This window comes from Cryptotermes secundus, unplaced genomic scaffold (assembly GCF_002891405.2).
Source record: "Cryptotermes secundus unplaced genomic scaffold, Csec_1.0 scaffold342, whole genome shotgun sequence".
NCBI lineage: Eukaryota > Metazoa > Arthropoda > Insecta > Blattodea > Kalotermitidae > Cryptotermes > Cryptotermes secundus.
The window spans coordinates 1-71,600 of record NW_019721764.1 but is presented as its reverse complement, the minus strand read 5'-3'; the positions used below and the strand labels follow the sequence as shown (position 1 = coordinate 71,600).

General features: G+C 37.6%; 7 protein-coding genes and 1 long non-coding RNA gene across 14 annotated transcripts in view; 6 read left to right on the top strand and 2 right to left on the bottom strand.

Moving 5' to 3' along the window:
* The window catches only part of LOC111875673 (casein kinase II subunit alpha), a 23,307-nt gene extending 23,163 nt beyond the window's left edge, over nt 1–144 (top strand). For both annotated transcript variants that reach the window (XM_023872089.1, XM_033750166.1), the window contains exon 9: nt 1–144. This exon is cut by the window's left edge and continues 1,996 nt beyond it. The gene's annotated coding sequence lies outside the window, so the exon portion shown is untranslated.
* A 4,031-nt stretch (nt 145–4,175) lies between these two features.
* Nucleotides 4,176–13,408, top strand: LOC111875670 (protein tamozhennic). Of its 2 annotated transcripts, none has more exons than XM_023872085.2 (5): nt 4,176–4,271; nt 5,341–5,516; nt 8,104–8,303; nt 9,201–9,380; nt 10,175–13,408. In XM_023872085.2, the coding sequence occupies exons 2-5, from the start codon at nt 5,393–5,395 to the stop codon at nt 12,068–12,070; spliced, it is 2,400 nt and encodes a 799-aa protein (XP_023727853.1). In that variant the 5' UTR covers nt 4,176–4,271; nt 5,341–5,392; the 3' UTR covers nt 12,071–13,408. The 2 variants fall into 2 exon arrangements, with proteins under 2 accessions (XP_023727853.1, XP_033606055.1); XM_033750164.1 differs by lacking the exon at nt 4,176–4,271 and adding an exon at nt 4,562–5,137.
* A 9,118-nt stretch (nt 13,409–22,526) lies between these two features.
* LOC111875685 lies at nt 22,527–23,937 on the bottom strand. The gene has a single exon (XM_033750171.1). The coding sequence runs from the start codon at nt 23,847–23,849 to the stop codon at nt 22,527–22,529; it is 1,323 nt and encodes a 440-aa protein (XP_033606062.1). The 5' UTR covers nt 23,850–23,937.
* A 5,015-nt stretch (nt 23,938–28,952) lies between these two features.
* On the top strand, nt 28,953–42,428 carry LOC111875674 (cell wall integrity and stress response component 1-like). Of its 3 annotated transcripts, none has more exons than XM_023872094.2 (4): nt 28,953–29,044; nt 31,745–32,019; nt 32,878–33,082; nt 42,354–42,428. In XM_023872094.2, the coding sequence occupies exons 2-4, from the start codon at nt 31,767–31,769 to the stop codon at nt 42,367–42,369; spliced, it is 474 nt and encodes a 157-aa protein (XP_023727862.1). In that variant the 5' UTR covers nt 28,953–29,044; nt 31,745–31,766; the 3' UTR covers nt 42,370–42,428. The 3 variants fall into 3 exon arrangements, with proteins under 3 accessions (XP_023727862.1, XP_023727859.1, XP_023727861.1); XM_023872091.2 differs by lacking the exon at nt 42,354–42,428 and adding an exon at nt 34,859–35,119; XM_023872093.2 differs by lacking the exon at nt 42,354–42,428 and adding an exon at nt 34,597–34,815.
* A 1,196-nt stretch (nt 42,429–43,624) lies between these two features.
* LOC111875671 (ionotropic receptor 21a) lies at nt 43,625–45,526 on the top strand. Its single transcript, XM_023872086.1, has one exon. The coding sequence runs from the start codon at nt 43,625–43,627 to the stop codon at nt 45,524–45,526; it is 1,902 nt and encodes a 633-aa protein (XP_023727854.1).
* Nucleotides 45,527–48,028: 2,502 nt separating this feature from the next.
* LOC111875686 (S-methyl-5'-thioadenosine phosphorylase) lies at nt 48,029–54,568 on the top strand. Its single transcript, XM_023872112.2, has 6 exons — nt 48,029–48,219; nt 49,435–49,580; nt 50,691–50,858; nt 51,722–51,977; nt 52,930–53,139; nt 54,452–54,568. Exons 1-6 carry the CDS (start codon nt 48,199–48,201, stop codon nt 54,485–54,487), a joined length of 837 nt encoding a protein of 278 aa, XP_023727880.1. The 5' UTR covers nt 48,029–48,198; the 3' UTR covers nt 54,488–54,568.
* A 4,775-nt stretch (nt 54,569–59,343) lies between these two features.
* Nucleotides 59,344–66,828, bottom strand: LOC111875683 (V-type proton ATPase subunit C). Of its 2 annotated transcripts, none has more exons than XM_023872109.2 (10): nt 66,704–66,828; nt 66,254–66,394; nt 65,464–65,617; nt 65,188–65,374; nt 63,050–63,148; nt 62,619–62,780; nt 62,442–62,535; nt 60,978–61,075; nt 60,745–60,880; nt 59,344–60,383 (listed from the first exon to the last, which is right to left on the bottom strand). In XM_023872109.2, the coding sequence occupies exons 2-10, from the start codon at nt 66,383–66,385 to the stop codon at nt 60,288–60,290; spliced, it is 1,158 nt and encodes a 385-aa protein (XP_023727877.1). In that variant the 5' UTR covers nt 66,386–66,394; nt 66,704–66,828; the 3' UTR covers nt 59,344–60,287. The 2 variants fall into 2 exon arrangements, with proteins under 2 accessions (XP_023727877.1, XP_023727876.1); XM_023872108.2 differs by having other exon boundaries at nt 66,254–66,414; nt 66,704–66,827.
* A 208-nt stretch (nt 66,829–67,036) lies between these two features.
* On the top strand, nt 67,037–70,809 carry LOC111875675. Of its 2 annotated transcripts, XR_002844781.2 has the most exons (5): nt 67,037–67,257; nt 67,955–68,088; nt 69,034–69,118; nt 69,593–69,669; nt 70,672–70,809. It is a non-coding gene; the product is annotated as an uncharacterized LOC111875675 (long non-coding RNA). The 2 variants fall into 2 exon arrangements; XR_002844782.2 differs by lacking the exon at nt 67,955–68,088 and having other exon boundaries at nt 67,045–67,257.
* Nucleotides 70,810–71,600: the final 791 nt, after the last annotated feature.

The window sequence follows — 71,600 nt, the reverse complement described above, 5'->3', positions numbered from 1 at the left end:
CAGCACCCGGAATTCTGTATATCCACCTATAGGTTCTTTTCTTATTGATAAAAATATTTATGTTATACTGTTTTAGTTTCTTTTCCACATTTGGTTCTATAGACTATTGTGTGCTTTTCAACAAAATAAAATAAGTTGAACATTCTTGTTTTCACTATGAGGAACTGTTGTGATGTGAGATGTTCCAAGCCAAGACATCGCAGTCCACAACCTGACATCAGGTTTTAATGAGAGCATGTGAGCTTGTAGACTCCATAGAAAACAGTAAGGTAAGGGAATCCTGTGCATAATTAAGAACCATGCCATAAGATGTGCAGGGTAGTGGAGGTATAGCTGTACCATCTTTGACCTTGGCACTAGATAAAGATGAGTGGTCAGCTTCAAACCCCCGCTCCCAGGAAATCAAACCCTGGTCTCTAGGAGGCTGGGTGGTCCTCAAGATTGGTCTGGATGCTGTCGAGAAGTGAAAAATCTGACCATGCTTGTTCAGCCTATAGCAACCAAGGATAATATTCTTGCAAAATTTTAGAATGCTGTGTCAAGCAGTTTTTATGGAGCATGGGTATAAACATAATAAAAGATTTTTTTTTTTGGCACTCCATCTGCGTTAAAAATATGGCTAGCTTTTGTTCAGTACAAGCTCAAAATGGACTTTGAAAGCTAGTGAAATGCTGTTTTCACAGATGTGTAACATTCAGAGTATTTTGGTTTGATTATTGCTTGATACGGGTTTGAATTTCAGTGTGTGTGTGTGTTTTTTTTTGAGAGAGAGAAGGGGGGGGGGGAAGAAATGTATGGTTCAAGATGTTACAGTTTAATGTACAGCAAAGTGTCATCCTGGGTTAGCCATGGGATCCATTGTAATGAAATCACGACATTGCAGATTCTCAGGAATTCCTTATTGAACATGTTGCCTTATTCCCAGTTTTGAAACTGATTCATTGCTCTTTCCTGACTCTCTTAACAGTGTCACTAATATACTGCAACATCCATGATATGTATACAGTTGCTGTCTTGTAGTGCACTCAATTTCGCCTGTTACTTCACATGTTTCGGCAACATAGTGCCATCATCAGGTGCCCGAATTACGCTAATCTATTTCATTGATTGCCTTTATAAAATTATTTCAAAAGTGCATATTTGTCAACTATAATAAATTTACTCACACTAAAACTTGTTAAGATTATTCATCTTATGTGTCTTAATTAAAACTTGTGTGTGGTTCTCCACTATGGGGGTCGTTTTTCTTATATTCTGTGTAAACCGTGTCTTGTGATGTGTGTTCCCCTTCATAGCTGCGAGTTTTGATTACAACACTCGCAGCTAAGAATATAAGAAAAACGACCCCCATAGTGGAAGAACCACATGCAAGTTTTAATTAATGACACATAAGATGAATAATCTTAACAAGTTTTAGTGTGAGTAAATTTATTATAGTTGACAAATATGCACTTTTGAAATAATTTTATAAAGGCAATCAATGAAATAGATTAGCGTAATTAGGGCACCTGATGATGGCACTATGTTGCCGAAACATGTCGTGAAGTAACACGTGAAATTTAGTGCACTACAAGATGGCAACTGTATATATATCATGGATGAAAATCAGTGCAGCAGGACGCTAAAATACAACATACTGCAACGTCCTGTTGCACTGTGTATTCTGACCTTGTATTGTCTTTAGCTGTCCATCAGCATTGTATGTATATCCTCAACAGGCACATGTACTGAACATTTTTGTCAGCAGTAGTAATGAAAAGAGATCCAAGACCAGCACAGGATGAACATGTATTGTTATCGTTGCCAAGTTCAAATACAAGAGAAACTGTGTACAAACAGTCATGTTTAAAAGTATGAATAATTGACAGTATTACTTCTGTGTCTGTTGGTGTAAGTGAGTTTTGGGTTTCAGAATTATCTATTTTTTATCTTCTGCATGTTCACAGTCTTATTACAAGTGGGTTATGGCTACAGAATGATATGTTGTATGTTATATGAACCAGATACATTTTTTGCAGAAGAAATTATGTTTTGTGAGAAATGAAAGGCCAGAGATTAAATCAGGTCCCTTTGAGACCAATACTAATCTGTGTGAATGTGAGTTATAATATGAAGAGGCTTGTCCTGGATATAACACCGTGTGGTGTGATATATATCTGAAAAGAGCATTTTATTAGATTTCAAACAAGGCCCTTATGAGCTCTGTAGCTTTTTAAATTTTTTGTTTATTGTGGGGTGGAGTCCACTCGGCACGGCGGCCACTGATTGGCCTATTGTAGCTGCCCCGGGTGATTATTATGATGGAGAATTTGGTGGAATGAAGATTGGCAGGGGAAACCGAAGTCCTCGGAGAAAACCCACCTCAGCGCCACTTTGTCCACAACAAATCCCACTTGACCAGACCCAGGCCTCCACAGTGGGAAGCCAGCGACTAACCACTTGAGCTATGGCGCGGCCAGCTCTGTAGCTTACACAGAATGAAAGTTGTGATGATTATTAGTGAATGTGGCATGCCAAAAAAATCATGGTTTTTTGATTTTGCACTCCTGCTCCACAGAACTTAAAGACATAGGTTCTGGAACTTTGTAAGAGTTATTTTTTGTTGAATCTACAAGCTTATGAACTTTGAAATTGGAGGTCATGTTGAAAATTGTGCTTTTCTATGATGATTTATTGTGGAATGACTGTTAAAAGTGTAGTTACCTGTCACAAATGCAGCGTGCTATATTTTCCAAACTAGTGATTTATAATGTTATATTTTAGCGTCCTGTTGCACTGATTTAAGTCCATGATTTATTTAAACCGTCTTGCAGTGCATACACTCATTTATCTCCATCTCTCACTCGCACTCGTGAGTGCGAGTGAGAGACGGAGATAGATGAGTGTATGCACTGCAAGACGGTTTAAATAAATCATGGACTAGTGATTTATAATTAACACATGTGTTGTAAATTTTAATATGACAAACTCCTGAAATTATAGTTTTTTTGTTGACATGAAATTTTCTTTTGTAAAGAATCAAACCGCTAAATCAGTCCATTGACTATTGACACATTCATCAGAGAGGGAGATCTTGTGGGTGACATACACGTTTTCGAATATGAATATATTTCTGTGACCGTTCTGTAAAATTAAGTTTTCATAATGGCAGTATGTTTTTATTTCTGATGGTTGGAAGGAATTTCCCCATCCTTTACCCTGAAGAGGGAGATAACAACTTATTCTGCATTGTTGAATGCTTCTTCCAGCATTACATTGTGCTCTGTAAACCACAAAAATAAATTGAAAATCCAAAAGTAAAGTTGTCTGATGACAGCCTTTTTCTACTGGATACTAGCGTATCATCTGTTGAAATTTGAATAGGAACTTTTAAAAACGAACAACATCAAAGCACCAAAAGTTGATAAAGCAGTTTGTAATATACTTGAATACAAATATATGCATTTTTTTTTTTTTTTTTACATTCAATAAAAGTAATATAAAATTCTATAACTTTACATTCACCCATGCAATTACCTACTGAGGAGCTTGCGAGAGATACTTTCAAATCATGATTTAACTGAATATGCATGTCATGAATTAGAAAAAGAATCTGGAAAGACAATATGCCAAGATATTAAACCCTAAATATTGGTATGCATCAGCTGAGGACAAGGCAATAATGACTGAACCACACCTTTCAAAGCCGTTTACACCGTCGTTTAATTGCGGTTGCTTGGATAATGTACTTATTGACAGAGGAGCAAGCACCTTAAAGTCAGAGGCCAAGTTTCACACCCATACAGAACCACAGGCAAAATTGTAATTTTTATGTTTTTAGATGAGAAGACAAAGGTTCTGGACTGAATGGTAAATTTCCTGCCGAGTGACGTTTTAATTTGTTACAGTCGTTCCAAAATATCTGAACTGCAGTAACTGCAAAATTGCAGTATAGTTAATTTTTGAGTAGTTAACCGTATCTACTCAGCTGAGTTACCAATAACACTAAGTCTACTATTGGTGTCTTCATTGATAGATGGCAGTAGAACGTGGATGAGCTTACAGTAGATAACCTAAAGGACCTAAAGCAATTCTCTATACACCTGGATTTCCCCAAGATTGCTCCACTAGCGCCGCAATGTGATATTTCGTCGTAAGTGGTAAGTACAATAATAGTATGATCCATCTATGCTAGTTCCTCGGTTCGGAGCAAGGTTGCAGTGTTATGTGTGGTGTTCGTGTTGCAGTGATAGGTAATGGAGTTTGGTTTGGTTGTGGTTAAATTGCAGCAGGTACAGAACGATTTTGATAGTTAATTATAACAATTGTATACATGCTGTGACCTTACTGAAAAATGTAACTATATTAATATACAATATAATTGTGCGCATAACTAGTATCAATCAATGGTCAAATGACTAACCGTGTAAATAGTGATTGATGGAGGGCAATGAAACTTTACATTATTTTGTGTTAAATGTAGCTCAAAAATATAAAATAAATACATGATTTACATACATACTCCCAGAACGTAATTTTTTTCTAGATAGGTTAGCTATGAGTGCCGTTTCTATACTTGGAAGCCATTAAATTTCAATTTTTGAAGAATACTATTTTTTTTTATTTTACATGTGGATAGGTTTCTATAATGAGAATTTGAACTGACATGGCAGTTTTGTTAGTGAAATTGATAATTTCGTAATTGATCTTGCACGTGCTACCAAGTGTCTTGTCACTTTCATTATGTATTTTCCTGTGTCATAACACTCTTAATAGACTATAATGCTCAGGTGTAGAACAGTATTGAAAGAGGGTACATTTTACCTAGTTTTGTCACAAAAGCTAAGTCAGATATATTGTCCTGAAACTTTTTTGTCAAATTTGAATTTAATATGAACTGTTTCGTGTTGAAGTTAATGTATAATTATATCTATTCACCCAGAATGCAAAATTCAGTCTCACTGTCACCCATTGTTGTTAGATTTAGTTTGGTCATATTATAACAATACGAAGTAATGTGTGCATCTGAGCTTGTAAGCATGAAACCTAAATTTACTGGACACAATGTTGTGTAGCTGGAGTAAATGTAAATAGAGCCCTATTCAGAAAGAATTATGATGTGTATGAAATTGTGAAGTTCCATATTCTAATCTACAAGGTAAACCAATATAACTTAAATTTAAACCATATAATGACAATTGTAAATTAGATTGTGTTATATATAAAAGATGTTCTGATGATTACTTGTTGAAATGAATACGAGATGAAGTGTGGTACTGTATTTTCTTTGTAATTTTAATTGTTTATATAACCAAAATTTGTATTCCCCCCAAAAGCATGTGGTTGAATTCTTTATTTCAGTTAAGAGAGATTATGCATATTTTGTGAATGAAGATTTGCCGAAGAGAAAGGAATGGCAGAATTTCTCTCTTGTAACCGATTGGCGGAATTATGGATGATGATTGAGCAGTTACATCTCAGTTATCTACAGACTGATGAAAACATGCATAAAATTGAACAGAGGAAGAAACTTGAAGGTAGTCCTATTTACGTGATCAGTTTTACATACCAGTGCAATAAGTGAGATTGGTATATAACTGTATTGCTGCAGTGTGTAGAAGTATATAATATAATTTTGTTTTACGTTGTACCAGGGGGCACATGATAGCATAGTTGGTTGAGGCATTATGCTACAAGCCGGAAGGTTGCGGTTTTGATTCCCGGTAAGGTCATTGGATTTTTCAATTGACCTAATCCTTCCAGCCACACTATGGCCATCGGGTAAACTCAGCGTCTAATAGAAATGAGTACCAGCAATTTTCCTGGGGTATAAAGGGTGGCTGGCACATAAGGGTGACCTGACTACCATCTGTTGGCTGATTGCCAAGAAAATGTGGGAGCCTCAGCATCTCACAGTCTTATGGACCTGCATGGCCTGTTACATGGATAGCTTTACTTACCTACTTTACATTGTACCAGTACTTCTGATGAAAGACACTTTTTTTTGTTGTTTAACATTCTGTATGAATTATCAGTAAATGTGAAAGAAGAAAAGAATAAATGATAAATGATGAGAGAAGAATGAACTAGTATACATTTTCAAATGTAGCACCTATTAATAGAAGGTGTAATGCTAATATCTTAAAATATGAATTTTATGCTCATAAAAGTTTAGACCATTGGCTTACACAGATAGTGAATTACTCTTCAGTATGAAATAGGTAAAAGGTACAAATCAGCAATTACTGATAAATGTGTCTGCATGCAGCACTTGATTCTTATAGTACAAAGGAAGCATAATAAATGATAAAATTATTTTTATGTAATTTTGAGATGCAGAGAGGAGGAGCCTTCATGTTTTTTTTTATGTTGTAAAGAAAACTGAATTGATATTTGTAAGTTCTGAAAATAGCTACGTAGTGAAACTGAAAAAAAAATCGTAATCTTTGTGTTAAGTACATATTTTACATAATCTTAAAAACTTTTCTTCTTTAATTGCTCATATTTTGAGAGCACTGTTTCGATTTTGTGAAAAAATACACATTTGTATCTCACTAACTTTCCTGACATCTTCCTAGTGATAGAATCTGTTTATGATGTATGGACATCCATGAGGAAAAGTATGCCACTTTTAGTGAGAGGTGATGGAGAGATTGCCCAGGAGAAACAGACCTAGCTATTTTGAATTGTTTCATTTTGGTCCGTTACACTATCAATCACTAATTGACAATAGATTTTCCGTCAAGTGCAACAATATATATATTATATACTATATATAATATACTATACTATATACTATATATAATATAATAATATAATAATAGATATAATATACTATATATAATATAATATACGCAACGCACACCACGTAAGATACACCCGACCACAAGCCTACACAAATCTGTGCTGACGCCTCCCCCCATTGGGACGATTCACCAAGAAGGAGCCTGAATAATATTTTACTTGAACGTTTTTTAATTTTTTATCTTTAAATTTTAATGTTGACGACTCGGTTTTGAGGATGGTCTTTTAGATGCAAGTGCTATACCTGCATTCAAGATACTGGGAAGTGTTGTGCTTTACACTCCGTTATATGTAATAGTTTCCACGAATAATTACATATTGTGAATGTTGAGCTGTGCCAGTGTTTTCATGGTTTGTTGTAAGTGCCTCTGAAGATGGTTCCTTGGAACCGAAACATGTAAGGCAGATGAGATAATTAAGTGATCAAAATATATATTGTTGCACTTGACGGAAAATCTATTGTCAATTAGACCTAGCTAAATTAGGGCTCTTGATCAAGAAATGGTATTTATATTCCGAAAGTAAAATTTTTTGCCGATGTGAAAGCAGTGACCTGTTCACAGAAAATTCTTCACTCATCTGTGAAATTTTATGACCTTATGGCAGTGAATATGAAGATTACTGTGACCTGAGAAGTGATGCTATGTATTCCTTTATTTATTTTGCTATTTAATATGATTTATTTAATGCCATTGTCAGTATCTCAGACATGGTAGCATCAGACGATAGAATGATTAATAAGAATTGAAATGGGAATGATGCGGGAGGGATCAGTTTGGCCCTAATTGTGCTACTGTCCTACATTTGCATGAAGGGACTGAGGAAAGCCATGAAAAAACCTCTGTTAGGGTAGCCCATGTCTGAATCATTACCAGTTGAAGCAACTTGGATTAATGGGTCAGGTACCAACATTTTGGAACATATCTACCAAACCAAATGGCATGAAATCGTATGAGGTAGTATCTTCACTAATAGTTGTAAATCAAACCCGAAACCATACTACAAAGAAGTTCCTTTGCCTTGAACAGCTGACAGAGGCCAGGACAATGACAAAGCTGTACTAATGAGGAGGTAAGAGTGGCAAAATATAGAGGGGAGTATATAATTGCTTCTGTGGCTGAGTGTCATGACACATAGGATATTACTTAACTGAGATGTCTTCAGTATACTGGTATAAAACATTCAGTCTGAAACGTGATATAACAGAATTGAATCAAATATTCTTCTGATCCATGATAATTCAGTAGTGTAAATAAACCTGATATTTTTAAGTTGCTGTATGTCATGTGATGACTTTAATATGTCCTCCTCTTTTTTAAGGATACATTAAGGAATACTTGTGCCTTGTTCCACATGACAGAAAGTTCAGTTTCCTTGAGACTGCTGATGTGCTACATCGAAGTGCCTCTCAAAAGGAAAACTTCAGTGGTTATCGGGCAGCTTCAGCATGGAATGCAATTGGAATGTATGCCTCAAATTTGCTGGCCCAACCATGGAGAAAGGAATATAGAGAGTTGAAGGTTAGTTTTGGGTTTCGCAAATCTATAGCTTTACTGTTGCACAAGTATGATCTAATCTTAATATATAATTATTTCTTTAGAAAAGATAGTTTTGTATTTTATGTTTAATAATGTTTTCCCCAAATTTTTGTAAGATTGAATTTATGGTCATGTTTTATTCTTCTGTAAGGCTGTGGTTCTGTATGGGTGTGAAACTTGGTCTCTGACATTAAGGGAGAAACATAGACTGAGAGTGTTTGAGAGCAGGGTACTGAGGAGAATATTTGGACTGAAGAGAGATGAAGTGACAGGAGGTTGGAGAAAACTGCATAATGAGGAGCTTCATAACTTGTACTCTTCTCCAAGTATAATTAGAATGATCAAGTCAATGAGGATGAGATAGGGAGGGCATGTAACACGAATGGCGGGGAGAAGAGCAATGCGTATAGGATATTGGTGGGAAAGCCAGAAGGAAAGAGTCACTGGGTAGACCAAAACGTAGGTGAGCGGACAGTATTAAAATGGATCTTAGATAGGATGGGGTGGTATGGACTGGATTGATCAGGGTCAGGATAGGGACCAGTGGAGGGCTCTTGTGAGCACGGTAATGAACCATCAGGTTCCATAAAATGCTGGGAAATTCTTGAGCAGCTGCACAGTTGGCAGCTTCTCAAAAAGGGCTCAGCTCCATGAGTGAGTGATGAGTGACAGGCAAGATTCTATAACTCAATTACCCTTAAGATTGGAGTTTACTGTGTTTTAAGATATGAAATGACAGTATTTCACCAATGATGTTCACACTTTATAAACCAACATAATCACTATCTTTAACTGATGGAAGGAAGGAGTCAAATTGTGACGTTTTATGCATGAATTTTGTCATTTCTGACACTGACCTTCTGCTTGTTTTGTCCTTAGTTGTTTTGTGGTTTCTACAAACATGAAATTGAGGCTAATCTTGCTGGGGCAGAGTTGATGCTTCAAGCAATGGGATACAAGCATGCAGGAGAAACAGTGATGGTACTGGATGGTCCTATTGATCCTGACAGGGTGTCCAGTGTGTCACGAGATTCATTAATGGCACATGTGGAATGTCAGGTGAGAAAATAGATATTTTATTGTACATTTACCTATTCTTCTGTAATTCTTTTGCTATAAGGTTAATAATGATGCTGATCTTATACACGCACAGAGTGGAGTCTGCCAGACTATGGATAGAGTAATCATGTGATTTTTTTAAAGTCCTATTAACATGGGTCCATTTTGTAGAGTTGAATGAGTCATGGCAGTTTGAAAGGCAGATAAAAGACATACCTGAAATGCAGGTTTTTAATGAATAAATTTCATGATAACTTCAATATGGAACTAAAATAAGTGCTATTTAATAATGAAACATGTTAAAAGAAATTGTTCAGACCATCTGCCTGAGACACTTCAGCACTTATCTAAGTTTTGCATTGAAACTATGATGATCTTTTTTAATTAACCTGTACTTTTGGATTGTTACTTTCAAACTGTTATGCCTTTGTAGACCTTCTGAATTCGAATCATGTTTGTAAGCCTTTTTTTTTAGCCTCTGATCATGTGATTGATGTCTACATGAAGTTTGGCAGATTTCTCCAAAGTAACTCTGTGTATGAAGTATTTATTAGATAATTTTTGTGTTCTCTTATGTGAGTTAAGTATTTTCAGTAGCACGTATCCCTTCATTTGAATGGTTGTTACTATGCTCTCCTGTACTGAAATGCAGGTGAATGGACACTTGACACTTATAATATATTTAGACTTATGTATAACAGCCACACTCTTTCGTACTATATTATTCTTTGTGAATTTGTTCCCCCCAGTTTAAGTGAAGTATGATGGTAGGGTAACATGTGTTATCACAACAGTTGCTGAAAATCATCTGGGAAGAAGTGTCAAGCCGCTTCAACTGCAGCTGGCTACAAGTGCTGGAATTTCGTGAAAATCATGTTGGAACACCTGAGAATGCAGCTAAGGGCCTAATCTACCACTTCCATCAGCACCAGTACCAAGAGCAACAGCAGCAGTATGCACTGTACCACCAGGGTACAGCAGTGGACACATATGGCACAGCGGCACGATATCACCAGCCGTCTGCTGGCTGTATGTATGGTCAGGTACAAGCTTTGCACCCTGTGCCCCATGCAGGGTACTATAACTACTCTGCATATACTGCGGGACCACCACATGCATACACTCTTCCACCCCAGCCGAGGTATGCTGGTATCGTAAGCCCACAGCAAGCTATTCCGCCCACAGTGACCTACCCTGTTCCTACAACAGTACATCCTTCATATCACCATATTTCTGGATTACATCACCAAGTATTGAAATCTCAGGAGCTGTACCCTACAAATGGTCATCATCCTCATCATCACTACCCAGCAATAGTGACTGTGACTCCAGTACCATTGCAGAATGGATATTCGGTTTCAACTCAGTTGCCATCTGCACCAGCGTCTGTACAGAATTTGAATTGTCCTGTTCCAACTGGTCAACTTATTGAGCTGGATGTGGCCACTCCAGCGCAGAGTAGTAGCACTGAGACCCAGCAGACATATTCAGCAACAGAATCTGCACCTCCCATCCTAATCCCTCGAACTGTATGTCATCATAGCTCCAGTCAGCAACAGCAGACTGCCACCCTGAGAAAAAACAATGAGAGACAGCAAGACAACCACAGAGTACAGTCTCAACCTCGCAGTTATAATGCCAGCCTCCAGAAAGTTGAAAGTCAACCACTTACTTCTGGCAAAGCTAAAGAAGATGGTACTGGAACTTTTGAAAGCTGGGATTATGTGTTTCGTAACTTGGAGAGTCAAGGCTACAGCAAAGATCTGGGTGAGAGGCCAGATGTACTGTCCCCATCACCTGAAAGAATGGCAGGTAACTCTGTTTCACACAGAAATCACATGGAAGATGTCAGAAATTCTTGTCAACATCACCAGCAACAGCCTGCAATGAAGGATCTGGAAGAAACACTAATGGAGCTAAGGCTGGAAGAATTCCATAAATCACTGCCAGCTGAGCATCGACCATTAAAAATAAATGAAGCTCTGCAGAAAATACGGATGGAAACTGATAGTGAACCTTGCAATAGAGGTCTAGCAAAAAGGTCTCCTAGTATTGATGCTGTAGATGGAAGTGCTAGTGTTTATGACAATATGTCATCCCCACCAAAGGATAATCCAGAAAGAGAGAGGTCAGTCACAATTTCCACAGCTCCCAGCAAATCTAATGTGAACATCAGTGCTATGAGCAACAAAGCGTCTACTAGGACGTTACCAAGAGATACCAGAAGGTATGGAGAAGAGCGTGATAGGTCATCACAGGTTGGGACCCATTACTCATCCACTACTCTGGATCCAAGACATGTGCCAGATAGTACAAACCATTCCCAACTTACAACTAACATTTCTGAGTCTACCCCACCTGAGAAGAATATGGCTGTTCGAGAATCATCCAGCAAGGTGAGGATTGAAGTGAGGCAGGAGAGTGCTGGAGACACTTCTCTTGATCTCAGTCACAAGTCATCAGAAGTCTCGGACAAGAATAAATGGGAATGTGTGACCTGCACCTTTCTCAATATTCCTTCACGTGACATATGTGAGATGTGTGGCAAATCCAAGATGAGAGGGCCGGAAGTAAGACCTCTGGCCAGTGGTGGCCGTGAATGTCCTCAGTGCACGCTTGTCAACGAGAAGGGCGTGGCCACTTGTGAAGCGTGTGGCAACAGTCTGAAGGACTCACCAACGTATATCTAATTTTTAAATTCAAGGAATGATGAAGGTTCTGCTTACTGTTTCAATCAGTATAACTGTAGCAACCATTTTATTGATATTAATTTCATCTGTCATCCAAGGACCCAGGCTACCATATTTAAAGAAAACAAGCTGTATAATATTAAGACTGATATGTCACAGATGTATATATATTTTTTAGATGAGTTGCAGTATGTAGAACATCATTTGTGAGGCACCAGAATGTCGTTATAGCTCATGCAGAATGTATGATATGATTGTATCTCAATCAAGAAATAGCTTACTGTTTGAAAGACATGTTTTCATTAATAAAGATTCAGCTAAACTTTTTAGTTGTATTTGAAATGAATGTGTATATATACACATCTAAAATTTGTGTCCAAAACGTGCTTTTCGTAATATATAATTATAGAGTTTTGTGTTTATAGTTAATGTTGTTAAAAATGATCAAAACTTCCCTTGTAAATTTAAAATCCAGTCACATATAATATATACAGGATCCTGACATGTAAACCACATTTCATTAGTATTGTGGCATTAAGCTGTTATATATATTTATATGTCAGATAATCCAATACAGTTATTTTGCAAATATGCAGCTTATATTTTAAATTGTATGAACTCTATATATCTGTGATAAAACCAGAATGTTATTAATAATTTAAAAATCAGAAAATTCTGTGGGTGAAGCTCATAATATGAAACATCCAACAGCTTAAATAAATTAGAGCAACAGAAGGCTTCAGTTAGTTCAGATTCTAATAACTGATATTTGAGGGACTAAAATTTGCAAGTGGATTATTGAAGCAACTGAAAAACCATGTGTATTACCATCATCTCTGCCTCCATTGTTCAGGCATGTGATTGATTCAGATGCTGCAAAGTCACATATTTGAGCAAATGGTGAAATGTCAGTCATATTTATTAATTATGTAATGTAATTTGGCTTTTTTTTTCTATTTCTGCATGTAATATGAATTTTATATTTGGCAGTGATCCAGTTGTGTTAGGTAAGGTATTTCTGGGTGCTCAAAGAATGTAATATTTTTTTGTTTTAAATGAAGTCAAACTAGGGTAAAATCTGCCATAATTATGGAGCATATTGATGATGACTATGATGTGGCAAGGGTGATATCTAAAGAGAGGAGTTTTATGCCATTAAGGTCACAGTAGTGTGAGTTATATTAATTAGCGAGTGTGTTCTTGGCCAAAGTATAATTGTTTAGTGTGGAGTGATAGTGTTATAATTTGGAATTGATACCAAATAGATACAGTAGCATAGTTGGTTGAGGCACTATGTTACAAGCCAGAAGGTAGCGGGTTCAATTCCTGATGAGGTGGATTTGTTAAATTTACCTAATCCTTCCAGCTGCACTATGGCCCTGAGGTCAACTCAACCTCTAACAGAAATGAGTACCAGGAATCTTCCTGGGGGGTAAAAAGCAGCTGGCGCATAAGTCACAATCATATGGGCCTTCACGTCATTTTACAGGGATAGCTTTAACTTTTTACCTTTTACCAAACAGACATCATGTAGTCTTGTAGGTGAATACTAAGACTTTCAAGGAATTGTGCTGCCTCTGTCTTCAGGGCCAAAGTGTGTAGAGTGTGGATTTGATTCTGCTGTATATGCAGCTTGCAAGTAAAATGGTGACTCAGAGCCACAGGAGTGGGTAAGGCTATGGAGTCAGTTCAGGCCACTGAGAACAGGAGGTAGGAAAACAGACTTTTGAGGACTACAGTATTATTCAATTCTTCGCTTAGATATCAGTCCTGAAGATGGAAGCAGTATATTCCTCCAAAACATCAATATCCACCTATAAGACTACAAAGTGTTACAGCCAAGAAGACCGCAATCCCAACAGCCACATCATGAAAACCTGAAAATTTAACAACAAAAATGCCAAAATTTCTAACTTTTCTCTTCATGATGCAATATACCACGGAGTTAGAAATAAGCACTAAAGTTGAACTGACACCATGATATGAATATCCATTATTATGAAGTACATTATTTTCCCATAATTTATTAAAAATACTACAGTTGAGAGTGTGTATAATGTTCATGATACTTAATGATCTTAATGAGGTCTGTATTTTACATTATGTAGGGTACTTTCTGTATATTTTTTAAAATCTTTTTCTCTGGCAGAGGGTTGTGATAAATCATATTTGAGAAAGCAGCTGAAGTTTTATTTGATCATCTGACTGATATAACCCAGAAACAGATTTTTCCTGGCAGTGTTCAGTTGAAACCTGCCATACCAAATATATAAACATATGGAACAGTATTATTTACTGAGGCCACTTACGTCCAAATTTTCTTTTACAACTATTATACAAATAGTAATACTATAAATTTATACTGAAATTTGTGTCATATTGGGGTCTTATAATAAATGATTATTTTTGTTCAAGAGATTTAAGAGGTGATATAGTTATGCTCTTCTGTGAAGGATAAGAGAGTTACCTTTTTTGTGACTTTGGGAAATGTGACATTTGAATGTGGACAGAATTATGCTTATTTTGTACATTACTGAATGTCACATTTGAGTTAGCGTTCATTTTTGGTCACTGATGTACATTTACACACGATCTTTTGACTATGTGCAACTTCAAATTATTTACAGTTTTCAACAGATATGCCCCTTTTTTCATCCAAGAAGGTTTAGAAAGTACAGTTAGCCACAAACATGGTGGCTGTATGAACCGTATGTTGTTATTTGTTTGGTGGCATTACTGATGGACCAGGAGGTACACGGTTGGACTTCCCTTTGTGGATGGAGGTGGTAGCGTCATGAAGAAAATCTCTTGTCTATATATAGTACTGAGATTCAAGGATGTCCAGCGCTATGCTTCCAAACCTCGTATATGTTTTATAGTGCTTAGGATGGGGTAAGGTTATGTTTACTTTATCTTTGTCATGTCCTAATAGAAATCTGTAATATGTCACCTGTTCAAGCACAGACAGTATTGTGGTTGCTCATAAATGGTATCCAATTCTATCTAGAGCTACTGTAAGAAAATGGTTTGTTTCATATTATCTGTTTTATTTGTAAAACCTGTTTGAGTGTATTTTATTACTATTGCATAAATGTGATGATACTAATAGTCGAGCCTCATATTCAGATGTTATATCTGTGAAATGAGCTCTACAGATTATGATGCTGCTTGTATTTTTATGTGTATAGTTGGACAGTGTGAAAAATTTTTTTATTGTGTAGTATTTATAATCTAGATTATCAGCATGAAACCCTTATTAATTGCTTGATCACAAAACTTATTACAATTAAATATGCTTAACATTTTAGAAGATAGACATATCATGGATTTTGCATGATATGTCACTGAGGGAAGGGTAGTTTGTCTCCAAAAGATATTTAGAAAATATGATAAATAAAGCTGCACATTTGATTAGTAAATGAGAGAGATAAAAGAGAGGCTTCAGTTTATTTTTGTTTTGTGCCAAGCAATATGCATTTAACCTTTTCTTACGTCTTCTGTTGAGCAGTGAAGTCTAGTTGTAATGGTTCAGAGTGGACAAGTCGGCTCCAGGAGTAACAGTTCTAACTTGTATCTGAGAAGAGTGTAGTTAAAGTCTTTTCCAGGACACCAATGATCTTAATTGAGGCTTTCCATGGGTTTCCTCAGTCCCTCCAGGCAAATGCCAGGATAGTTCATCAAATTATGCCACAACCTTTTACTTCCACATAAGTTTTGATTCATTATTTGCTATTTAATGTTTCCCTTTCTGTATGACTCCTCATTCTCCAAGCCTCTTCATAATGTGGTGTTTAATTAATTAAGCACAGGGTCAACTTTACCTTACCTGCCTGTATGACAGTCTAATATTCTTTGTCGCCAACAAAGCAATATCGAAGGCCTTCACATAATCTTTCTGTGTATTCACTGAAAGAAATCAAGCCCCTAGCACCTAAATACAGTATGTTTTGATAGATGGGTAGATAAATAGACTATAGTGTTGGAATGTCAATCTTACGGGGTAATTTAAACAGATGTGGGGATTGTTATGATGCTATTTAATTTATCTTATGAACAATTTACTGCTTGAACCTGATAATCTTTGGTATATTTCCTTAATGGTATGAAGGGATTCAGTCTGCACATTCTTTATAGTTTCGGTTGAAGGGTCTTCCAGTATTATGTCTTTTTGTCTGTGTTAACACATACAAGTATCTGAAGCCATAATGCTGGAATATTGTAAGGTGTACAAAACAGGCATCACAACTGTAACTCTGAAGGATGTATATTTGAGATAGCCCATAGTCTGAAAATGTGGTTTCAGGAATGCTGTCTGTTTACTCTTCATATTTGATGTTTACAAGCATTTACTTTCTGCCCAGGTGCCCAATGTGTATGACTGCTGTGACTTTAAAAATTTGTGATATTTTACATAAAGTTGGAAACACAGAATAACGATGGCTTGGTTTGATTTCCATCATCATCCCATCGATTCTGAATTTGAAAGGAATACATTATGCAGAATAGCTCCGTGTTCACTCTAGTGCTACACTGGGGGCTGGACGACCAAAGTTTGATTCCTGGTATGAGCAGGGATTTCTTTCTTTGACACTATGTCCATAGTTCGATGTCCAGCAGGAGTAAGAGATTCTTCTCTTCTCTTTGTAAAATCCAGACCAGCTCTGGGGCCCGCCCAATCTCCTATACAATGGGTACAGGGGGTTGTAGTGGGTAAAGTGGTGGAGGCATGAAGCTACTGCTTGCTTCCATCTAGTGCCAAGGTTAAGAATGGTGGAGTTACATCCCTACCCCTGCATCATTCTTCATATGATGTGGTGCTTCATTAGATTAACCCAGGGATAACTTTACTTTTTATTGTGTGCAGACCAGCTCTGGGGGCCACCCAGTGGGTACTGTGAACTCTTTCTGTGGAGGTGAAGCAGCCAGGTGACCACTTACCTTTATTCAGTGCCAAAGTTAAGAATGTGCAGATGTCTGTTCCCCTAAGCATTGCCATGGCAGTGCTTGATTAAGCACTTCATCTTTTAAACATTAGAGCAGCTTTCACATATTTTTTAAGAAAACTGATTATACAGAAATAGTCTCAGCACCTTTGCAGTTATGTGGAAAATTACTTTCTCTTAAGCTTCTGTCCTGTATTAAGAACAGAAGTTTTGTAGTTTACCGTAGATGTATTGAAGACTCACTTCTGTATTATCATATTTTTCATTACATAGAAAAATGTATTCATAATCACATTTTATTTTTACACCAGAGCATTTACTGAGGGAAATGAATTACTGCTAGATGTGAATCTCATATTTTTATGCATCAGCTTTTTTTGCTTCATTATTCCCTCTGCTGAATTTAAAATAGAAGTAGGAAAGACATGTACAGTGTTTGATTTTGGGACTCTGTGTGTTTTTGCTACGGATAATGCAGTAAAACTTGGTCCTCCACTTATTTTATCTTGTTATGACTGATCAAAGGTTGCTTAAATGTGGGCTTGATGGTCTTTAGCTAATATCAGATGGAGATATCTCTACATGATATCAGATATCATTTTGTGGTTGAATCCTGCTCTTTCTGTCAGTGTGCTTTCAGGTGTGAAGGAGCCAGAGTAAGTGGTTTTCCATCTTTAAATTCAATATAAAGTTAGGTTAGAGTAATTTCTGGTTCAAAAACATTTTTCTTATCTTAGCCTCAGGTTCAGGGTAGATGATTTGGCACAGTTGGAGAATATTATGGGAATGAAGAAGATATTTTGGGAAGAAATATGGACAACCTGAAAGACAGTTGTTATTAGTTTAATGTGAAATCATTATTTAATTTAATACACTTGAGTATGAATATGAGGGGTGAGCCATAAAACTGGCCCTCGCACTGCAACCTTCAATGATCTATTGATATAATACATTTTGTGTATTTATGCCTTTTGATATGGATTACCACTATTACTGTAAATGTTGCCAGTATGTAGTTAATTTTAACATTTTTACTGTTTGTAATTCAGAATTGTTTTCATTGCACTTGCTAGTTGTATAAGATATCAGTTAAACTTCATTCCACAGTGAATGCCACTAATTGATAAGGATTGTTGTCCAGAAGGCACTAATGAACAGAAGAGTTAACAAAGAACACACTAAAAGAAATGCATCAATAACAATTGCACTATGTATTGGTTGAGGATTGTTGAAAACTATTAAAATAACACTGAAGCAGTGGAATATTTTTATAGAAATATACAATGGAATGTTATGTTGTTTTATACAGTGTAAAGATTATACCAAGCAGCTTTTTTTGTCCCCCCACGAAAATAAATTATTAGAATACTAAATATGTCTTTTCTTCTGCATATACATAATGTATAGAAACATTGCAAGTGTGTCCCAGGTGAAATTGAATTTTATTTCTAAATTGTAAATCTACAAGCTGGTTCTGTTGATGTAATTAGATTTATGGCCGTAAAGTATGAGGAAATATACCAAAAAAGAGCACATTTATCTACAAGTGATGCCTTAAAGACCATTAATTAAGATCTCTTGTTATATATCTTTCACTTATGACTGACAAAGCAGCTTATTGTTTGCTACACTATAATTAGTGCTGAATTTGTCTGCAGGAAAACAGAAAACTCCAAATTTGCAGTTTTTAGTATTTCATATGAGTTTACCATGAAAGTCAAATTTTGTTGGTAGTTCTTATGGCCAAAAACATTTTGAAGCATTGCCTGAGAATCGAATCAGTTCTGTCAGGTTTCTTCATTCCTCCTCCTCCAGCATCATCATCGTCTTCTACTTCACCATCCATATTTGGTACCTGTCTGTGTTTGTATACTTTTACAAGAGCATTATAAATGTGAACCAAATAGCTTAAAATTTGTTACATTTCATGAAAGTAAACTACACCATGTATCAGATGGACGAGAATGTCCATGTAGAATCCAGTCTGCATTTCCTTTCACTGATATACACATATACAACATCTCTGCAGTTATTTTGTGCCTTTTGTTTTTATTGTCTAAAATTTACATACCTGTCTGTACAAATAGACATAAATCATTGGTGTGAAACATTTTAAGCTTACAAAAAACTGATTTTATACACTAATATATCATCCATAATATGCCTATTAATAGAAGCCTTTATATTATGTGTCACCATATAAATTCAAAGATCACGTTTCTGTGATTTAAAAATTATGGACAAATCAAAACCATTTGAGTGATAACCAGTTTATGACTTAGTGGTTTTGTAAGACATGGATTTTATCTCAGAGACTACATGCAACATACAACATTGTCAGACACTACACTGAACAGTTTTGCATAGCAGCAATGTTGGTATTGTTGACAGGCAGTTCACTTAGAAGATTCAAAGTTGATAACAAGATGCCAGTGTTATAAACAAACGTTACATTATACTAATTAGAGCTGCTTTATGTTGGGAAGGTACTACTTTGAGTGTCTAAATCTATATAAGTCGATTCTTCTGACCAATTGTTCACCCTCTTACTTCAGTCCCTCCCAGAAACTGCCAGGATTGTGCCTGCAAATTGGATACCGCTTTCTTCCGTATCGTTTTAAAACTTTTCTCCATAATCTTAATAAGCGTTACGGAATATTCACTTAAATAAATAAACAGTGAAATATTTGGTACCTAGAGATATAAATTCTCTGTTGAAAGTTGAGCGGTTTAAGGGTTAAAATCGAAAACATTCTTGAGAGTGCGTCATCAGGATCATCAATATCGTGACGTAATTATTAGACAGTTAACTAGATTCTATTTGCAACATACAATGGGAACCAGAATCACCATACCGGAAATATCATTCCTGACGGGACTTCCCCCGTCCTCCACAATGTTACCCATTTAAAATATGACCTACCCACAGGAATGTTTTAAAAACTCAGGCCAGCAGTATAGAGGTTTAAGTGCCATCTCATATAAGTTAATCAGTAGGTGGTTTTCAAGGTTCGTGCAGTAGGTAAAAACGAAAAGGATTTGAATTTCGAAACAGTCTCCCTCCACCTGAAGCCGGAATGGCGTAGACGGTATAGCGACTGGCTACCTGCTGGACGGAGTTCGAGTCCCGGTAGGTTCAAGAATTTTCTCCAATTCTTCATAACCGGCTTTGGGGCCCACCCAGCCTCCTATCCAATGGGTACCTGGGGTTCTTTCCCCGGGGATAAAACGGCAGGGGCGTGAAGCTGACCACTTACCTCCAGCTAGTGCCGAGGCCATGGCGTAGTGCTTAATTAATTAAGCACATGGACAAATTTACTTTTACCCCCTTCCCCTACCCACCAGAATTTAAACACATGCAATGTACACAAGAGCGTAGAAGTAGCATATCTGTATACTTCTTACCAACAGATGTATAAATCGCTTTTGTCCTTACCCTTCTCACAGGCCTGTAGATGCCGTCATGCTTCACGGAAATCAAATGCTTCCCAGCAGGCTGTCGGTTTACACCATGTACAAGTACGATTCGAGGTTGCCATTGCGATAGCTATGAATGTTTTTTTTTTTTTCGCTTAGTGGGGGGTGGAGTCCAGCTGGGTCCACTCGGCACGGCGGCCACTGATTGGCCTATTGTACCTGCCCCGGGTGATTATGATGACGGAGAATTTGGTGGAATGAAGATTGGCAGGGGAAACCGAAGTACTCTAAGAAAACTCGCCCCAGCGCCACTTTGTCCACCACAAATCTCACTTGACCGAACCCCGCCCGCCGCGGTGGGGAGACAGCGACTAACAGCTTGAGCTGTGGCGCGGCCGACTATGAAGGTTACTGTAAATATCAACCAGACTACACGGCACAACATCCCAGTAACTTTCTCGAAAAAATTGTATTCTTGAGGAGTTCTGTTTTATGGGATATAACACCGTATAGACCGTTAAAAAGTTAACCGACGTTTCGGAGGAACATACTGCATCATTGTCAGGGTCGAAGAAGAAGACAAGAAAGAAGCCAGGGTGAAAACAGGCGACAAGCAGAGCAGTGTTGGTTTTTTGCTTGCTTCTTTTCGACCATGAAGATGGAGGCGACATGTTCCTCCGAAACATCGGTTTCAACGGACTACAAAGCGTTGTATCCCAGAAAACTGTTCATAACCACCAGCGTGGGAACCTGAAATCCCACAATAGTATTATTGTTTGAAAATATCTGTAATTTCAGTTCAGGTATGTTTTGATAAGGTGATAGGAACGTCGTCTAACTATCTTACTTCACGGAGCTGAGCCCTTCTTGAGAAGCCGCCAGTTCTGCAGCTACTCAAGAACTTCCCAACATTTTATGGAACCCAAAGTTTCATTACCGTTTTCACAAGACCCATCCACTGGTCCCTATCCTGACGAGATCAACCCAGTCCATACCACACGATCCCATCTTTCCAAGATCCATTTTAATACAATCCACCCAGCTATGTCTTGGTCTTCCTAGTGGTTTCATTCCTTCTTGCCTTCCCATCAATACACTATATACGTTCCTCTTCGCCCCGATTCGTGCCACATACCCTAGCAAACTCAACCTCCTTGACATCATTCTAATTATAGTTGGCGAAGAGTACAAGTTCTGAAGCTCTTCATTATGCAGTTTTGTCAGACACCCTCAATTTATGTTCCTTCCTTAATGTCAGAGACAGAGTTTCACAACCATACAGAACCACAGGCACTAGGAACTACGTCTTATTACATTAATTTATAAGTACATTGCTGTGCTTTTGGCAAATGTTTGTCTTCATCACCAAATGTTTCTTTTCTAACACATTTTTTCATATCGTCTGAAATATTTCACAGGTACTTTTGCCTTCCAGATGTGGCCTTTCGAACATCACTCACTCACGGAGCTGAGCCGTTCCTGAAAAGCCGCCAATTGTGCAGCTACTCAAGAACTTTCCAGCATTTTATTGAACCCAAAGGTTCATTACTATGTTCACAAGAGTCCTTCACTGGTCCCTCTCCTGAGTCAGATCAATCCAATCCATACCATCCCATCCTGTCCCTCATCCATTTTAATATTGTTCACCCAGCTGCGTCTTGGTCTTCCTAGTAGTTTCTTTCCATCTGGCTCTCCCACCAATATCCTATATACATTCCTCTTCTCCCCCCATTCGTGCTATATTCCTTGTCCATCTCATTCTCATTGACTTGATCATTCTAATTATACTTGGAGAAGAGTACAAGTTATGAAGCTCCTCACTATGCAGTTTTCTCCAACTTCCCGTCACTTCATCTCTCTTCGGTCCAAATATTCTCCTCAATATCCTGGTCTCAAACACCCTCAGTCTGTGTTTCTCCCTTAATGTCAGAAACCAAGTTTCACACCCATACAGAACCACAGGCAAAATTATAGGGCCTTTGAAACTTATGAAGTAAAATTCTGTTCATAACGTGTGGTTGTACACTACAGGACATATTAAGTTACACTTAAATTTTGACGTCTGATCTACGTGTAATGGTTGCATGTCTCGCAGGTTACCCGTCCCACGAGAACAACTTAAAAGCTACCATCATTTCCACTATGAAAGCAACGACACCACAAGATAGGCCGGACGCCAAGACGAAGAACGCAGTTTGTAAGTCATTCATTGAGTATGCATATAGTTTCGACTTTTCTGCGCGAGTGTGGTTATGCCCTACTGCTAACCGATGTTCCCAAAATTGATCAGCATTCCACTTCTTTACGAGACCACTTTCAATTAGTACTGATATTACGTAGTTTAAATGTCGCACATACGGAGAATGTTTAGGGACAACATACGATAAGAAATATCCTCGAGGCGTTTCCCGAACGGCATGCAGCAAGGGGTTATCAGATGGTCCAGTATATCTTTTTAGAAAATGCTGGGCATTCGAAAGGGTGGTAACTGCGGCGTAATCCATTTTATGGGCAATTCGCTCTTTGATACCGTAATTGTTACTTTCCAATCTAACCTTTTTTGCAAGACTTGTCATTATTGGGCTGTCACTGTAGTTGAAAATGTCTACAAGATTTTGGTACGATGTTGATATTGGTAACCCTGATTCTTCTAATTGTTCCAGTGTATTGATATCAGGATAGTAATTCGGACTACTGATTTCTGTTACCAGTGTAACTTGAATAGCCGTAACTATTAGTACACCAACCAACAGGCAAGACGAAACAAAAATTCTCTCAGAGAATGATGTTAATTGTTTTGTTCCTGCTATGGGAATAGTTAGAAACATTTTTAATATGCCGACAGCAATGCGAACGGTTTCATAAATGTTGATTGTAGCACCTAAATATCTCTTAATAAATATGCTGAAACACACAGATATAATATAAAAACCAAGGAGAAAAAATAGTTCTGTCAAACTAAAGCATTCAAATAGGTCCATCCATCTAGGGATTAGTTGGCTTTTGGGTACAAGGATAACTATAGCGTCATATATAACGGGTGGGACTACGAACTGAATTTCAGCATTGTCATAGTTTCTAATATAATGAGAATTGAAAGCAATATCGCTTTTCCCATAAACAATATCTCCTATTGAACCAACGTATGTGCCTTCCTCCGTTTTGTAACCAAACTTTACTTTATCTTTTGGTCTATGTATGATGGGCTTGAAGTTCATAAACTGTGCGGCTACATTCATCGAATTGCCATCCACACCGCCATAACTCTTCGAGTCCATTTGTTTGCTGCGAATTGGTACTGCATATGGGTATGCAGTGAATATTGTCACACCGATCGGATAGCCATGTAGATCATCAACCAAATGATCAAGTCTTTGACACACAATGTTGATGTCTGTAATGCTATATAACTGTACCATTCCTCGTATGTTACCAACCTTTAAAAATGGATTGAAAGTCACTATGTCTGTTCCAGTTTTATGCCAGAAACGTGAAGAACGGCGATTATCCAAGATAAGGACTTTTAAAATTTTATAACGTGTCCATATAATTTGAAATAACTCACCATATTCCACCTCGTAATCATTTGGATATAGTCGCGTTTTCAACGATTTAATGTAAATGATAAAGAAATTGTCTGTTGCAGTCCACTGCGTTATATTAATTTGATTTTTATCCAAATATTGAATCAACGAGTTTATATTTTCTGTTATAAATAGAACATCGCGTCTGTTGTCTGATGGGACATTAAAATTATACGTTGTTGCGTCTTTTAATTCGTAAAATGTCTTGATAGGAATTTGTATCCGATGATGAAAGAAACCGGTCAGTTCTGTTGATATATCTGTAACAACTTCAGATTGTAAATTATCGACAATATAGATCAATGTAATGTACTGGGCGTTGTTGAAGAAGCACTTTGTAAGAATCCGGAATGATTTGTCATCAATATCCCCACCTATTCCATCTCTTCTGCCATCTACATGCAGTTCACGGAACGAATATGTATGCCCGAAACATGCTAGGAAGTCATGTAGTAAAACAATAAAGAGTACTCTCGTCATGACGTTCATGATGTTATAGAAACTGCGATGCACAATTTGATGCTACACCTCTGCGAAATTCGTGTTGCACTAAACATATTTATTGTAAGTTCTCAGTGCTGAAGTTATTTCAGTTATCTCATAGACTCTGTAAAGGCATATCCCTGGGCTTAATTAATGAAACACCACGCCATAAAGAAGTATATGCGGTACAGAGGTATAGGTTTGTAGTATAAAAGATTACACTCTGTAATATTCTAAAAAGTACGTAAATTGTGACTCAAAAATGCAGTTTTGCAAGTTAAACTTGTTCACAACACGGTTTGCACTCGTCTTCTTAATTCCATAGTTGTATATGTCAATTCATTTCAGTGCTTTCCACAGAAAAACAATGCAGTGTGTTAGAACATGCACAGCACATTTGAAATAACATATACACATACTAACAACAGTTTTGTTCGCACCTTCGCGAAAACTTAAAAGCTCACAATTTTCCCCTTTCGCACAATTTGTGTGATTTATATTCAATCATGCAAAGAGGTAGATGTGTAGTTGAAGCTTCTTAGTTTCACGTAATAACAACAAGAACCCATGAAACATTTCTGTGTGTTCTGAAGAAATAGGACATGAGGTGGTATTAATTTATTTCAGCTTTCATGGTGTCGAGGTTCAGTGCAATAGAAACGATTATCTTTGTGTGAGAGGGAAATAATTTTCATTCGGAGGTAAGTAAACTTGTCACTCATCCAATTCGACTTGTTTGATCTGCTTATAGATCGATAAACACAGTTTTTACGAGAGGAGCACTGTTTTCTTATCAAATACAGGACGTGCTAAATAAATAGATACTGACTTATTTAAAGTAGATAGTAGGTCTCTGCGTCAGGTTACCCTACCTGCAATTCGTGAGAAAACATGCGGTCGGGTATCCTTGTTTGTTAGCATCCTCGGGTAAGATATTACCCTGACTACAGCAAGAACCAGAGGACACTTAGGGATTGTACTTGGCGTTATACCATACCGTAATCGCAAACACAGGAAATTGAATTCTGGTTAATTGTTCACTTACATAATACTCCAAAAGAACAATGAACTTACTTCCCTGTGGGCCGTGCCATAGCTCAGGCTTTTAGTCGCATGCTTCATACTGCGGCGGCTCGGGTTCGAGCCCGGGTCAGTTTATGTGGGATTTGAGGTGATGAAGTGGCACTGGGACAGGTTTCCTCTGCCAATTCAAATTCAACCAATTGCTCCACATTCAGCATCATCATCTATCATCTAGGGCTGGTACAATAGTCCAGAAGTGGCCGCAGTATCACGTGGACTCAATGAGAAAAAAAAATACTACCCTGTGTATTCGGGAAAACGCCCTTATCTTCTTGGAGTAGGCGCGTTAGATTAGACGCCCCCTTATGTCCCCCTGTGGCACCTCCGGCCACTGGAGAAAGAAGCTCATGACTGGGGCTGAGTCTGCAGTAGTACCAGCACTGTTACTCGCGGTATCGGGCCCCGCTGGGACCCAAGACCATTGTATTTTGATTTGTTCTTCCTTGGACTTCCTTTTCGACAAAAGGCTGTAATTCACATGAAGCATACTCTGCTCGATTACACATCATGTACGTATTTCGTTATACATCACGACCCAGTAACCAGATGGGCTTTTCTTATTGCTTAACTACTCTCTCCTCTGTTCATTCACTCACGACTTATTAACCACATGACCGTTCCCATTTGGTTAGTTTTTCTAGATTTTCGTTATTTCGAAAAATAACAACAATTTTCATGTTCTTGAAAACATTTAGAATATTTCTACATTCCTATATTTATATTTTTGCGAGAAATTTAAATTTTTGTTTAGTCTTTCTCCAAAAGTGACGTACGCTATTCTCAAAACCTTGGCATACTTAAAGAATTTTTAAACTTTTCCACTGAAAATATTTTTTATTATTTCTCCGAAGACAGGCATCGAAGGCCTATAGGATATCCGAAACAACAAGGAGCCAGATTGGAAAATACGAACATTACCCAAGTATTTTTCATTTCTAAGATCAAAAATGGTCGTCGATCTTATGTCTGTACCGGAGTATCTATGGACCACTCCGTCAATCTCCCCCCCTCCATCTCTCTCTCTCCCCCACAAGAATAAACTGTACGTAAACTTACAAGTCTAATATTCTTTCCTGTCTCCCTTCTTCAAAATGGATGTCAACAAAATTTTAAGCTCTATCGTCAACACTGTTAAGTGAAGAAGAAGTAGGTATAGCGATGGCCTACGGGCTAAACGACCGGGGCTCGATTCTCGGCAGGAACAAGATCTTTCTCTTCTCCACAGCGTCAATGCCGGCTCTGGGCCCCACTCAGACCCCTGTACAGTGGGTACCGACGGCTGTTTCCCGGCGGGCAATGAGGCCGGTGCGTGAAAATGACCACTCACCTCCATCTAGTGCCGAGGTCGAGAATGGTGGAGCTATACCTCCACTCTTCCAGTACGTTTTCGTGGCATAGTGCCAAAATAATTAAGCAAAGGGACAGTTTTACTTTTCTAGAAGTAGAAGACAAGCCCATTGCTGTAAAGGTAATCACGCCGCAGATGTTGCATTGCATAAATTTAGAAACTAGTTTTTCTCGTATTTCGTTGAATCTACAGTCGGTAATCTCGAGGAGATCTGTATTTTATCCGTTATACCAGTTTTTAATTATACAAAGATAACCTTTTGAAGAAAAAAACGGCTAACTTCGAGCTTCAAATAGTGCAGGGACCAGTACGAACAAAAATCAAATTCACCCAACAGGTTTCAGTGTAAAACACCCCCAATACCAAATTTAATCAAAATCTGTTCATTTGTTTTGGAGATATATATGATAAAATTTACATATATAATCTTCCTTAAGTTTTCATTATAATTCATTCTGGAAGTGTTTTATACATCAATTTAAATTACATTTGGCACACATCAGCTAGGCTCAGATATATACCACCCTGTGTAGGCTTCAGGGAGAAGCAAGTTTGTTATTTGCAAGCCGTGATGTTAATACAGCAGACTTTGTCGAATTACTAATACATTTATATGAATGTCAGTTCCACGTGTATTTATAAGTGAAGGAATACGACAGAATTGATTAAGTACCAGACACGACAGGGTGTTTACAGTGGCACTCACTTGGAGCGATCGGCAGTAAAGGTACAGCACGCGCGGCTGATCAGGGGTGGCAAAAGAAACCTTGGGCATTAGATTTGATTTGTGCCTGAGTGAGACAGAGGGAGATACATAGATATCCCTGTAACAGGCCGTGAAGGCCCATAGGGCTGTGAGACGTCGAGGTTCCCATATTTACTAGACAGTCGGCTCACAGTTGACGGTGAGGTCAGACTTATGCGTCGGCCGCCCTTTACCCCCCAGGAAGATTACTTGTACCCATTTCTGTTAGAGTCTGTGTCAATCCCAGGGCCATAGGGCGGCTGGAAGGATAAAGTCACTCACTCACTCACTCATGTAGCTGAGTTCTTCTTGAGAAGCCGTCAATTGTGCAGCTAGTCAAGAATTTCCCAGTATTTTGTGGAACTCGAAGATTCGTGTTCACTTGAGCCCTACACTGGTCCCTATCCTGAGCCACGTCAAACCAATCCATACCATACCATCTCATCCTATCTCTCTAAGGCCCATTTTAATATTGTACACCCATTTACACCTTGGTCTTCCCAATGGTCTCTTTCTTACTGGCTTTCCCAGCAATATCCTATATGCGTTCCTCTTCTCCCCCATTCTTGCCACATGCCCTGCCCATCTCTTCCTCCTTGACTTGGTCATTCTAATTATACTTGGAGAAGAGTACAAATTATGAAGCTCCTCATTTTGCAATTGTCTCTCTTCGATCCAAATATTCTACTCAGCACCCCGTTCTCGAACACCCTCAGTCTATGTTCCTCCCTTAAAGTCAGAGACCAGGTTTCACACCCATACAGAACCACAGGCAAGATTATAGTTTTGTATATTGTAGTTTTTATGTTTTTAGACAGCAGACGAGAAGACAAAAGGTTCTGAACTGAATGGTATCAAGCATTACCCGAGTTCAATCTCCTGTTAATTTCGTCCTGAATCAGGTTATGATTTGTTATAGTCCTTCCCAAATATCTGAACTGTGCCACATTTTCAAAACATCTGTTACCTATCTTTATGTCATGATTTTGCCCTGCATTTTGGTGACGAGACAGCAACATATTGTTAGTTTTCTCTGCGTTTACTTTTAGACCAACCTTCTTACTAACGTCAATTAAAATTTGTGCGTTTTTCTGTATGGCATCTAGATTAGTTCAGAATGTTTATTTATTACGTTCTACTTTGATTCTGGTTTACATGTTTATATTAATATTTAATAGGTTTGTGTACATAATGCTGTGACTGTGAAATATTCTGTGATGAGGACTGCATATGGTTTGAGCAGTGATATCTTCATGTATATAGTCTTTGGTTTGATCTGACCGCGCGCTACTTCCAAACGTTTGCTGGTGCCGTGTTTAGTACGGACTGGTTCACTGCGTGTGGTTGTTGCTCGAAGCTTTGATTCCGAATGTAAGTTAAATGTGTTCGTAAAATAGGAACTATCAGAATCAATTAAACATTTATGTAACGTCTATTTTTTTTAGTTATTTTTATATTATTTCTCTCGAGCCTGGGTGAGTAAAATCCGTAGAAATTTATTTTTCAGTTTATTATAATATTGGTCTAGTATGTCAAATTCTTCGTTGTACTAAACAGTTTGTATTTTATTACGTCAGTTATTGCAACTCTGGATTAGCATACAATATACCCATTGTACCGGTAGCTTATTTTACTGGAATTTTCTTTTCTCGTAATTATCTTAAAGAACTATAATGTAAGGAAGTTTTTAATTTTTCATTTTGTGTTAAAGTAAAGTTAAGCATAATTTTCAAAATAGGGATATCGTACAAAATATATAAGATCCAGACTATTTATCATGTCCATACTTAATCTAAGACGATTAAAGTTGGTGAATATACGAGGTTCCGAGGTTATGAAATGTCAGGTACATTTTTCCCATAAAAAATCGAATACTGAAACATCCTTTTCTCATTTTTGACAACAATATGAAAGAATAATTGAATTACGTAAGTTGGCACAGAAACGAATAGTTCTCTCGTATGAAATTAATTGAATATTGCGCTACAGATGTAAATGCCATATACAAATTTTGGATTTCTCCTTATTCCGGTAGTTCTCACAGCCTAACACGGTTTTCCATACAGTTTAATGCAACTCCACTACTGTTCCCATTACAGAGCAGAGAGAATACATGTTATTATTACTTGTAAACAAACACTGTAGTCTTTCTTTTATTGCTAGTGGGGTGGGACTAGGTCCCTTGTACTGCGGCCACTTCTGGCCTATTGTACCAGCCCCAGATGATAGGTGAGGGTGATTGTGGAGCAATTGGTGGAATGAAGATTGGCAGGGGAAACCGAAGTACTCTGAGGAAACCTGCCCCAGCGCCACTTCGTCCTCCACAAATCCCATTTGACCAGACCCGGGATCGAACCCGGGCCGACCGCGCAGTCTTACTTTAGGATTTAAATATTAAGTCTTTCTAAAACGGGTATATGGGACAGTCTGAAAATATCGTAAGAAAAATATTTATATATGACTATTCTGTGCTGCTCGGAACTTCCACATAAGATGTCTGTGATAAATACATCGGTTTTTGGTGGCAATGAAAATAATATTAAATTCATGCCTACCGGAGTCGTGCCCGAAAACCTTATTATTAACTTTAATTTTCATCTAATCCTTTAAGAATTATTAACATCATTCTTTGTTTTATTTTCATATAAAATTAAAATATTTTGACCTAAAAGAAAGGAAGCAACGCGAGCCTAGAGAAAAATGCGTAAAAAGAATTTTTGTGACTTAGGGGGGAACAAGCGAAGGGGAATAAGATAAGCAAGTTTTGCAATATGCGTGGAAGATGTGAGAAGTGCGTACGAAGTTGTAATCGGAAAACTAAAGACAAAGACCACTTTATAGATTTAGGCGTAGATGGGGATTAAACTGGATTCAGTAGATGTGTGCCATAGGGAAGTGCATTTGCAATAATCTGGCTTGGAATTTTGTGAATAATACAATGAACCACTGGGTTTCATAATAGCGGGATCATAATCATGAATTTAAAATAAATTCTTAATAAAAGCGTCATACCTTGTTTTCAAGCTCTATGTTGGCTCACGATCATGGGAAGTGGATAGCAAATTGCAAGGCTACATTTCGATGGAAGAGGCTTACATACAGGGAAAGCCATTTGCGACATGAGTCAGTGTTACTTAACAATCATAAAGCTGTACCATTCATTGTGAAGAGAAATTCATACACATTAAGAAATGTTTAACACTAACTAAGCAGATTCTAAAGTTTTCTGACGATGATGTGCAGTACTCCGAATTACTGGGCTTTCGGACTTTGTCCATCGACCCGTATTCTACAAACTAGAAAACACAATGTTTCAGAAACTGGAACTGTTTCCTTCTTCAGGTGAGGGGAGAGACAGAAATAAAATCTCGGTGATTGAGGTTATTTCTTTCTAAGGGAGCAACCCGCAAACAACTACAGAAGAATGGTGTTTTCCTCGCGGTCCGGTAAACAGTAAATGAACAACAGAGGAACGATGTTTTCTGTGTGGTCCATGCCGAGATATTATAAACAGGGCAGTTAGTGAGAGTTAGTGTAGTGGAGTGTGTTGACTGGTGAGTGAATGTGTGAGTTAGTTAGATGACTCTTGTGGGCCAGTCCTTGTGAGCTGTTGCTGAGAGAAACGGAGACCGGAGATAGTTCGGGATCCAGAGGAAGAGGAACGTTCGCCTCTGGAAGCCGTTGCCAGAAAAGTGGCGAAAAAAAAACAGCAGGCTGAGAAAACTTTAAGTACGTGCTGTAGTGAACTGCAGAGCGTGTGAATTAGCGATAGCGCTGTAGTTACTTCTAGTTACGTTCTGTAAGTGTTCAATAATTCCCGTTACTAATCCAAACACCGTCTATAGTCACACCCTATCACATGACAATATTTTGAGCACAGAGAAAAATCTAGTCATAGTCTGTGATTGCTACTGACATCAGTTTATGTTATGTGTATGTACAATTTCCAAATTACTTTTTACTCTAAATAGTGACAGTGGAATACTGAATTGAACTGTGCTACATAATTGGAATTTGTCTACTTGTGATACGTTTGTCGATCATATCAATCACTTGTCTCTACTTTGACAGTCATCCCCTCACACTATCGGAGATGCCACAGAAGAGACCATCATCTAAACGACAGCCCAAGAAATCAGTAGAGAGAATTTGTCATCAACTTAGCAGTTGCGAATTGGATTCTTCTGGTACTTCGTCCACTTCTTCTGGCAGCCGAGGATCAGTAAGCCGCACAAGTCGTGACCCTGAGAGCTTATCTGAGAGCGAATTAAGAAGCGTCAGTTCATATTCCTCTGATACGGAATTGTGCCCTTTGTCTGAAGAGGACAGGACCAAGGGTTGTGGGGGTAAGACTACAAAGGAACAGGGCAGTTGACCGCTTTGTAAACCATGGAACGCCATTCCTAGAGAATTATGGGGTCATAGAAGTGAATTTTCTTTCTTCTTGCACGGCTTTCTCTTAGACCCTGAATACGGAGGCAATGTGTTCCCCGAAAAGCGTGTACACTTCTACCACATTATACAACGCCAATCCAAGAAGACAGTGCCCTTCCTAACAGGTATTATTACCCCCTTCCATAGTGCATAAGAGTAGTAGCAACTTTCTTTGTTGAAAAAGGATCTTCACGAAATACAGTTTCTGAAGTTGGTTTTCATTCATATCGGTCAATTCCCTGCTTCCGTTAACTGATTGCCGTAGTTTGACGATTGACATATCTATGGCTACGTTTAGGGGCGTAAAAGTTACCAAACGAGAGTCTTCATATAGGATTTGAAGTTCTCACAGACGTTTCGAAAGAGCATGTAGCTTACCTCTTCAGGGTCGAAGAAGGAGTCATGCAAGAAACAGCGTGAAAGCAGGCATCAAGCAGAGCAGTGTTGGTTTCATGCGAAATGCTTCTCCGAAACGTCTCTTATGGAGTTATATCCCAGAAGATAGAGCTCTTTGAGATTCGATTTCTTCTACTCTTTTACTATAGATAAATACACGTACATAAGTTATATTTTTATAATTTTGTAGCATCTAATTTGAAGAATTTCAATTAATTCTGAAATATGAAGAAAGCAGTCTTCTGGGATGTGGCGTCGTGTAGATATTGTGTTAACCGACGTTATCACAAGATCTAAACGGCGCCAAATCCCAGAAGGCGTCATTCGTCATAGTCACCGCTGTGAAAACCTCCAATTTTACAATTTTGAAATAGATTCTTCTGCCTCTGGAAGCACGCGCAGCAGCTTCAGCGATCTGACCAGCAGAAGCAGCAGTAGCAGCAGTAGCAACAGCTCTGGTTGGCTCTTATCCAATTACAGGAGCAGTAGTTCTGCTTCAGATAGCAGAAGCCATGGCTCTTCTAAACCGGAATCATGGGTTTCCTCAGTAACATCTTCTTCAGAAAGTGAAATGGACACGTAAGTAATTTCAGGATTTCATTTGTTGATACGTTATCATTTCTGTGCAATGCTGAAGCTAGAAAGACTTCATAAATATTCGTAAAGCACTAGAAAATATCTACTTCCGTAAAGATGAAGCTATTCCTGTAACCGGCCGTGGAGGCCCATAAGGTTGTGGGACGTCAAGGCTCCCGTATTTTGTAGAGAATCGGCCCACAGATGGCGGTGACGCTGTCAGGTTTACGCGCCGGCCGCCCTTTACCCCACCCCCACCCCATGAAGATTCCTGGTGCTCATTTCTCTTAGAGGCTGAGTCCTATCTACTGCCTTGGTTTTTAAAATTGTGTGAAGCTTACTGAGGGCTTTTATATCGAATGAACTTAAATTGTTATTCGGCTCAAATGACCTGACGTAGAAAAATTCTGCAAATTAATTAATTCATTGATCAACTGCTAGATGTCTCTGTAAGCGTTCTCTGTGTTCAAGATATATTACAAGGACACGGAATGATAACTGAATTTGAAAGAAAGGAAACATTAACTTAATCGACGTTTCAATAATGACGATTCCTCCACACTAGTTGTCACAAGCTCTACCCATTTACGTACATGCTGGTAGTCTCACTGTAGGCAAAGGAAAAGGGGTAAAGTTGTCCCTGTGCCATGAAGACGCATGGGAAGTGGAGGTATAACTCCACCAATCTTAACCTCGGCACTAAATGGAGGTGAGTTGTCATCTTCACACTCTTGGCGACTTTATCCTCGGGAAAGAGGCCTTGGTGCATATTGGACAGGACTGTGCCCTCCACACGCTGGGGAGAAGAAAAAGTCCCCTCCCCTTGCGGGAGTCCAACCTCGATTCCTCGGCTGCAATAATTTAGGTGAAATTTCAAATTTAGTGTAATGCAACATTTTATTAGCTACTGTTCACATCGTTAATAGTGTGTTGGTCACGATTCGGGACAATTAAATATATGCTGATTGCAAAGATTAAAACTATTTTGGAGCGTTCTCTGATAAGTGCATGATGCTCTGAACATAATTAATAGCAAAATAACATTGTTCACGCACAGGAAACAAGTGCTAGGTCTAGTGACTTAACAGTTTTTCTTCATTTGTCTTAAGGAGTCTTTCAAGCCAGTCATGGAGACTTGGTGTGGAATTCAGGAAAGTGAATTTTGTGAATGATTGTCTCACTTTGGTTTGAAATATTTTTAATGGATATTTCGCTCATGCTACAAGTTTATATTATACTTTCAGATGGCTCTAATGTCATCTTATGAGGGGATTCTCAATTATTTTTCCCTTTTAAATAGTAAATTATCTCCAGAGTGAATTATTGAACACCACTTGTCCAGTTTTCCTTCCTTTAACTTTGTAATTTGATTTTTCCGTCCTTTCGTTACTTTTACATAATGTCACTCCACTTTTTGAAAATCTTCAATTTTCCTTCTCTTCAGCTGGCAATAGAAAATTTTGTTTGCAATTCTTGAAATAACACGTTTTAATTTGATATTTGTATTCATCATTTAGGTATTGTAATTTTCTCCGTGTGAATTTGATACCATCGAGGAGACTTCCAAATGATGATGATGATGAAGCAATCGTCATAAACAAGCTCCTACCGATTTTCCATAACGCACTGCATTAAACTGTACACCTCTCAACTCTAACCTTGAAACTTACACGGAATCCAAGAATGCAAAGTATGCATGTCATTCCATTCCTTCCTCTCCGAACAATGGCCAAGCTCCAAGTCTGCAAATGTAATTTGATTTGAATATTTGTCCTTTAGGTTTTCTGCTACATATTTTGTAGATTCTGAGTCATCTTCAGATGAATTTGTTGATCCCTGGGTCAGACATGGTATGATGAGACCACTCAATGAAATGCGAGTATCTGAATATTACAAATTTGAATACCAGCGATGTCAACGGAAATGAATTTTGTCATCCTGTACCACACTATAAAGCTCACAAAATGAAAATAGATATGCCAGATTAATCTGCTATATTCATAATTATTTCTAATAGCTGATGAAATGGTTATACATCTAGCAAAGCTATGTGTAATAAATTCAAAGTTATTATAAATTACCGAAATATCATAACGCCTAGAAGGTACTGTAACAGCAATGTTATGGCTTAATATTTGATCAAGCTGATGCAAGCATTAATAACGAGTTGTTGCTGTATTATTGCATGTTGAATTTTGGTTTATAAATAACTGGATTACTTTATATAAAATTACTTTGTGGTTTTCTAAAAATAGAAACCACACAGTTCTCTAAAGAGATAAACTCTTCATGTGATTCTGAGTGAAAAGCACTGTATTAAAGATTTCCGTACTTGAATCTGACCTGTTAAAGATGAATATGTAGATTACCACATCATATATAAGCGAAATATTATCATACAAATAGAATACCAGATATATTATAATTAATTATTATAATATAATTATTTAATTACAATAAACATTGTTCATTAATTATCTTCTTTAATTAATATAATTTGATTTTTATAACTTGGTGTTATAGTAGTATTCCAGTATTTAACTTCAGATAAGCAATCAACTTATTTCTATAGCTTATTGGTTAAATTAAGTCTGGCTGATAATTATAAATCGGAACAGAACAGTACTCTCCAACATAATGCTTTCACTTGAAATCAGATTGAACGTTTTGAGTTCAATCGTTTAATTCAGTTTTATTCATTCATTAATTATTATGTTACTTCAGTATTGCATGTTAAAGTACTCTGAAATTTGTTATGTAGTAATTAGTGATTAGAAATGGTATGTTTGATCTGCCAATTTATTTTAGTACAATGTCACAGGAAATTAAGAATTTTGAAAATTAATTTTAGTGCATTGTAATCTCTTGTTTTAAAGTTATATCAGTTTGATGGAATATCACTTTTATGTAATATGAAAACAATAAATATTTCAACATCAGCAAAGCGAAGATTAGAAGCAAATAAAATATTTCATAAGTTCCATATATACGCTACACTAAACGAAAGACCGAATTATATTATGAGTGGCCATTTTCATATTTTTAAATGCGCCATTTAAATCCTGCATATATCTTAGCTACAAATTGTCTCAGGTGTCAGATCCAGGCAAACACAGTTTTCCTCCAGACCACCTCTTTGGCGTATAAAGCATCCTATCCATTGGGTACCGGGCTTGTTTCTTCATAGGTAAAATGGCTGGACATAACATCTGACCACTCATCTCCAACCAATGCATTCATCTTCATGGCTTGGTACTTAATTAAGCATAGGGACAAATTTACTCTTATCTTCAGTATATATCAGCAGGAAACAAAACTCACAATCATGTATGCATTCAGAAATGTTTAATTTTAGTATGTACTTGATCTGTACGAATGTGTAGATTGTAGAAAGTGAACGATTTTCACACAAGTCAATGTTGGATGGTAGATTTCCAAGTCAAACTCAACATTACAAGGCTATGTCAGTGGTCACCAAAACCATAATCAAAGTCCACTTCAGTTTCCAATAATATTTTCAAAACTATACTTGCTCCCTTGTTCCAATAAATCGGTATATCATCATTAATTTGGGAGTTTGTTAGTGGATGTGTCAATTCTGTCTTCAGGTGATTTAATTTGTTCCTGAAATCTTAGAGTTTGTTTAATATCGTGTCATTATTTACTCGTAATAGCTGTAAACTGACTAGGTCGATTTTGTAGCCCACAAGTAATCTTAGACCTTTCTTCATGAATTTAATGTTGGCATCTGTAATTTCTACGCTGGGTCGTAATTCGTGCACAAAATTGAAACGTATAGTTTGTGTGTCTGTAAGGTTGATTGGTTACGGTTTCAATGCCATATATCAGACGTATGCAATAGCCGGTTCGCACTGTTTGGGCCGAACCGGTACCTAAAAATCTAAAACAGATGAAAAAATGTCCTAAAACAAGTTCACCACTCCCAAGTGGTGTACAAGGGAGAAATTGTAAGCCCCTTAAGCCTCTTTTTCATTCTAGAAAGTGGGCCAATAAAAATTGAAAATTAAGGACTGGATATATGACGTAGCAATTACAATTTTGGCAATACGAGTAAAAAACTACTTTTTTAATTCTTTGAAACTTTTGGGTGTTTAAAATTATAGTTTCCATGGATTGCCTCGGTGCTTATGGCAATTGTGTGTGTCCGGGCGTACTGCTGAACTTCTCTTGCATACGGCGTTAATATTTATGCGCATAAACAAATCCCACTATACGAAAACTGCGCACGCTCCAACTAAACTATGCAAACAAGACTCGCTCAGGCAAGACGTAATGGTACAGGTATTCAGCACTTAAATGTGGAATAAATATAAAATAGTGATAGCGTTTATAATATCTGGAGTTTATCTGTCTCTTCTGCCCAACCTTTATTTATTCTGTGCCTCTTTCCCTATCCCACCATGCTTATCTTTACTCTCCTCTTGCGCAAGCAAACAGAAAATGATCGAACAATACAGACTTTATGACGCATAGTTCCCTACTTTCATGAAAGTTGTCACAGTGACCCAACCTTAAGGACTGTAAACTGACTTTTTCTCTGTGCTACAGACAAGGTTCCATGCATCGTGAGGTGACGCCTATAGAAATATCGTGTTGTACCAACGTTTCCTTCCTGTCCACAGTTGCCTTTTAGACCTGACAGTCCACAAGAGGATGACAACTGCGTAAACACAGGTGTTTAATGTTTGTCACTGAAAGAAAGTTGCCTTCATTCATACAATCTACTGCCCATGTAAAAATTACATTTGCTTTCAGAAGTTTCGCTTCTGATAACTTTCATGACAAAGCATTACCATAAGCCGTATAGCCTGGTTTCCGAAAAGAGAGGGGACTTTTCCAGGCTCTGATTGCGGAAATGTTTCGCGGAAACTAGTTTCTTTCCCTCCTCTCTTACGTCAATGTCTCTTCATTTTTTTCTTTTTGGTGTGTTCACAGTAAAAAGCTACAAAAATGCGCCTATCAGCCTCGCCTTGTTTGCCGTCCGTATAGCAGCTAAGTCTATTTCTGTGAAATTTTATGTATGTATTTCTGAGTTCCACCCTGTGGACACGGACAGATTTTATGTTAAAATCGGATATTAATAACAGAAAGTTCACAAGACCACCTACAAGAGGTCCAACAGAGCAAGTTATCTCAGGCGATAGTGCGTCTGTCTTGCATTCGGGACGTACTGGGTTCGAATCTCTGCCGGGACACCGACTATACTGAGGTTATGATTGTCCTCAGCGACCCCTAGCAAATGTCAAGATATTACCTTGAAATAGGCCACGACCGCTTCCTTCCACATTCTTTTGAATTTATATTCCGTTAATCATCGCAACACTCGACGCTCTGTAGAGTCTGAAATGTTGACAGCGTCGTTAAATAAACAACAAACACAAACTACAAATGAACTGTGCTATGCAAAAATAAACGAACACCAGGACAGCATTTTTTAACTGCAGCAGTATTTAGAAAAAATAAAGTATAAAATCGCACACAAGTATCTTGCAGTTAGGAACTGGAATACGCATCACGTAACAGTCTCCCTTCAGAATCATAGCAGCGGGTTATTTGCTTTCGGAACACAAAACAAAAAAAAAAATCCAATATTTGTTGGTCGGTCCCTCTTGCGTAACTGCGTCCAGATGCGCGAGTCTGTGTGCATCTTGGGTATTACTCGCTAACATTTCGAACTAAAGTCGTATGGACAAATGAGAACTCTTCCTTCCTTCCTTCCTTCCTTCCTTCCTTTCTGTGGCGCTACAGCCCCAATTTGGGCCTAGGCCTACCTCCATGAAACTCTCCGTTTCACTTCGGTTTACTAGATCTTACACATAAGGTAGGATTCCTTGGGCGAGTGATCAGCTCGTCGCAAGGCCTCTACCTGTAGACAGACACAGAAAAACGCACACAAACATCCATGCCCTGAGTGGGATTCGAACCCACGATCCCGGCTTCCGAGCGAGCGAAGACAGTGCATGCATTAGACCGCTAGGCTACCATGACCGGCAATGAGAACTCTTAGGGCCAGTAAACTCTCTCTTCAAGCTTTATGGGAGTTGAAATAATTAAACGAAAGATACCGAAAGCTGCATAATGATTACGAATTGTTAACGCTACCCTCGCTGAGACCGCTTCGAAGCGGCGGAAGCGATGAGAGCAGCCGAGACGAAGGAAAGCAGATATCGGAAGACTGAAACTGGTGAATCTTGTTATGGGACAGGAGAAGTACGTGTAATACTCTGCAGAGGCAAAACGAGAGGCTTATACACCGATCACTCTACAGGAACATATGACGGTGAACTGCATATATCACGCACGTGTCAGGACTGTGCATTGACCCAGCTACACCGAGGAGAATATTTGGACGTATTAGTCGGAGCCGCGATAGCGTAGCCCGTCGGTGTGGCGACGGGGTACGGGCTGGATGGCTCAGGGGTTGGAGTTAGAGTCCAGGCAGGGTCAAGAATTTTGTCTTCTCCACGTCGTCCAGACCGGCTCTGAGGCCCACCCAGCGTTCTGTCTAATAGGTACTGAGGGATCTTTATTTGGGGGTAAAGCGACCGTCGCGTGAAGCTGATCACTCACCTCAAACTAGTACCGAAGTCAAGAATACATGGATTTATACATCCATTCACCCATAAGTCTTAATGGAGTAGTGCTTAATTAGTTAAGCATATGGCTAATTTTGCCTTTTTACTTGCTATCATCGGCATTACTTTTCATAAGTACAGCTGTTGAACCTTCCACTAAAGCATAAATTACCAGGGTAGCGACCAAGACGCTTTATGAAGAAAGTTATTACAACAAAGGTCCGACAATTTGTTCGCTCATATATCTTCGGGAACGATAAATATAAAGTCTCAAGAGACTGGACATAACTTCGATGAAAGGCGGTTCGGAGCTACGTAGAAGGCGTCTACCCATGTCTGCACCAAATTACACTCCTGTATCGTTGTTAGGATATTACGTAGCGCCTAAATCCTTTACTTAAGTCTTACCGACAAGTATGAAATAATTGTGAATCCCCCAAACTTCTTGTCCAACATGTTCTTACGAGAGGCCTCTTTTATGTTAGTTCGTCTTTATGACACGCAGGAATTTATTTTAATTAAACTGGACGTTAGTCGTCTCGGCGTGGCCAATAGGCTGCAAGTTGCTCTGCATATAGTGGTAGATTGTGACGCAAGATAAGATACATGAAAGAGATATTCATATAAGGCTACACACGTCCACCTAGAAGCAGGTGGCGGGAGGCAGTGCACATATAAATACAAGAACCGTTAGGCGTGTCCTCATAAAAGTACATTGACAAGATTCAAACTAACATCCAGTAAAGAAACATATAGTTGAAAACCTGGCAGAAGTTGCATACTTTTTATCTTCAGCATAGATCATCAAATTTTTAAGGTAATATGTCTTTTACCCCGAGGAATTACTCCGTTTATATAAAGGGAGGACTGCTTCTGTCTCAAAGTAGCATTACCATTCTACGTTTTTGGTTTCATTTTTATATTGAAATCGTTAATTGTTTAAGACAAGAAGCTTCGTGAAATTTGAGATTCTAAAGGCTGTGGATATGACGTATTCTGGGATGTGACGCTGTATAGTTGAACAGTGTACACTGAAGATGGATGGGGTAGATTCCTCCGAAACGTTTGACACAATCTATCAGAATACAAGGTATCATATCCTGGAAGGCAGCATTCTTGAAGCAATTTTAACATTCAACAACTTAGCATTTCATCACAGAATGCAGTTAGGAATTATTCTGGCTCTCAGAATAAATTATTACTTTCTGCTTATGTATCTAGGTGTGTGGTGTATGTAATCTGTAAGCCATGGTGACATTAAAAGAATTCCAGAAACGAAAGGACGAGCCCAGCGGTTATCATTATCTTAACTAAGAAATATAAATACAGCACACAGTTCTTTCGGTCATCATTTTGTCGTCTTATATTCTACATTGTACACAGATAACTACTTTATCAAAAGTGGTTTATTTTTTCAGATATATTCCACATTTGTGGACCCAACGAGTGGTGCTAACGCTGTTCTGATTTCAGAATTCCGCATAGTTTAAAGAAAAGAACGATAGATACCTCAAAGATAATGATATTCAACTCTGTTTTAGTTAATATCATCAAACTTGTTCAGAAGTTATCTCCGGGACACGCAAGCATAAAACTTACCTGCGACGAGTACAGTCATGACCCTTTGTTTGAAAATGAATTAGAACGTGAACGCCTGCATAAGTTTGTTTAGACTACAATCATCACAGATGTGCTGGAGAAGTTGCTGCCAAACAAGGCGTTGGATATACGTTCAACTTTCTTCAGCTGTATCACACGCTATAACAATGAGCAATCTCACATTTTGAACATACATAGAATGTTTGACTTTGTCACGAGAAAAGAACATAAAATATTTTTCTTATAACAGCTGCTATATAACACATATATAGAAATAAACTGGCGAAAGTGCTGTACCTTTTTTTCGACCACTGTTTTATGAGAGAATGTTTATGAGATTTAATGTAGGTATAACAAATCAACGTGACAGACAAAACGACATTTTGTTTTTATATATTTTTTTTTATTTTTGAAGTTTTGTGATAATGGTTGTGCCATCATATATTGCAACACTACATTACTATGTTGGGCTTTGTCTATTGTCTGGAATATTCCATCACAATGAACGAGACTACACCCTGCGCACGGGCCTAACTGAGTAGGATCCTATCCTCCTCTCTTCGCTCGTTAATGGAAACGGAGCCAGTCTACGGATCGCCGTACATATTGCAGTAAAGGCAAAGTTATCCCTGTAACAGGCCGTGGAGGCCCATAGGGTTGTGAGAAGTCGAGGATCCCAAATTTTCTAGATAATTGACTCACAGATATCGGTGAGGTTGTCAGCCTTACGCGCCGGCCGCCTTTTATCCGCAGGAAGATTCTTGGTACTCATTTATGTTAGTGGTTGAGCCGACCCCATGGCCATAGTGCGGCTGGAAGTATTAGGCCAACTGAGAAATCCAATAATCTCATCGGGAACCGAACCGCTACCTTTAGGCATGTGGCATAGTGCTTCAACCAATTATGCCCTATATCATATACAGTATATCCCAGACAATGAACAAATTTTAACATAATATTCGTACAGCATTTTTTTCATATTGTACAAATATGGAAATCATTCATGTAGTTCATATAAAATTAATGTAGCATTTTTCTCCGCATTTCTAAGAAAATTAATGTATCATTTATATCTACAGCTGTTTCCGCCCATGAAGTGAATTGTTTCCGTGGTCTGACACTCCGTCACATCTGTCGCCTAGCCCAAGTTGATTGATGTCGCATAGCATATTGGATTCAAAATAGTACACGTTACAACTCTGAAACGTTACACACACACACACACATATATGACACGGTTTTCTGAGTTTACAGTGGCACGCACAGATTGCCTAACTAGTCTTATAAGACTAGTATCGTTGATATAAACACAGTTACGAGAATCTGGAAAAAATTTAATCAGTTGCTAATTTACAGAAAATTTCGGTTCTCAGCCTGCAACATAAATGCGGTGAAGGGAACATGCAAAGTGTTAGAAAAAACAATGAAATAATCTACTAAAGCCGTACATCTGAACCAAATATCGTATGAAAATCTTAATATGACAGAACGGTAAGCATGAAAAATAACCAGAAATTGCAATATCTCCATACTCATACTTATAAATAATGTTAGTTGTAGATTTTTTTCCCGAACCTAAACAGATTGCGTCAGATGAAGTTCCAAAAACTCTAAAATTCAGCATGTGATGGAGGAGATTTGCTAGCTTCACGTTACACTCCTTTTGTTCCAAGAGAAAGAGCTATTGTTGCCTATTTGGCAGGAGGTCGAGTGAGCCTCAGAATTGGTCTAGAGAGAAAATGTAAATTGTAAACTAAATAAACTTCAATTATTTCCAGCAAGTATTATCAAGAATTCTAATATAACTGTAACTACTGTATTTGGCAATCTAGAGTAATTCTGTGAGGAATAAAGAATATGGTGAAGAATTTTAAAATTCTAATTTCAGGCTCTAAACCCGAGAGTATCAGGAAATATATACAATTTAAACGAGTCTGCTGTTAGACAAGTTATAGTGACAGGATTGCATTGTCCCAGACACAATCAACCTTTGTATTTTTCAAGGCAAGATTTACACGCACATATTTTTTTATCAAATTTTCAAGCTTGTTTTTTCTTCCAGGTTAAATAAGTTCTTCATACCTGTGACTTGGAGAAATACGAGTGGTACTAAAATTCAGTTTGCATTTAAACATTATTATAATCTTCAAAAAATAAAAAAAAGATTAAGATCTGCAACGAAAAAGAGGAAGTGATACCTATGATGATTTTATCATGGAGAATATTATCTCCGACCTTACTGATTTCTTTTGTGATATTTCTGCCACAAAGTTTTACATCAGTTGCGCAACACAATTCTTTGCAGCATGTTTTAGGAAATCCTAAGCCTTTATTTGTTCAAGAATCGGACATGAAAATTCTTCTGGATATTTCATCGTGGTATTTCATTGAAGCTAGATTCATTGTTATTGCCCCAATAGATTCACAGTTGGCAAGTGACTTTATCGAAGAACTGTTACCATTCATCCACAATAAAATATATGAAAAGGTAGTAGTTTCGAATATTGATGTACCAAAAGAGACGAGCATTCCTCATGGGCGTCTATGGAAAAATTTAGACATATTGCACCAAGCATTTCTACTCGTAGTGGAGAGGGGAGATGCAATGGTACAGTTTCTCAGATTCATACAACAGAATCATAGTTATTCACTTCTCAGAAATCCAAGAGGTCATTTTCTGATCATCATCTTGGGAATGACCGGAAATCATCAGAATGATGTAAAAAGAAGGGAAATTGAAAATAAGTACTGCCTCTTGTTTCAGAACATATGGAAAGAGTTTGGAATTTTAAATATTATAATGCTGGTCATAAACACTTCAGATTATCCTAAACTGAAGTCAGGGCATATTGCACTGATAGCAGCATTTAACCCTTTTATTGGTTCAACAAAGTCAAGAGGAAAGCTTATTGTACATAATGAAAATTATATAATTAATTTGGTCAGAAGCCATACAGATAGGCTGAATAATCTAAGAGGATATCCAGTCCGTATTACACTATTTTCAAGAGAGCCAACTTCATTTCCTTCACATTCGGGTGATAAAGTCATTGATTACATTGGAATGGATGGGTTCTTCATGAGAAACTTGGCAAGAAAAATGAATTTCACACCCATTGCTGATAGTCCGAAAGATGGTAGAGAATATGGTTTTATTTTTGAGAACAATGGCACTTCTACTGGTACTCTAGGTGATATTCTTGATGACAGAGCTGATCTTTCACTCAATTCTCGTTTTGTGAAAGAGTATGGAACTAACGATATTGAATTTACCATACCTGTTGGCTTCGACAGTCTCTGTATCATAGTGCCAAAGGCTAAACAGCTCCCAAAATGGCTTGCACTGTTCAGGGTATTTGATTTACATGTCCAATTTTCCCTTGTCTGTGTTTATGTAGTATGTTCTATAATAATTTATATCCTACAGATATTGTATTCTCATTTCAAATCTGACTACAAAACTGCCAGCTTGTCTGCCATATTTATAGAGATGTTAACCCCTTTCCTATCACTTTCCTTGGCTCGAATGCCTTCATCTCGGTCAGAGAAAGTACTTGTTATATTGTGTCTCGTATTTGGGATGATTATAGCTTCATCATTTCAAGCAAAGCTCGTTACTGTGTTATCAAAACCTGATTACTATCCTGACATCAATACACTTGAAGAATTGGATGCATCTAATTTGATCATTGCCACAGGATCTATCAATTTAGTTCAGGACACATTCAGTACAGAGGAGTCTCCTCCTGCAAGACACCTCAGAAGCAAAGTAACTTACTGTAACTTACAGGAAGGCAACATCAATTATGTTGCTAAGCACCAGAATATTGCTGCATTGAACAGATTAAGTACTGCTATGTATAGTGTACTTCATTATCGCAATTCAGATGGAACATTTCTATTACACATTGTTAAAGAATGCCCAAAGATTTATTCTCTAGCGTACATAGTTCATAAAGGATCCCCATTTTTGTTACGAATCAACCATGTAGTAGCACAACTTGAAGAAACAGGTATTGTAAATAAGTGGAAAGAAGACACATACTTCAATATGACAGCATTTCACAGAAGTGAATACAGTGGCAATTATTTGCTCAAAGTGTTCTCTCTGGAAGACCTGCAAATGCCTTTCCTGATACTTGTTTGTGGGCTGTTCAGTAGTGCCATCACATTCTTTGCAGAGCTGACAGCAAAACATTTTTCATTTTGTAAAGGAGCCAAATGTAAGAAACTTGCTTTGTTGCAAAAGTAATGCCATAAGCTTAAAGGTATTGTCATGTGTATGTGTGGCTATAGATGGGGTATTGATTGGTAATTGGATTTTTGCACACTTATACAACTTGTTACTACACTTCAAAAATCACTATAGAACACATTACGACTTCTCAGCCTACTGTGTCTTCATCAGTCATTGCCTAGTGATGGATCCCTACCATGTCCTCTGCTTCTGATCACCTAAGTGGCTCACTGACTAAACCTTACAAATTGGAGTTAATGGTCAGACATGTTCACAACAAGGTAATTACATATCACCAACCACCAGCATATCAGAAAACAAATGTGTTCAATTTATTAAATTGTATGAATGTAAGTAGTCTAAAAAAAATGTATTTAAATTGAATATATCAGCCAAGATTACACAGTTTTCACCTTATTTCAATGTGTACATGATATATGACATGAAAGATAGCTGTCAAGTTATGGATATTAAATAATATTTACAGCTTTACTTCACAAAATATTCTAAACAAGAACACACATGAAGGTAAATGAACGTTATGATAATAGAATAAATGATGTAGCATCAACATACAACTTTCCTGGCCTACAAACTGAAAATATCTTGCAGAGGAAAACCCATAATGAATATAGGCCTTTTCCTCCTGGCATAAAGCTATAGAAAAGGACAGAGACTACATATGACGATAGCACTTTAAATAATGCATGTAAGTATCCATATGTCAAGTTCCAGCATTTTCAACAATTTCATACCAAAAAAAAAATTTAGATTAAAAGTTTTGATTGGACCTCATAACATTAGTTTGCTTATATCGATTCAATTGTGTCACATGAAGGAATCTGGGAAGATTCAACAGATATTAAAAATTGTTTAACATCCAACAGGAAATCATTATGTTAACTACAATCAATAATTAGTCTCAACAATAGAGAATTATTTAAGAAAATTAATATACTTCCCCTTAGCAACAAATTCTTACTCTCATTACTGCTGTTCATTGTGGGCAACACAGAAAAGTTAAAAAACAATTCAAATGTAGACAATGTATGCCAGCAATCACTAGCATCTATCTATCTATGGCTTTACAGCCCTTGTGAATCTTGGCTGTTTTTCAGTTTCTTTATCCAGTGGTATTCAACATTTTTGTTCACATACCCCCAGATATAATTTCTCTTCAACTTTGTACCCCCAAAGTTGTTGGTGTATAATTCAAGTTATACACAGTCTATAATCTACATCTAAAATAAATTAAATAAATTACATCCAAAATAATGTATTAGATAAGAAGTTGCAAATTATAAAAAGGAGGATCAAGCTATTAATAACAAATACATTATTCAACTTCTTTATTAAGACTGTCACAACACATCTATATCAAGGTCAGTGACTGGTTTTGGCTCTGCTACATGTTTTGTCTATTAATACCCATCATTAGGTAAATACATGGCTAATATATATACACCACTGAACTGCAGTATTAATAAAATTGGATACAATAATATTAATATATTAAAATATGTAAAAATACAATAAATTAAATTATATGAAACAGAAGTTATAGTATAAAACAAGAATAAAATTCTTTGAATGACGCTTTACATCATCGAGTCAGTCGTTGGTTTTGTGATTTTGTTTTGTTCCCATGGACAAATTAGAATATTCTATATTTTGTGTATAAAAACTGTTACTGGAGGCTCGTGGTGTAGATGTAGTAAAATTAATGTTAATTATTTAGTCGGTGTCCCATTTTACAAAGTATTGTCCATTCTGTAGGGAATGTAAACAACGAATGTTGTGTATGTTAGCCATGTATTTGCCTGATGATGTCTATTAATAGCCGAAACATGTCGCAGAGCCAAAACCGGGCTTGATATAGTTGTGTTGTGAAGATCTTAATAAAGAAATTGTATGTTATAACACAACAGGATGCATGAAATGAAAAAAAAAACAAAAAACATTATTGCCTACCATATAAAAATAATAAAGGAACAGAGGTATTTTAGAAAAGCAAAATTGTTTGTTTAAATATTTCATCAATTAAAAATGTGGTTCTGACCTGTTAATGAGATGAATGAGCTTGTTTCTGGCACTCCAGCACCTCAATTCTGGGACGAATTTTGATTTTATGTACCCCGTAAGATGTCTTCGGTTACCCCAGGTTAATTACCATTGTCTTAAATCTATACACAATTGGTAGGACTCCTTGGACGGGGGATCAGCCCATCGCAAAGCGGCTACCTATACACGGAACAACACAAACAGAATCAACGCACACAGACATCCATTCCTCGAGTGGGATTTTGAACCCACGAACCCAGTGTTCGGTCACTGGCATAAATGACATAAAAAGTATAGTTAACCCCGTGCTTAACTAATTTAGCATTACTTGGCGAAGGCGTATGGAGGGAGTGGATTAAATTGACACGGTTATACCCGGTAAATAGTAATCCGTGGTTGTATCGGGTAGTACGGTTAGTACTCTGTGGCGGTAGCCATTTTGAAAAAGTGTAAGTGAGAGCGAGTGACAGCTAGTAGAGCGATGGGGTGGGGGAAGAGTGAATTGTGAAGCTTGTAACGCGTGTAACGCTACGTGATCGTTCTTAGAAAGAGGTCAGGTTTAAGTACAAAGGTTTTGGTGGTATTATTTCACCACTTGCGTATTGTATATAATACAGTTCTTAAATATGGCTAAATGCAAGGTTAAGGTAAGATGATTCGCTTACTGTGTTCGGGGTACGTTACGCTTTTAATAACAAATTTAATATCTAAATTAGGTCGAAGCCTCAAGATTTATATGGTTGTTTCGTACGCTAGATTCGGTAGACATCAATATTTGGGAATAAATGATACAATGAGATATAATATAATATTTGGGAAGTTAATAAATTACATATTGAACTTAATTTCATGCATCCTGTTGTGTTACAATATATAACTTTATTTTTCCGTCACAACACAACAACTAAGGAGTATCGAGGTCAATACCCAGCTATGCCTCACTACATGTTTAGGCCGTTAACGGCCATCATCAGGTGAATACAGATCGTTGTTTACCCCTCATACAGTACGGATATTTTCTTCGTATGATGAGGCACCTCTACTCTATTAATTAACTTGAAACGTCATGGGCCTCCAATACCATCTTATATTTTTATTTTGTCCACGGAACGTATAAAGTAAACATACGACTGATCAGATGTTATAAAACATCAATTTTAATCTTTTTTTATATTATAACCTTCAGTTTTATATATAAATGACCGTTGTATTTTTACACAAAAGAATTAACAATTTTTGTCGTATCTAATTTTACCACAGTTCAATAGTATATGTTTGTTGATTTGTATTCACCTGACGATGGCCGTTAACGGCCGAAACATGTAGTGAGGCATATCTGGTTATTGACCTCGATACTCGTTAGTTGTGTTGTGACGGAAAAATAAAGTTATATTACATATTAACGTTGGTTAATCTGAAAAGTATATCTGTTACCTCAGTCTCTTGCTACTACATTCACATTAATCACTCTTTATAACTAACCTCATCTTCAAGATACTACACAAGATCACATCAGTGGTGTTGTGGCTAAGTCTCTACAGACTCCAGTGAACTGTAAAAGGGTTTGCTGTTGATTCATCCATTTTTCTACAGTGAGGCCTCATCCACTGGTGATCTCATTGAAGCCTACATACCATAATTTAAGATCTCTTTCGCATGTCAGAATACTTAACATGCAGTACATATTAACAGGTTAAAATACGTATGCTCACGCCTTATACAGCATTAGTAGCTGAGAAGAGTATTGATATTTTATATGCAGTTCAAGATTTTTAAACATTTTCTTTCTCTGAAGTAGTCATGATGCAAAGAAATGGTGTAGCTGCCAAATATCTAAAGTATGAAAACTGTTCTGTTAATAGATCGGAATTATAGGTGGCACTGGACTGGACGATCCTGACATTTTGGAGAACCGGAAAGAAACATCTGTTACAACACCATTTGGGAATCCATCTGATGTGCTAATTGAGGGGAAAATTGATGGAGTCGATTGTGTTCTTTTGGCGAGGTACAAAGTAACTCTATTCATGCAGCATGTTGTGACCAGAAAACAATCTGGTACAGTGTAAATGCTTTAACCAGCAGATGTGTATCATATAATAAGTCAGAAAGTGACCATGGCAGTCTTGTCTTCATTTACAGGGGTTATGTCAGTATTTCTCCAAGACTTGGTTTTAAGTCCTTCTCGTGAGACAAACAAACTGTGTATAGGAGATGTGACTGCGTAATAACAGTTTGTACAGTGCCAGATGAGTCACTACATGGGGTCTAGTCATAGATGTCATTTGGAAATGATCAGACATGCCATCTGAAGGGGTTTCTACACAGGTCCATGGTTTATGCTGACCGTCTTGCAGTGTATACACTTTTTCACCTTATTCTTCACTTCCATACTACATGTTTCAGCACTAATGTGCCATCTTCAGGTGTCTTTATGCACGTTAGACTATTGTACTGCATGCCATAACGTCTTCATTCTAAAATGACGAATACAGATTTTAATCATTATAAAATGAAGACATTATGGCATGCAGTACAATAGTCTAACATGCATAAAGACACCTGAAGATGGCACATTAGTGCTGAAACATGTAGTGTGGAAGTGAAGAATAAGGTGAAAAACTGTATACACTGTAAGACGGTCAGCATAAACTATGGACATGAATCGGTGTAACAGGACGCTAAAATATAACATTGTTTCTACACAGTTTGAACCAACCACTGCAACTTATTTCTGTTAGTGTTTCCATCAAAATGACTCTGGATGCCATGACAAAACCTTCTCCATTCTGCTCTAGGCCATAAGTACTTGCTTTATACCTGTGTCCCTTTCTCTTGTCTTCCAGTTAATTGTTTATTTGTGATCATCCTTTTAAGTTCCAAAAAAGGACCATATTATCTTCCATGTTCAACACATCCTTGACTAATCTTCTTATAATTCTTGCTTTGCATCCAGATTCTGGATTTTATTTTATATTCTCTAATTTCTTCATCCTTCAGTATTGCCACTATAGAAACTTCATATCTGGTCTTATAACCTCCTTTCTTTCTCTTTGATAGTCTGTTTCCAAGTTTCTTCTAGTGTATACCATATATAGATATATCTTGTATTTCCCAGGCATGGACGCAAGCACACCATCAAGCCAAGCAGTGTTAATTACCGAGCCAACATCTGGGCCCTGAAGGAAGTGGGATGCACTCACGTACTTGCATCAACAGCATGCGGTTCCCTTCGTGAGGAAATAAAACCAGGGGACTTTGTCTTGTTGGGTTCATTTATAGACAGGTATGTTCAGTTGCATATAGGATAGTATGTGTAATCAGTAATTCCTGATGGCATCACTTGCATTCCAGTCATGTCGCTCCTAGCATATTATTTGGGAAAGAAAGAAAGCAAAAATTAATTGAAATTGTACTTACTGTAGAGCCATTCTTCTGAAGCTAGTAGTTAAAGTAGTCAAGGCAGCATGCTTTATGTGGAACCCACACATTCAAGGCACAATGTTGAGAATTTAATTTTAAAATTATTTTTCCCTGATATTCATGGACCACCAATCTGCACTATGATGATAATGTTTATAAGTAGGTGGTAAGTATCCACAGAAAATATAAGGAGTCATTCAGGTGGTAAGTTGCTGCAGAGATCAACATTTTTACTGAAAGAATTGTATATACCTCCTTTTGAGACATAACACTGACATTTTCAAGATGTCAGAACTCTGTGAAATTTGAGGTTCTTGTGAATATGAAGAGTATTGTCTTCTGAGATATGATACTGGGCAGTCTGGTAAATGGGTACCAACATTTCAGAAGAAAAAACTGTTGCCTCTGTCTTCAAGGTAGGTTGATGGCAGCACATTACTCCGAAACATAGGTATCCATCTAGCAAACTACACTATGTCAGTTTCAGTTAGTCAGTAACACTTACAAAACTTTGTTTACTCTATATGCAAGAAGGTAAAATTATTTCATGAACTTTGTAGGCACTTTTATAATCCCCACTATGTCATAGTCCTCCAGATCAATCATTGCTTCATCTACTGCAGAAGTAATGGCTAATTTATGTAATTTAATGGAAATTCACGTACGTCATACACTTATGGCTTATTCGGTTTCTCATTTTAATATGGGTTTGCAATTATTTTTCAGGACAACATCTCGTGTTCAAACATTTTATGATGGTGCTCCAAATTCACCACCTGGTGTGTGTCACATTCCAATGGAGCCAGCCTACTGTCCATTCATGCCAAAACTAGTGTCAGAATCAGCACAAGCTCTGAAGCTGAAGATTCACCCTGGAGTGACATGTGTAGTTATAGAAGGACCGCGGTATTCCTCACTTGCAGAGAGTAAAATGTACCGTTTCCTTGGAGGAGATGTCATCAACATGACCAATATACCAGAGGTAATATAGTGAAACTGTTGTCTTTAGAGTGCTGGAAGTATTGCCTTGAATTCCGTCGAAATACATATTAAATATTCAGTGAATAGCTGGAGCCCAGTTTAAAAATATATTATTTTCCCATATTTAGAAAATTTTGATTTAGTAAACAACCACATTTAACATAAGAAGTTTCTAACCTCCTGGAACTTACACCTCGGTTTAGTCCAGTTTTTGTTAAACTAACAATCGATATTCTAGTTTTCACTGTGATGGAAATCATTATCATACAACCATAATTTTTGTCAAATGACACCACATAAATTTATGTTATAATGTAATATTAATATTTCAGAAAAAAGTTGTCAATAATTTTGAAGTACAGTGTAAGACTTGCTGCCTCATTATTTAGGCCTACTGCCTGTATAGGGGGATAAAAATTGATCCTCATCAGTGAAGCCATTTTTGAGAAAACTGACATTTGACATTTGGGCCCCCCATACTGTTACTATCCTGGAGGTGCCACCTATTTAGTCTTATTGAGGACAGTGATCTCCATGAATTACTTTAATTTAAACAAAATGATTGGAGTTAGTTACCAGAAAATAGCTCTTCTGTTTTTGTGGCCAAATATTTGGAGTTAGTAAGTTCATATTTGTTGGCACAGTAGCCCAGCAGCCTGAAGCATGTACTGTCTTCTCTTGCTTGGAAGCTGGGATCGTGGGTTCGAATCCCACACAAAGCATGGATGTGTTTGTGTTGTTCTGCGTTTAGGTAGAGGCCTTGCGACGAGCTGATCACTCGCCGAAGGAGTGTTACCATCTGTAAAATGAACAAAATGAAAAAAAAAGAAACTTGACACCATAAAGGTATAAGAGGAACAGATTAAGTAAGTAAGTAAAATGTTAATGTACTTTCTCATGTATAGTGTATGTATGAGAAAGTAATAATGAGTAATTTCATTTCTTGAGTTCAGGTTGTGTTGGCAAAGGAGGCTGGACTCTGCTATGCAGCAATTGGGTTAATAACAGATTACGACTGCTGGAGAGACACCGGAAATAAAGTGTGTGTAGATGAGGTTATGCACACCTTCAAGTCGAATGTGCAGAATTTGATTGCATTGCTGAAGCATGTTATTCCTGTTATTGCAAATGAAGAATGGGATAAAGTAATTGAATCTCTCAAGGTATGATGCAAATATAATCACATTTGAATGTGGTTATTGTAATTAATGTTAAATGTTGTTAAAGTGTTATAGTTGACATTCTGGTATACCTGTAGTTAGCAGAGTAAAAAACAGTAAATTGTGCTACTAGAAAGCATGTATTGAAAAGGACTTCTAAACAAATATGCATAAGGAAGAGTCGTAACACATTTTCTGCAAACCAAAAGATTTTAATTACAGAAAGAAGGAAAACTTTTGATTGACAGCAGTAATATAATAACAAAAAAGCATTATGTGAAAAAGGGCCCATTTTCTTCACTATTTCATGACTCATTTCTGCTCAGGTTTTGAGGTGTGAGACATTTACTGCATGTCATTAAACTTGTGTATGCAAAATGTTATATTCATTATTAAGAACTAATTTAAGGTAAGATATAGAATACTGGTGCTAAAATTGAACATTTATACATAATTGGTGTTATTTTTTTAAACATTTACAATGAAATCGTGTTTTCATGGGAGACCATGGAGGCAAGAGTGAGTTTTCATACTTGGATCACTTTTTATTCTTGCAAACCACATGGTTATCAATTGTAAATTAGCAGTTATCACCAGTCAGGCTAGCAATTCCGTGGTATCGAGAGCATGAATATTTCTGGGATCAGTATATGTTGATGGAGGAAAAGAAAGAATAATTATTAGATGATAGGTGCTCCTAAAAAGTATTCTGTGAACCTACAGCGGTCATTGTAAGGAGATGTGAAAAGATTTATATTTGTACTAAAGAATTAAAGTTAAGAACTTCGTCTGGATGAATAATAAAATTTACTGCTCATTCATATTTATGTCTGGAGCAGAAATGTAGTCATGTATAAAGGAAGAGACTGATAGCAGAAGAGGTGAAATTCTTAAAAAGTGTAAAAGGAAAAAGAGTGAAAGAAAATTATAAACAAAAACATTAGTGAGAATTTAGAGATAAATATATTGGAAGCTGGACACTGGAAGCTGATATGGACTCATTTTAATAATGAACAAAGACAGAATCCCAAAGAAGGTTTTAGATATGAAACTAAAAGAAAACCGGAAAGAGGTCAAGAAGGGAAGAGCAGATTAGGAAGGTTATCATTTAGAAGAAAAGAGATCATCATTGGGATGAGAGAGAGATGAAGAGACTGAATTGCTACATGATATACATGAAAGTGGAAATGGAAAAGGAAGGAGAAAAAAATATAACATTATTTTTAATGGGAATCATCTTATAGTAGGATAAATATAACTGAGATTACAAAGAATTACCCTGCCATTGCTGATTATTTATTTCTGTTGGTTTCAGGAAAGTGTTAAAAGCAGTGTAATGCTTCCCTCATAAATTGGCTTGTTACCATGTAACACTGCTGGAATTCCATCACAAGATATTTTGTGAAAATAAATAAGTAAGAAAGTTTCTGAAGGTTTGTTTGATCTTTTGAAACCCAGTATCTACAGAGCATTATCTGAGCAAGGCAGTTCATATAACATCTAGCATTTGTGGTAGTCTCTTCTGTCACAGTAAACTTTTGATTATCTGCTGTGGACTATGAAGATGGATGCATGAAATTTTTCCATGTATTCACCTGAGCAGACACACACAACAAATATACATAAGGCAGAACTGAATTGAGCCATCTTCTGTTTAGAATAAGTCTGAAGGTTTGTGGAGATGATATATATAATGATCTTTTTGATCATTATTTTGTTCACCATCATCACAGTTTATTGAAATTACAGTGTTTCAGAAACTGATTATGTTTCCTTCGCATGATAAGAGAAAATAAGGAATCTGACCCAGCTGGTCATCATGGCTGAATTAGTCTCAAATCCTTCAAGTCCACAGTTTGAGACTAACTCTAGTAAGACACACAAGTGGAATGCCATACTTTATTCTGTCACTTAAAGAAGGAAACAACCCATCTGTAAAATGTTTGAAAAAATTGGGGCCATGGACAGTGTCCACTAACTGATGCAGTGAGTGCACATAGCAGAAATGCTGTGCATCAGCAAAACTCCCAGATGATATCACTACATTTATACAGACCTATGAATCTGCTCAGAATTACTGGGTTGTTGGACTTTGTCCATTGTCCTGTATTCTAAAAACTAGAGAACAACGTTTTGGAAACGAGATCTGTTTCTGTCCTCAAGTGAGGGGGGAGATAGTTGCTATGTTGGGTCCCTTAGAAAGAGCAAACCTTACTTGCTAGATTCCTCCCTCACCTGAAGACAGAAACAGATCCAGTTTCCAAAATGATGTGTTTTCTTGTTTTTAGAATATCGATCGATGGACAGAGTCCAAAAATCCAGTAATTCTGAGGGTTATATTCCATCATCAGAACCCTTTAGAATCTACTTCATAGTATGTAACCAGTCACATATTTTATGATTTATCTACTATTACTTCACATTATCAGGAGTTGGTTGTACATGCAATTTCTCCTTTCCTCCCAATAGGGAATATCATTTGTAACCTTGTTCAGTGGTATCTGTACTGCATAAAAACTAAAATTCCATCTGTGTGACAAATTTTAAGTAAAAAAGTAAAGCTATCCCTGTATCAGGCAGTGAAGGCACATAGGGTTGTGAAAAGATAAATAATTTTTCTGCATTACATGGTTAAGCCATAAGTGGCTGTCTTTAAGAGACAAACCAACGGGGTTACAAGGAATAAACATAAGGCTTTATTACAGTACTACTTAATATGGAGGCTTGTTGATGGAGTTAGTACTCATGATGGAAGCTAGTATTAAAGAGTAATTAAAGTGGTTAGGCTGTTTTCAGAAATAAGATGCAGTAACAGGATCTATAGTAGTTTTACAGTTGACAGCATGAAACTTGTTAATTCATATGGTTGTGCATCATTTTTCATCTGTGTAGTACAGTCGTGTGTTTTGCTCTATAGTTTGTGATGTCAAGCATGCACTGATGGACTGACTTACATAAAGTATTTCCTTTAACATTGTTGGTTCAATTCTTGAAGATGGCCACTTATGATCAAAACATGTAAGGCAGAAATATATTTTACCTGTTTACTGAAAATTTTGTACACTTGATGGAATTTTAGTTTTTATGTAGTAATAAAGTGTAATGGTCAAGAAATCCTTTATAATCTGTACTGTTTGGTTAGATTTGTGAGCAGTAAACATTTATAAACCTTTGCCGTGGGATTTGTATTGTTCCTTTATATCTGCAGTAAACAGCATTATAACCCTGTGGGGTGGGATCTCTATCAGAGTCCAGACTGATAAGGAATGCAAAGTACTGGCATAGGTAGAGCACTACAAAAATTCTCACTTTTACCTGTGACGAAATCTTTCAGATGAGAGACCTGAAAGAGGTAAGAGAATGATAAAATTACACGGATATGCCTCATGCCATCAGCATGTATCGGGAGGCATAGAATTTATTTTCCAGGTAATACTGAACTTCAGCACTAGATGATAACTAAGCATCACATCCTGAAGTATCAGAACCCCTTATGAATATAAGTTTTGGGAACCCCTGAATATCATTGTGGAAGTGGTTTGAAGCCATAGCATCCCAGTCTGCCTCTGAAGGATCATTCACAGGACAGTCATCAGGCAGTCACCATACTAAGGATCTTCAACAAAGGTATGACATGTGCACAATTTTGCAGGTTATAATCCAAAGGGGAAAATATCTATATTTAACCCTTCAAGTGCCAAGCATTGAAAATTTCATCCTTTAAGTATATTGCTTCCTCTGATAACAAGTGATGTCTGTTGGCATTTTGTCTGAACTATGTGGTCCAGAAATGTCTGTCTGAACTGCATAGTATATAGGAAGACTTCACTAATTTTGGCTGATTGGAAGCAAACCCATTCCCAAGTTACTGAAAGCCTGAATTATAAGAATGCTACTGAAACTATGTTCAGGAAAGTTATAAAATGGACTTCACGTGGCCTTTTAGGCAATACATCTTTATTTTGAAACTTAGATTGCATATCATAAAATAAATTCACTTGTCATAAAATATAAACACACAAGTTTTGACATCGGTCGTAAAAACATTCTAGGTAACTTACATACTTAGTATTATTGAAACTATATTTTAAAAATGAACTTTTTAGTCTGTTTTCCTCATTTTTACTGTTCTTTCACTACATCATCCCGATTGTGCCAATGTGATCATCACAGCTGTAATGTGCAAAAAAAAAAAGTCCAAATTAGTGAAGTATGAATTACTCAGGTTTCTGTCTGCATGCATGCATGCATGCATGAGAAAGAGAGTCAGTAAATAGGCCACAGATGGATATTAAATGTAGAACATGTGATATTTGAACCCAGAAAAAACATTTATTTCTCAACATATCCTCCACCAACATTGATACACTTGTCCCATTGCTTTACAAGTGCTTCGAAACCTGCAACATACAAGTCTTTTTGACTGTTGTCTCAGCCACTTCAGCACCTCCATTTTAACCTCTTCATCATCAGTGAAATGTTTGCCACCAAGGTGGTTTTCTAGCAGACCAAACAGATGCAATTCACTAGGGGCAAAGTCTGGGCTGTAAGGTGGATGTTGAAGTTCCCACTGTAGTTCTTGAATGATCGGCTGTGTTGTTCAGGCTGTATAGGGCCTGGCATTTTCATGATGGAGCAGTACCCCTCTTGCCAGTTGGCCTGGACATTTTCTGTGAATTGCATCCTAGAGCTTCAACAGAACTTCACAGTAAGATGCAGAATTCACATTTTCACCACACTTCTGAAAATGGGCTAACAGTACTCCCTAAGAATCCCAAAACATGGTAAACATAACTTTACCAGCTGATGACATAACCTTAAACTTTTTGGTTGAAGGTGAACTGGGATATTTCCATTGCACTGTGGCAGGCTTCAATTTAGGTTGGTAGTGATGCATCCAGTAACACTCCAACAATATCTTATCCTTCAACAGCATACTGTAAGAGATGTTGCAAGGACAGACAATTCGGTTAATTTTTTCTTGATCCTTCAACTTTTGGGCACCCATCATGTGCATACTTTCCAAAACTTCAAATGATCATGCATTATGCTAAACCATGGGAACACCCAGGTCCAGTTGCTACACTGTCTATCATTATTCTCCTGTCAGCTTGAATCAACTCTTCCACTGGCTGCAGAGTTGCTTCTCTTGCAGTCTCATGTGGCCACTCACCTCCTTGGGCCCTTTACGTTGTGCGCCACGCTGTTGCCGTCCTCCTTGATCNAATATCTTGACCCAGTTATGAACCGTTTTACATGAAAAACACTTCCTACTGTAAATAGGAAACATTTCTTTATGAATATTGTTTGCATAGAGTCCTTTTGCCCACGAAAAAACGCACAACAGAATGCTGCCATTTTGACAATGGCATTTGCATCTGCTACCTATTGATACACATAGACACCCTCNGAGCTGAGTTCCTATCCCGGGTCTTATACGGGTCTGGCTCAGACAGGGCAGGAAGAACCCTTCACTACAATTACACACCTCTTTCNACTGATTCTCCCTCATATATTACAACATAAGAAGGCAGCTTGGCACTGGAGGAATTACAGATGGCACTACTAAGGATTTTCCTTTCTTACCTTTACTTTATTAAAGAATCGTGCTGGGAACCGTATACATAATTTAAATCTTGGCACATGATAAGAGGCTGTGTGTGGTCAGCTTCACGCTCTAGATGGCAAGGAGTAAAATTCCTGGCTCTGTCAGGACTAAACCCGTCATCCAGTCAATTTGCTGAGCTGTCCTCACCCACAATTACATTGTAAGATTTGTGGTTCTCACGGCATTGACTATGAAGATTACTGCCTTCTGGGATGTGATGCTAAAGCATGGTGGATGGTTATAATTTCAGACAAACCTACTACTGCCATATTCTGGGTAGATGAGCTGCTTCCCTAAGCCAGGCAACACAGTTGTCTGAAACACTGGTATCCATCCATATGGGTTTAACCAGAAGACAAGTAGTAATCTTCACATTAAAATTGTTAAATATTTTTTAACATGTTATCATAATTCCATAAATGCTGTATTAACACTTGTAATCAAATGACAGCTCAAATTGCAGTCAGATACTGGTACTATGAAGTCATTAGGCTATTTGAACATTTATACTACATAATGTCAAGAGTCAGATATTTATAAGTCATATCATTCACACACACACACACACACACACACATGAATACACAAATTTAAATTGTAAGTCTCAACTCTGCATTAATGAATTTTATTTTCTCACTCATGTTTTTCACAATCTTAATGGTATGGAATGTTATATACAAGTAAAATATAAGTTTGGTTACATCTGTTGTGAACACAATACATAATTTACACAACTTACAATAACATTAGAACAATGTTAGATGTAACTACACTGGTCAACTTGAGTGTTCAATCTTCAACAGAGAAGTGTGTAATGACGGATGATGGAAAGAACTTGTTTCTTTACTGTATATATAATCTTCCATTGAATGGAAGGCATGTGATTCACATCACATAAAATTATCTACATCATTTACAATAATAATGGACAAATTAATTCCCCATAGAGAACTAGACAGAATCCAATTCCAAAAGATTTAAGGAGTGCAAGTACAGTATCAGTTATGAAGGAACCAAATATTCTGAAATCAAGGAGTTTAAAAAAAAGATATGTAGTAAAAGACGTATCATATAAATTCCTTTGATTTTTATTTTGTGCTATTTTATATACCTAACTCAGCATGAGAATATACAATGAAACAAGATTAAAGGATATAAAATGACAACCACCACAGGGGAATACTGTTAACTTGATACAACAGTTCTATACACATGACACTACAGGTAGTGCAGAAAACTAATTACACTCTGAGTGTTTTATTTTACATACAGGTAACAGCTGACACCACATGGAATGTGACATGCTGTACTCTCATGAGTCAGCATGTAAAAAGAAAGAACAATAAGATCAGAAGAAATTCTCTGTTTTGTGACACTACTAAGAATACAGACTGTACAGTGACATTTCTCACTGTTGCCATGAATGCTTGTGGAGTCACTATTTAACCTGTTGCTGTCCCCATGACTACATAACAGTAATACTACTGCCTGCATTCCAGTAAAACTGCATGATTCTTCCAACTGCTGCTATGAGACAACACAATTATACCTTGGTGTCCATCATGTCCACATTAATCTTATAGTAAACATATGGGAAGTACTCTGATTGGCCAAAACCCAAGCCGGGAATGTCGACACTCTGCAAAAATAAGAAAAGTGAGTAAACCCAAACAATTGACAGATATACTAATCAGCTTTTTCAACTGTGTATGTTATACAGAATCAAATCAAATGATGATGATGATGAATTGTATAAAATATGTAGGGAAGCAGTCATGACTTGTTTTGAGCTACTATATCATTATTTGCCTTGGGGAACTGGGGGAGACCATGAAAACCTGTCAGCATCACTAGCTAGGAGAATCAAACCAAGACCTCTCAAGAACAAGAGATAGCTGATATTAAAATGGATTTTCATATGTAGTGAGAATGCGAACTCAGAACTATGTCCAATGGCAGGATCTGGATTCTATCGTCACACTGTTACAGACAATACATACATCATGAGCACCAGAGCTCTGTACTGCACTACTGTCCAAATGTCCATAAAGCTGATTTAAAACATCTCTGAGTCTCTTTGTATTCTTCTTGTGTGGATACAGCAGCATGGCCTGGAAGTTCACCGGCAGTCCATACCTAACACAGCCAGAGAAAATGATCACATTTTATGACTTAAAAATTTTAGTAACCTTTAGAATAACAATAATTACAAAATATTCATAGATTAACTAACCTAAGAACTGATTCCACAAACACTCTCAGGGCTTTAACATGGACCCAAGCACAAAAACACTCACTGAAGTTCACTTTCAGCCATCTTACCAGTGGACCCTATAAACAAGCATTCACATTAAATCCGAATTACATAATCACGTGGTAGCGTAGTTGAAGCACTATGCTACAAGCCTGAAGGTCATGGGTTTTTTCAATTGACCTAATCCTTCCAGCCGCACTATGGACCTGGGGTCAACTCAGCCTCTAACAGAAATGAGTATCAGGAATATTCTTGGGGGTAAAGGGCGGCCGGCATACATGGCTGACAACCTCACCGCCATCTATGAGCCGACTGACTAGAACTTCAACATCTCACAACCCTGTGGACCTCCATGGCCTATTACAGGGATACCTTTACTTTTACTATGAATATTATGGTTTATTTAACAACTATATAACATTGAGTGACAAGATGATTTTTGGAAAATGTGTGGAAAGAAGTGATTGTGCCAGCATTTTCCTGGAGAAACTGTGAAATATGATGACAAGCCTGCCTAAAGAGCCAGTTTTTGGACTGAGATTTGAAACTGGGCCCTTCTGAATACTGTGATGTGATGCTGTGTAGTCTGGCAGATGATTAACAACATTTTGGAGGAACCTGCTGCCTCCATTTTCACGGTGGACACTAGATATTACATATAGTCTGGAACAGAATATATTCAGAGTACAGACTTGTAGGTTTCAATGCCATTTAGTCTGCCCAGTCTCAGAGGAACACAGGCAGGCAGCAAGCTCAGCTCTCTGCTTCTGCCAGTTTCTTGCTTTGTTTACTTTGCAACACTGAAGATGGAGGTGATATATTTCTCTGAAACATCAAGCTATATCCAAACTACATCCCATTACAACACAGACCATACCTTTTATAGCCACTGCCATGAGAACCCCAAATCCAACAATATATTCAGTCTTATTTCTTGCATCTTCTTTGCTTTCTGACCTTAATTTTAATGTTCAACTGTTGACATACAAACTCTTATGGTGACAGTAAGCAGCAGGAAAAACAGTCATATGTGGCCTGTTTGGGTCTTGAGTATATGTAAATCTAAGATAAAACGTTCATATTTCATCCATGTTTCTCATGGAATATTTTCAGCCATCCTCCAAAATTTTGATGTTACATTTCAAGATTACACCCTGTGTGTGCATGTCTCACAGTCAGTCACAAACCTATCCTGTTATGAGTCTGAACGAACTTAAGTGGTAAACTACTCAGTTATGCTTGAAAGGTTCTGTAACAAAGGGTTAGGGAACTTTTTGTATATTTGATTTAAAATATATGAAAAAAAAAAGATATTAAAATTCGTTTTAAGAGATGACATATGTATCCAGACAAGGATAAGCTCATGAGTATACCTTATCAATGGGTAAATCCTTGAATAGGGTAGTTAAACATCAGACAGAATTATAAACTGCTATGACTTACAAACTGTTTCTTCTTATCCGTTACAAGTTTTGTAATTTCATTCTTCCCAGCTGCCAGTTCTTCTTCGTTGTACGTGAAATCACGAACAACAAACCTGCAAATTAAAATTCAGCTTCAAATTCTGATACTGGGCATGTTGGACATTGTCTCTTAGCATATCTTGTGACTGTCACCTACTTCCTTTCACGTGCATGGAGTTTGAATTCATCCACCACCTTCTTGAAGAGCGTGACGGTGAAGAGCCCATAGTCACCATCTTGACTGACCATCTGACTTGAACGAGGGACTATCATATCTGTCAGTTTCTCATATCCTTGATGCCAGTCAGCAAAGGATGCCCTGCCAAAAGTAACTGGTGATACATATTCGAAATGGATTATAAATTAGAAACAAAGCTTATGTACCCAAAAAGGTATATGCATTTTCTGCTTCCTTGATGTGTGCCATATATCCCACCCACCTTGCCATCTTCAATTAATTACCCCAGTGGTATTATGCAATGAGCATAAACACAAATCTCTGAACATAATTTTCTCGTTCTTATAGTATTTCTTCTTTTAGGCTACTTTTTTACTTTATTTAATGTATGGTAGACAATTGGAACTTACTTTGGTACAATGACCAGCAGAGTTGTGAGGTACTCGGAGTCCAAAATGAAGTGCTCCTTCTTTACAAGATCAGCAAGATTTCTGGTGAGCAGACTTCCTCTGTAACCAAGGGACCAATGCAGAAATCCTTCAACTGACAACAGGGGTATCAAATTAAGTGACAGGATGATTATATAACTCCCCCCAAACTAACTTCACACTATTCCAAAAATGAATATGTTATACGGGAATAAAGATCTTCAACTGTCTGCCAACTGAAAGTAAGTCTATGTTTAACGACATGAGTTTTAAATCTAAGTTGACAACATTCTTATTACAGAATTCCTTTTATACCATTGAGGATTTTTTTAAATTGAAACATGACTAGAAATAGGATTAAAACAATAAGATCTTATAATTAAGCCATGTATTTTGATGATAAGAGTGATTATATTATATGTGGCCTATTGTAGATTATGTGCATATTTTATATTTTGTACATAAATGATTGTTATTGTGATTTGGATGTACAGTCAGATTTAAATTGTATGATCAATTATTTTATTATAGTGTTAACTTGCATAGCGAGTGATACATTGTATGTGGCCTATTATAGATGCATATGTATGTTTTATACTTTTTGATATCGTTGGATTTATATTGTATGATTAGATATCTTATTATTATTTTGTTATCTAGTATAAATGATGATGGATTCTATATCTACAAGGGTTGGAACTTTATTAATGGCAACACAGCTGTAGAGACACCATGCAATGGAACCAAATAATGTCACTTATACCACACGTTAGTTACATACCTACCTTACCTCAGAGCAAATGGATTCTCCCTTCCCACATCATGCACATGCACAGTGACGAGAAGAACAGAGCCTTGTATTAGCTGGCAGTCTAATGTAGAGTTGTCACGATGTTTTTGAAACAGGAATGGAGTTGGATAAAGATTGAATGTGCCAGAGGCCGTACAGCACGACAGTGTCATCAAGGTCTTCAAGAGGCTTGCACGGAATCTGCATTGCCTTGCAGAACAGTGGCAAGGTGGGTAAAAGCCTTCAACGAGGGATGCCAAAATGTGGCAGACATGCGTCAGCCAGGTCGTCCTACTGTCAGTGAAGAAGTGTATGCTCTTTCCGCGTTACTGGATAGTGATCGACGCCATACAATTTGTGAGCTGGCCTGAGAGACAGGATTAGCACATACTACCGTGCTTCACATTCTGAAGGAATGCCTGTGCATGAGAAAAATTGCATCGCGATGGGTTCTGCATGATTTGACGGAAATTAAGAAATGGCAAGCTGTAGCTGATTTGTTCAATCGATGGAGCTGGGAAGTGCTGTACCATCCACCATACTCCCCAGACTTAAGTCCTTGTGACTTTGACTTGACTCCTAAGACGAAGGAATCACGTCGTGGCATTCGCTTCAGAACCATTCCAGAGATTCTTCAGGCAGTAGACTGGTCCATTCGAACTATCAACACAACAGATGCTGCTAAAGGTATCCTATGACTTCCACATCGCTGGCAACGCATTGTACACAATGTTGTAAATAAATAGTTGCCACTATTAAAGTTCCAACCCTCCTATGTACATAGATGTCTGGAAGACACATTAATATGAATATGAACTGGAAAGAATGGGAAAGTAGTGGCCATGGTCTCTTTCACAGTACCATATGCAGTTTCCTGGAAAACCATAACAGCCAGTGCTGTGGTACAGATTTCAACCAGTTACCTTCAGAGAACAATCTCAATGCATTACCCTCGAGCCAACCTATTCAACAGTATTATCAACTTACGTAATATAATTGGCACTTCAGTTACAGCATTAGAAGCTCATTACTGTACAAATGTTTTATTCTGTGATGCTATCTCAACTCTAAAGGCAATGAGCAAGAGGTGAAAATGGTAGGAAGCAGGAACAGAAAACATAAAGCAGTAAAGTATGAGCAAAGTAGAAGATCTGTGACAAAACTGAAATTTAACATAAGAAGGAATTTTATAAATAAAAATATCACAAAAATCTATATAAAATTTTCAAAGCTGAAAAGCATTGAGATCTGCTGAACTTTATTTATAAAATAAAAAGTAGTAATGTAGTTAAATTATGGAAATAAAAATAAGCATCAGTTTATAACTAACGTTTGTTTCTTTTCCAAATTCTGAAGGTTGCCCTTCAGGTTATTGTATGCTGTTGATTTTGTTTTGAGATCAGCATCAATCTGTGCAACCTGCTTGCTTATAATGTCTGCAATATTTCGCAGTGACTGTTTGATAGGATATTTTGCCATATCCCACTGGAATCTGGTGATGTATGCCGGTAAGTCACCTGCAGACAAAAAACAAACATTCAGTATTGTGACCTCTTTAGAATATTCTAACCTATCAATTGTACAATCACTATTATTTGTTACGCACTATTGTTTGCAAGAAGATTCTCATGGAGTTTATCTCTCTGATCTTCCAAGACTTCTCCCAGATAAGCTGCTACTTTCCTTGTGACTTGTTCCACATAGTTATCAAGCTTTCCCAAGTCATCTGATAATCCAACAAGCTGATCAAGTGTTCCAACCTGCCCATAAAACATGAAACAAAAAAATATTTCTTTAGCAGGAGGCTGGGTTTTGTGCTACTCTTCTGTTTAAGTTACCCATGTGGTAAAAATAAATGCACACACACAATTGTGTTGGCTTGTCACTTTCCAAAATCTAGTCACAGGTGGAACAGTGAGGTTGATATCTCGGGAAACATTGCAGAGATCTGAAGAACCTCTTCAGTTCCATAAAAACTGCATTTTTAAGGTACTGATCTAGGATTGCCATGTTGATGGTTACACTGATATCACTGCATATCATGACAGGACATAACCCACTTGTTAGCTACACTTTTAACACTTAGAAAACACATTTCAATGACTGACATAAAATTCATGTAAAGTTCCTTTCCCTCAAATTATTCCAAGTTAGAAAAATGAGAGACTCAGGCACAGATAGAGCTTACATTTGGTCTTATTGAAATAGGGTGTTACGTTTATATGGCTTGGTATAGAAACCAGTGGTGGGCTCTTAAGAACACAATAATGAAACTTGGTTCCATAAATGGCAAGGAATTTCTTACACAATTCAACTATTGGGGTCTCAAGAATAACGCTGTTTCACAGAGTTTCTTAAACGTTAAGATTAATCTGAACATAACGTTAACCACTTACCTTCAAATCTGGGATATGAAACTTGTAATTGACTGACAGGTTGTTCTGTTTGCTCGTTACATTGTTCATTGTTTCCCAAGTCTGCTGGCAAGTTTTATCGCCTGGGGCAGATATTAACCAGTATTCTGTCATTTCTGCTGTCTACGAAACACGTAAATTACCTAATAAATAAATATACGTAACAGCAATTTTAGTTTCTGTAAATGTTTCATTATGGGATTCAATGGTGCTGCAATGGGCTACTACTTTATTTAAAACTACACTTCCATCCGCAAACAACTGATCAATTACTCAAATCTAAATCTATGGTCCTGCAGATAGTAATCACTCAGCTGACTTATACTCCGTAAGTAGGTTATTTTTACTTCCTACAACTTCTGAAAAACTCAGACTTGGTTTCAAGAAAAGGTTATTCATGAATACATACGTAATGTAGATATGTGTACTTACACCCTAAAAACAATTAACCAAATTTATATATGTTTGAGCGTATCCCAGAGCATTTATTTTATTTCTCAAAAGCTACCATTACAATTCACGTGACTCTGCAGTGCTCAGTAGTGACATCTAATGAGCAAGAGAGGATGTAATCAGAACGTGGATCTGAATGGTCAGTCGTGCAGTGCGTAGCCTGTACCTATACCGACTGAGCTATCAATCCAATTTAAAATGTACAAATATTGCATTATCTTTGGTCAAAGTTCAAAATTAATTCTATTTTTGTTCTTGTAGTTTAATGGAACTCAGAATACGAGAGCTGTGTGATGTAGAGTATAAATTATTTTGTAAGTTGAATAATTTTGGTGTTTCTACAAAATTATTAGGAACTGCATAAGTAATTCCCGAGAGATCGATAACCTTCGATCCATCGATCATCCCACTTATTGTTATCCAAAATGGCAGATCGTGCAGTGGTCGAAGGCGTGAAGGTGAAGACAGATGATGACCATGATGACCGTGATGACACTCAAGTTTTCATCAGTGATAGTAGTGAAACAAGTGAGGTAAGGAGTGCTTATTGTCATAAATTTAAAATAGAACTCAGATCAGTACAAAAAATTATTGAACTGCTACAAGAAGAAACTAACGCCCAATGGTAACGTAAGTACAGACTCATTTTTTTATTGCAAGTGGGGTGGGACTAAGTCCCTTGTACTGCGGCTACTTCTGGCCTATTGTACCAGCCCCAGATGATAGGTGAAGGTCATTGTGGAGCAATTGGTGGAATGAAGATTGGCAGGAGAAACCGAAGTACTCTGAGAAAACCTGCCCCAGCGCCACTTTGTCCACCACAAATCCCACTTGACCAGACCCGGGTTCGAACCCGGGCCGCTGTGGTGGGAAGCCAGCGACTAACCGCTTGAGCTATGGCGCGACCCAGACTTGTGTTATTTCACAGTTTGAACTAAAAAAAAGTAGGGGGCGACTGGGTTCTTGTGTTCATGAATCTCCGCTGGAATATCTGGCTAACCTGACATAGGTTTTTTTCATGGTTTTTCACAGTACCACCAGGCAAATGTTGATTGGATGTAGTATCCCTAATCAGGTGACAAGCACCAAGACTTTTGAATACATTATTTACTAACCATCAACTATTTGATACTATATAGTTTCCGCTACGAAGTGTGTTGTGAAATCATGAAAGGAAATGTGGTGCAGGAGCAGTTTTGAATGTTATTAATAATCAGACACAACTTTCAGCGCCAGAAGAGATAGTGTCCAACATCAAGATTGAGCCTGATGACAGTGAACTGGAGCTGCAGATAGCCCTCGCGAAAGCATGGAGACTGAAGCTGCAGGAGGCTGTTACAGAATCAAAGAATAGTGTGGAAAAGGTACATCACATCTGCAGATTTCCTTTTTAATCCTTCTCACAAATGTTTGGCTGTAGTAGGGATCATTTCTCTTGTTCAAGTCAAGGCCATCTCCCTCTTACCTGCCTCTCTGCTTTTTCTCCCTGAGACAAGAGAGGAGCAGCCCTGTGGATAGGTGGTGGGAGGTGATGAAATTGTCCCTAGATACAGAATCCTGTGCCATGTTTAGTTCCTACACAGTGCCTCCACATATTCCAGTTATAAAACGTTGCACCGAACTTTGTAGTAAAGTTCATTATGATGTTTTCTCCTTTGTTACTGTACAGAACCATTGTACCCTATAGAAACTATATTGTAATTTAACCGGAGGGCTGTTAAATTGTTTGTTTCACAGTTTGTTGTGGTGGGCCTGAAACCAGTAAATCATATCTTCACATTTAAGTAATATCATCCTTTCTTACTATGCTACAAACTGAAAGGTCACTGGTTCGATTCCCAGTTAGGTAATTGGATTTTTAGATTGACTGAATCCTTCCAGTCCCACTATAACCCTGGGGTCAACTCAGCCTCTAACAGAAATGAGTACCAGGAATGTTCTTGGGGGCAGCTGGTGTCTAAAGCTGACAACCTCACCGCCATCTGCGAGCTTATTGTCGGGAAAGTATGGGAGTCTCGACATCTCATACCGCTATGGGCCTCCACGGCCTGTTACAGGGAGAGCTGTTCCTTTTTTTTTATACTATCATCCTTTCTTGTATTTTGGTTATTGAGACCTGTTACAACCTCCTGTCAAATAGGCACCAGGGGCTGTTTCCTCATGTGTGGGAGTAGCATGGAGCTGGCCACTAACCTCCATCTAGAGCATAACTAATTAAGCATAGGGACAGCTTTGCATTTATGGAAACTACAAAACAGAATGCTGTATAGCTACATAATTTAACTGTTTGTGATTTGTGATGTTTGTAGGTGGCAGAGGCAGTACTGGAGAGAAACTCAGAAGGAAACACGGAAGGTGGTTCCATTGTGCTGAATGGTACTGCAGAATTCTGCCGTACGTTTGGTGACATCCCCTAGAAATGAAAGCACTCATGATACAATAAGAATGTGACAGTTGAGATGGTAGAACCTTTTTCTTCTTGACAAGTGGTACCTTCTGAAATAAAATGTTTTATAATGTGATAAGGTCCATAAGCATTTTGAAGGAATGTCAGTGGACTTACAGGATGTTACTTCCCAGAAGATAATGCCTTTCTTAATCTCCTCTACAAGAATCTCAAATCCAGTCTTTTTTCCCCATCTTTTATTTCTTTTTTCTTTGTGTGCCATGTTNACTCTTCAAAACCATTACTGTCAGAAGCTCAAATCCTACACAGCATAGTCAGTACTTTACAGTGCAGTAATGTTTTATACAGTGGTTGGTGGGTAAGCAGTTCAGATTTCAGTCCATCTCAAGGTAATTTTGAATTGGTAATTTTTGGACTGCTCATTTGCTTTCTGCTAATCTCATACACAAATTACATTACAGGACTTTGAGAGGAAAGTGATTGAAGGGAAGAAACGTCAGGAAGAAGGCAAATGGAACTTGGAATGAAGTTGAGATTGGTGAGTCATTAGCAGATTCTTTATGTACAACATAGGCCTATTCAAATTAAGAGATATTGACACTTTAGTATTGGTTTTAATTGTGCATTTATATTTTGAGTATTTCATAAATGCTGTACCATATTTAATCATATACTGCAGTTTTGTTAGGGGTTCTAGTAGAAACACATTAATCATTACTGTTTAATATTAGTATCGGTAGGATAGTTGGTTGAGGCCCTGTGCTACAAGTTGGAAGGTCGTGGGTTCAAGTCCCGATGAGGTCATGAATTTTTTCAATTGACCTAATCCTTCCAGCTACACTATGACCCTGGGGTCGACTCAGCCTCTTAACAGAAATGAATACCAGGAATTTTCGTGGGAGGTAAAGTGCGGCTGGTGCGTAAGGCTGACAACCTCACTGCCACCGATGAGCAGATTGTCTAGAAAATGTGGAAGCCTTAATGTCTCACAACCTATGGACCTCCATGGTCTGTTACAGAGATAACTTTACTTCCAGCCCCCACCCCTTTTTTCTGCATAGTGTCTTGGTATGTATCGAATGTCACTCATGAAGAATGGCGTCTTCTGGGATGTGGCACTGTATAGATATTGTGTAAACCGATGTATTGGAGGAATGTATCTCCTCCATCTTCAGGGGGTATAAAAATCCACAAGCGAGGAACTAGCATGAGCAGATGGCTGCAGACCAAGTCACCTAAGCTGTCCTGTAGCTGTCAAGTCTTCTCCGCAGCAGGCCTTAGGGAAAAGAGTTGTCATGGGCACAAGGATCGGTCACTTTATTTGGTTATGGAGTAGACTAGGAGATTTTGAAGGGTAAAGAATATCTCAGCTTTGAATGCTTTGTCATGTTCTCTATGACTGGATTGCAAGTCTGTTCTTGTCTGTGAGGATTGACCCAATCGAATATTAGGGAGGTATACACGATGGTCAATACAGGACGAAGTAAGCAAGCAAAACTAATTAAGAAATGTAATATACAGCATTGCTTTATTGTTTCAGAGATGATGAAAAGTTTGGGCGTTGCGAGCGCTACAGTGGTCCAACTTCAGACTTCAAAGAGGAGGAGGAGGGCTACTGACCAGATGTTAAACTCGACTACACAGATAATGATGCACATGTGCGTAATGCAAAGGAGGCTTTCAGGTTAGCACAGCTAACAGCATATCTGTTTTTAAGATAGGTCGCACTGTGGAAGGTAGCCTGTCCAGTGGTAGTACATTCTTTAGAGCAGAAAATGTTTCCACAGTAATTGCCATTTTAAGAAAAAAATTCCAAGGAGGAAGCAGTTTTTCAGTGGAAACAGACAAGATTATGGGACTACCGTGTTTATCATCCATGTGTGTCATCCTCACGATAATGTGTGAACCAACTGATGGATTTATGTGAAACTCTGTATTGTCATCGTGCCACTCACATGTTCTTTTAGTTGTCTACCATTAGCCATAGTAACATAGTGACTGAGTTGGGAGCAACACTAGAGCCACTTAAATTAGGTCCTTAAGAAAAAGGTCCTGGGGTAAGCTGTTATACCCATTCATAAGGTTCTGAGTTTGATCCCCACTTGCATCTTTGTACAGATTTTTTTGCTCACATATAATTGTCTTCATATCTACCACAGTTAAAGCCTTGGGAAAGCAAAGGACCCCCCCCCTTGTTAAATTGTAGGGTTCCTCTGCTGACCAGCACTATCATGATTACCCTATCATGGGGAGTGAGATTATTGTCTTCCACCTCAGATGCTTTCAGTAGAACATTTTGTTATATACGTGTTGTTTTGACTTCCTTTTCTCCCATTCTGTATGTGACAGTTTGTAACTAGCCAACGTATTGTGACATTTGAGTGTGTAAGTACTTTGTACTTGATACAGTTTTTTGTGTGGGCCTAGAATGTGGCAGAATGGTTCATTTTGCAGATAGGTTGCATGAAT

Coding starts and splice junctions, on each gene's coding strand:
- LOC111875670 (XM_023872085.2), top strand. CDS start 5,393: ATGGCAGAATTTCTCTCTTGTAACCGATTGGCGGAATTATGGATGATG. Junction 8,304..9,200: donor AGGAATATAGAGAGTTGAAG/GTTAGTTTTGGG, acceptor TTTTGTCCTTAG/TTGTTTTGTGGTTTCTACAA. Junction 9,381..10,174: donor TGGCACATGTGGAATGTCAG/GTGAGAAAATAG, acceptor TTATCACAACAG/TTGCTGAAAATCATCTGGGA.
- LOC111875685 (XM_033750171.1), bottom strand. CDS start 23,849: ATGGTACAGTTATATAGCATTACAGACATCAACATTGTGTGTCAAAGA.
- LOC111875683 (XM_023872109.2), bottom strand. CDS start 66,385: ATGACAGAATACTGGTTAATATCTGCCCCAGGCGATAAAACTTGCCAG. Junction 65,375..65,463: donor GAATCTTCTTGCAAACAATA/GTGCGTAACAAA, acceptor TTTTGTCTGCAG/GTGACTTACCGGCATACATC. Junction 63,149..65,187: donor AATTTGGAAAAGAAACAAAC/GTTAGTTATAAA, acceptor CCTTGGTTACAG/AGGAAGTCTGCTCACCAGAA.
- LOC111875671 (XM_023872086.1), top strand. CDS start 43,625: ATGAAAATTCTTCTGGATATTTCATCGTGGTATTTCATTGAAGCTAGA.
- LOC111875686 (XM_023872112.2), top strand. CDS start 48,199: ATGGCTAAATGCAAGGTTAAG. Junction 48,220..49,434: donor TGGCTAAATGCAAGGTTAAG/GTAAGATGATTC, acceptor TTCTGTTAATAG/ATCGGAATTATAGGTGGCAC. Junction 53,140..54,451: donor AAGTAATTGAATCTCTCAAG/GTATGATGCAAA, acceptor TGTTGGTTTCAG/GAAAGTGTTAAAAGCAGTGT.
- LOC111875674 (XM_023872091.2), top strand. CDS start 31,767: ATGCCACAGAAGAGACCATCATCTAAACGACAGCCCAAGAAATCAGTA. Junction 32,020..32,877: donor CAGGACCAAGGGTTGTGGGG/GTAAGACTACAA, acceptor ATTTTGAAATAG/ATTCTTCTGCCTCTGGAAGC. Junction 33,083..34,858: donor TCAGAAAGTGAAATGGACAC/GTAAGTAATTTC, acceptor TTTGTCCTTTAG/GTTTTCTGCTACATATTTTG.